The sequence below is a fragment of the Triticum dicoccoides genome, chromosome 2A (assembly GCF_002162155.2).
Source record: "Triticum dicoccoides isolate Atlit2015 ecotype Zavitan chromosome 2A, WEW_v2.0, whole genome shotgun sequence".
NCBI classification, from domain to species: Eukaryota; Viridiplantae; Streptophyta; class Magnoliopsida; order Poales; family Poaceae; genus Triticum; species Triticum dicoccoides.
Genome location: NC_041382.1, coordinates 787615968 through 787688056, shown reverse-complemented (window position 1 = coordinate 787688056; position 72089 = coordinate 787615968). Strand labels below are relative to the sequence as shown.

Sequence of the window (72089 nt, the reverse complement as noted above, 5' to 3'; positions counted from 1 at the left end):
GCTTCCTTCTGGCCTAGCACGGTTACGAACATATTTCTTTAATACTCCCATGAACCTCTCGAAGGGGAACATATTGTGTAGAAATACAGGACCGAGAACGAAAATCTCTTCGACTAGGTGAACCAGGAGGTGCGTCATAATATTGAAGAAGGATGGCGGGAACACCAACTCGAAACTGACAAGACATTGGATCACATCGTTCTGTAACCGTGGTAGAACTTCTGGATTGATTACCTTCTAAGAGATTGCATTGAGGAATGCACATAGCTTCACAATGGCTACTCGAACATTTTCCGGCAGGAGCCCCCTCAAAGCAATCGGAAGCAATTGCGTCATAATCACGTGGCAGTCGTGAGACTTCAGGTTTTGGAACTTTTTCTCCGCCATGTTTATTATTCCCTTTATATTGTACGAGAATCCAGACGGGACCTTCATACTGCTCAGGCATTCAAAAAAGATGACCTTCTCTTCTTTGGTCAGAGCGTAGCTGGCACGACCTTGAAACCATTCCGGATGTCGGTCATCAGGGTCTTTCAAACGTTGCTAGTCCTGGCGTGCTTCCTTTGTATCATTTGTCTTCCCATACACGCCCAAGAAGCTTAGGAGGTTCACGCAAATATTCTTCGTAACGTGCATCACGTCGATTGCAGAGCGGACATCTAGGACTTTCCAATATTCTAGCTCCCAGAATATAGATTTCTTCTTCCACATGGCTGCGTGCCCGTCAGCTCCCTTCGGAACTGATTGTCCGCCAGGACCCTTTCCAAAGATGACTTTCAAATCCTTGACCATATCAAATACCTCAGCACCAGTGCGTTCCGCAGGCTTCGGCCGGTGATCTGCCTTACCGTTGTAATGCTTGCCCTTCTTTCTTACTGGATGAATTTTCGGAAGAAATCGACGATGCCCAAGGTACACGTTCTTCTTACAATTTGGCAAATGTACACTTTCAGTCTCATGTAAGCAGTGCGTGCATGCATTGTATCCCTTATTTGACAGTCCCGAAAGGTTACTAAGAGCAGGCCAATCGTTGATGGTTACGAAAAGCAACGCTCGTAGGTCAAATTCCTCTTGTTTGTGCTCATCCCACACACGGACACCACCCCACAGCTGTAAAAGTTCATCAACTAATGGCCTTAGGTACACATCGATGTCGTTGCCGGGTTGCTTCGGACCTTGGATGAGCACTGGCATCATAATGAACTTCCGCTTCATGCACAACCAAGGAGGAAGGTTGTAGATGCATAGAGTCACGGGCCAGGTGCTATGGCTGGAGCTCTGCTCGCCAAAAGGATTCATGCCATCCGTACTTAGAGCAAATCTTATGTTCCTTGCGTCAGCTGCAAAATCTTTGAACCATCTGTCGATCTTTCTCCATTGCGTTCCATCTGCGGTGTGTCTCAACTCCCCGTCCGACTTACGGTCCTCTTTGTGCCATTGCAACAACTTGGCATGCTCTTTGTTCCTGAACAGACGTTTCAACCGTGGTATTATAGGAGCATACCACATCACCTTGGCGGGAACCCTCTTCCTGGGTTTCTGGCCCTCAACATCGTCACCAGGGTCATCGCCTCTGATCTTATAACGCAATGCAGTGCATACCGGGCATTCATTCAAATTGTCGTATTCACCGCGGTAGAGGATGCAGTCGTTGATGCATGCATGTATCTTCAGAACCTCTAAACCTAGAGGGCAGACAACCTTCTTTGCTTCGTACGTACTGGCGGGCAACTCGTTATCCTTTGGAAACATATTCTTCAACATTTTCAGCAAGTTTTCAAATGCCGAGTCAGCTACACCTGCCTCTGCCTTCCATTTCAGCAAATCCAGTGTGCAGCCCAGCTTTTTCAGACCATCATCGCATCCGGGGTACAGCGCCTTTCTGTGATCCTCTAACATGCGATCCAAATTCTCCCTCTCCTTTTCAGTTTCGCAGCGTCTCCGTGCATCAGCAATGGTCCGACCAAGATCATCAATGGGATCATCACGTGCCTCTTCTTCACCTTCCCCTTCACCTTCAGCATCCTCCATGAAAGTATCACCGAAATGAGCAAGATAGCTTTCATCGATGAAATCATCCCCTTCTTCATCTTCTTCCATTATAACCCCTCTTTCTCCATGCTTGGTCCAACAATTATAGCTTGGCATGAAACCGTGCCGAAGCAGATGCATGTGAACATCTCTTGAGGAAGAGTAACCCTTCTGATTCTTACAGATAACACATGGACAGATAACAAAACCCCCCTGCTTGTTCGCATTAGCCACTACGAGGAAATCTTTCAAACCCGTAGTGAACTCGCCGGAGAGTCGGTTACCGTACATCCATTGCCGATTCATCTGCATTATTATAATATAAAATATATAATTAACCATCATGCATTTGTTAAACCAACTAGCTACAAACAATATAAATTAAACAATGAACTGCACACATGCATATTTTATCAATGACACATCAAAGGTTCATCAAGTTGCTAACCGCGATCGAGGAGTGTGGCTCCAACACTTCATGTCATGTTTGTTTCATGCTCTTGGGGCATTTCATCAAACACCTTATGTGCATAAGAGGAACCAAAAGCAAACCTACACCCACTTGTGAAGAGAATGGCTCCAAATGGCTAAGTGTTGGCTGCTGGATGGGTATATATAGGGGAGGGGCTTTAGTTGCGGTTGGCCTGGCAAACCGTGACTAAAGGTGCCCGAAGGCCTTTAGTCGCGGTTGTCCTGGCCAACCGCGACTAAAGACCCTCACGTGCGCCAGCTGGCCACCGAGCGCCCTGGGCCCAGGCCTTTGGTCGCGGTTCACCTCCAGAACCGCGACTAAAGGTCCCATTAGTCGCGGTTCCTACAGCTTCGCGACTTATGGGGCTGGACGGAAGCCTGTTTTTTCACCAGTGAGCCATCGCTGCTGCGCTCACGCACGCGCGCGTCGCCTGGCCTCCGCGCCTTGCACGCCGCCGTCGCCGTCGAACGCCTCCGCCGGCAGCAGCCGGCGAAATGACCTCCCGTCCGCCGCACGAGTCGCCATGCGCGCGACGCTGGAGCTACGCTCGTCGAAGGTGCGCGTAGGACTCGGTCCGTTGCACGCTGCTCCGGCGAGGGCAGCCACCGCGCCGCCATGGCCGGCGAGCCTCGAGCCGCCGCGCGGTCGCCGCTCGTCTGGAGTGAGCGAGGAAATCGGGAGGAGATGGGGAAATGAGGGCTAGGGTTTGACCCTAGCTCGTTTTGCTCCATGCGAGACGATCGCGGCCATCGGCCGGATCGGACGGCTGAGAGCGACAGGTGGCTCAGGGTAGGCCTTCGGGCATTATATGGGTCGCTTTCGCGGCTGGGCTTCGGCCCAAGTTGTTTTAGCCCGCAGAAAAGGTGTTTTTTTGTTTACTGGGCTAGGATTTAAAGAGTTGCTGTGGGTTTTGGGCTAAAATTAAAGTTTCTGTGTGTTTTCTATTTATTCAGTGTATTTCCGTATTATGATTATTCCCAAAATGTTCTTGCACAGTTATAAATAGAAAATTGCCAGAAAAATGATTATGAAAATTATGTTTTAGTTTTCTGAATGAAATGGAACCAACGAGAAATTTTATTTAGAAAACTTTTATGAATTAATGTTTGTGTCATTTTATGCCATATTTATGTTCATCTGATGGTAATATCAATAAATGGTGAATTATTAATGTTGGAAAATTGATATTACACATGAGATTTAATGTGATCATTTTTGTAATACAGACCAATGTTGTTTTACATTTTTGAATCACTCCGTTAATTCCTTATTATTTTCTACCCAATGGTGATATAATTTGGAGTTACTTTTTGCATGAAAATTGATCAAACCAACGTAGGTTAATTTTTGTGCAATTTAATTTAATTAGGATGTTCTTTTTTCCTTTGCTTATGATATTTTGAAATCATGACAGCTTCCTGTCCTCGTGGTCTTGAGAATATCGAACCACTCACGGGAAACAACTTCCAAACTTGGAAGGACTCGTTGCTTTTGCACTTGGGATGGCATGAGGTTGACCTCACGCTTATGGAAAGTAAACCAGTGAAACCTAAAAAGGATGCCACTGGGTATGCTGAGCTTAAGAAAGCCTACGACACTAAAGTTGAGAAGTGGGAGAGGTCCAACAGAATGGCACTCCTAATTATGAACTTCTCCATCTCCACTGAGATTAAAGGGGCTATCCCCGCTAATGAAAGTGCTGCCGAATATTTGAAATCGGTGGAAGAACAATTTAAAGGCTCAGAGAAAGTGTATGCAGATGAGCTTTTGCACAAGCTGCTTGCAAACTATGAAGGAAATGGAAATGTGAGGGAGCATATTTTGAGCATGAGCAATGCCGCGACAAAGCTTAAAACCATGAAGTGTGACTTGAGCGAAGAGCTTCTTGTGCTCCTAGTTTTTAGGTCACTACCCTCACAGTTTAATACATTCAAGATAAACTACAATTCTCTTGAAATCAAATGGAAACTACCTGAACTCATTGCACATTGCATTGCACATTGGCGTTCAGGAGGAGGAGAGAATTAAGAGTGAACAAAAAGATCAAGCTTTTCATGTTAATTATGGGAAAAGGAAGCATGAGAACCATGCTCATAACAATAATGTGCCCAACAAAAAGCAGTTTTTCAAAAAGAATCCTCAAAAGCCTAAGCAATGCAACGAGGCAAGTTGTTCACGTTCCGCTCCTCCAACGACTACTTCAGCTAATCTTACAAATGCCGCTGGAGAAAGACTTTGCAATTTTTGCAAGCAGCCAAATCATGTCAAGGCGGACTGTCCAGGTTTTCTTAAGTGGCTGAATAAAAAGGGTAAGGATGAGATCACTCTTGTAGATGAATCTCTATATGTTGATTTTTCTGAATCTACATGGTGGATTGACTCAGGTGCGACTGTTCATGTCGTGAATTCTTTGCAGGGATTCCATATAAGCCACACCCTAAGGGGTACAAGAAGACTTAATGTCGCGAATGGGAAAGAGGCTGAAGTTGAAGCCGTGGGCTCCCTCACCTTGAAGTTGCACACTGGCTTCCTACTTCAGCTCAAGGACGTTCTTTATGTGCCTACTTTGAGTAGGAATTTGATTTCAGTTTCATGTTTAGATGATTTTGGATTTCATTGTACCTTCGGGGAGAAACAATGTTTTTTAAAGTATTGTAATTAGGATGTTGGTCTCGCCGTCCGACGAGGCAAACTTTACATGTTAAATCTTTCCGGTTATCCTATGTGTGTGAATCTCTGCGAGATGAATATGAATGAACGCAATCATAAAAAGAATGGGAGAAGTATCAATCCTTCTTCGAAATCGTGGCATCGTCGCTTGGGCCACATTTCGAGGGGGAGAATGGAACGATTGATTAAAGAAGAAATACTTCATCCGCTATATTTCTCTGATGCGAGCAATTGTATTGACTATATTAAGGGAAAATATGTGAAAACAATTAAGAAAGGAGCAGTAAGAGCCACATCGGTCTTGAACTTATACATACTGACATATGCGGACCTTAACGTAAAGTCTATGGATGGTTTTGATTCCTTCATTACCTTCACAGATGATTTCTCTCGCTATGGCTATATTTACCCCATACGTGATCGATCTGAAGCTTTGGACAAATTTAAGATTTATAAAGCCGAGGTTGAAAATCAACTCAACCTAAAGATCAAAATAGTACGGTCTGATCGGGGGGGGGGGGAGAATATTATGGGAGGCATGCTCCTTATGGGCAAATTCCAGCACCATTCGCGAAATATCTTGCTGAAAATGGAATTGTTGCCCAATATTCAATGCCTGGTGAACCTCAACAAAATGGTGTCGCTGAGCGTCGCAAACGCACTCTTATGGATATGGTACATAGCATGCTTAGTCATGCAAACTTACCAGTAAGCCTTTGGATGGAGGCACTGAAAACAACTGCACACATCGTGAATCTTGCTCCAACTAAGTCAGCACCAAGCACACCTTATGAGATGTGGGCGGGAAAGAAACCGAGCTTGAATTACTTGCGTGTGTGGGGCTGCCCAGCTGAAGCTAAAGTATTCAATCCATATATTAAGAAGTTGGACCCAAACACAGTCAGTTGTTTTTTCATTGGGTACCCTCATAGAGGAAAAGGATATCGCTTTTATTGCCCAGGTCATACCACCAAGTTTGTGGAAACCAGGCAAGTGGTGTTTTTTGAGGATAATGAAATCGCTGAGGTTAGGGCGATTGATCTTGAGGAGAAGAGGGTGTATGTTCCAACCCCGACTATCCAACAGAACTTTATCCCTATGCCTAATATGCACGAGACACCTACTGGTGACCCCGAACCTGAAGTGGATCCTCAATCCGACGAGGAGCCTCAGCATAATCAAGATTCTCATCATGATGAGGATCCTCAGCCAAATAATGAGCCTCAACCCAATGTTAATCCTCAACCTTCCCAGGCAAGAGAAAATGCACATACTAATGAGCCTACGAGAAGATCACAACGGGGAAAGAAAAAGGCCATCTCTAGCGATTATGCCACTTTCATGTGTGAGGATGAAAATGACACAGGGAAGGCACAAGATTTGACCTCATACAAAGAAGCTACTAAAAGTGAAGACTTGTCCAAATGGTTGGTGGCCATGGAAGACGAATTGAAATCTATGAGCTCGAATGATGTTTGGGACTTAGTAGAAGTTCCTGATGGAGCCAAAAGGGTAGGCTGCTAGTGGGTCTACAAAACCAAATATGACTCCAAAGGGAACGTCGAAAGGTTCAAAGCGAGACTTGTAGCAAAGGGTTTTACACAGAGAGAAGGAATCAATTATAAGGAGACCTTCTAGCCTGTGTCATCCAAAGATTCTTTCAGAATTGTCATGGCACTTGTAGCTCATTATGATTTGGAGCTGCATCAAATGGATGTAAAGACATCATTTTTGAATCGTGACTTAAAAGAATAAGTTTACATGATTCAACCTGAAGGTTTTGTCATGGAAGGAAAAGAACACATGGCGTGTTGTTTAAAGAAATCCATATATGGCTTGAGGCAAGCTTCAAGGCAGTGGTACCTAAAGTTCAACGAGATTATTAGAACTTTTGGTTTTAAAGAGAATGAAGTGGACAACTGCATATGTGTTAAATTTAAAGGCACTAGGTTCACATTTTTAGTTCTATATGTGGATGATATTCTATTGGCTTGCAGCAATAAAGATATGCTGCATGAGACCAAGAGATTTCTGTCCTCAAAATTTGACATGAAGGATCTCGGTGAAGCCTTGTATGGACTTGGCATCGAGATTCATCGAGATAGGTCCAAAGGAACATTATGACTATCGCAAAAGGCATACTTTGAGAGAGTACTAAAGAAATTCAATATGCATAAGTGCTCTTCCTCACCTGCCCCCATAGTTAAGGGCGATAAGTTTGGGACATTACAATGTCCGAGCAACCAAAATGAAACTGATCAGATGAAGTCGGTTCCTTATGGTTCAGCTGTCGGAAGCATCATGTATGCTCAAGTATGTACACGCCCTGACTTAGCTTTTGTAACCGGGATGCTTGGCAGATTTCAATCTAATCCAGGACCGGACCACTGGAAGGCCGCAAAGAAAGTCTTGCGTTATATGCAAGGTACTAAAAAATTCATGATTACATATAGAAATTCCAATAACCTGGAAGTTATTGGTTATTCAGACTCTGATCTTGCCGGGTGTGTGGATAGTATGAAATCCACGTCAGGTTATATATTCACACTCGCTGGAGGAGCCATATCGTGGAAAAGCTCCAAGCAAAAGATAGTTCCCTCATCTACGATGATGGCAGAATATCTAGCATGTTTTGAGGCCACCGGGCAGCTTGTTTCCTAAAGAATTTCCTTCCCGGACTTAAAGTGGTTGACAACATTTCCAAACCACTAACATTGTACTGCGATAATGAACCTGCAGTCTTCTATGCGAATAACAACAAGTCAAGTGCGGCTGCCAGACACATTGACCTAAAGTACCGTGTTGTTCAACATAGAATCCATGATCAAACTATTAATATTAAGCATATCAGTACGACACGTATGCTTGCGGATCCACTTACTAAAGGTTTACCACCCAATATATTTCGTGAGCATGTAGTCGGCATGGGATTATTGGAAGCCTCTTGATTCTGGAATTATGGAACCACTAATATAAACCACTCCCAATGAGTAAAATGTTTTTCCATTTCGAAATAGGATGTGTGCTATGAGTATTGAGGTTCAATGCCTTTTCATCGGCTGTTGTAACACCTTACACTGGTATATTATTCCTATGGAGAATGGACAAAAGTTATTGAGCCTAACGATCAACGGGGGAATGTTGGTATTGATCTAAAGGCCCAATGGGCCAAAAACGAAAATGAAAGGACCAGAAATAAGTTACGTTAAAGAGGGAAACAGGGAGGTCATGAACCAACGTTCGTGTTGGAAATATGCCCTAGAGGCAATAATAAATTGGTTATTATTATATTTCCTTGTTCATGATAATCGTTTATTATCCATGCTAGAATTGTATTGATAGGAAGCTCAGATACATGTGTGGATACATAGACAACACCATGTCCCTAGTAAGCCTCTAGTTGACTAGTTCGTTGATCAATAGATGGTTACGGTTTCCTGACCATGGACATTGGATGTCGTTGATAACGGGATCACATCATTAGGAGAATGATGTGATGGACAAGACCCAATCATAAGCCTAGCACAATATCATGTAGTTCGTATGCTAAAGCTTTTCTAATGTTAAGTATCATTTCCTTAGACCATGAGATTGTGCAACTCCCGGATACCGTAGGAGTGCTTTGGGTGTGCCAAACGTCACAACATAACCGGGTGGCTATAAAGGTACACTACAGGTATCTCCAAAAGTGTCTATTGGGCTGGCATGAATCGAGACTGGGATTTGTCACTCCATGTAAACGGAGAGGTATCTCTGGGCCCACTCGGTAGGACATCATCATAATGTGCACAATGTGATCAAGGAGTTGATCATGGGATGATGTGTTACGGAACGAGTAAAAGAGACTTGCTGGTAACGAGATTGAACTAGGTATCAGGATACCGACGATCGAATCTCGGGCAAGTATCGTACCGCTAGACAAAGGGAATTGTATACGGGATTGATTAAGTCCTTGACATCGTGGTTCATCCGATGAGATCATCGTGGAGCATGTGGGAGCCAACATGGGTATCCAGATCCCTCTGTTGGTTATTGACCGGAGAGTTGTCTCGGCCATGTCTGCATGACTCCCGAACCTGTAGGGTCTACACACTTAAGGTTCGATGACGCTAGGGTTATAGGGAAAGTATGTACGCGGTTACCGAATGTTGTTAGGAGTCCCGGATGAGATCCCGGACGTCACGAGGAGTTCCGGAATGGTCCAGAGGTAAAGATTAATATATAGGAAGTATGGTTTTGGCCACCGGAAGTGTTCCGGGCATCACCGGTAGTGTACCGGGACCACCGGAGGGGTCCGGGGGTCCATCAAGTGGGGCCACCAGCCCCGGAGGCCTACATGGCCAATAATGGGAAGGGACCAGCCCCTAGGTGGGCTGGGGCGCCTCCCACCAAGGCCCAAGGCACCTTCAAGAGGAGAGGGGGCAAACCCTAGGCGCAGATGGGCCCTAAGGCCCACCCTAGGTGCGCCCCCCCTCTCTCCCCCTTGGCCGCCTCCCAGATGGGATCTGGGGGCTGCCGCCACCCCTAGGGAGGGAACCCTAGGTGGGGGCGCAGCCCCTCCCCTTCCCCTATATATACTTGAGGTTTGGGGCTGCCCAAGACATGTGATTTGCTCTCCCTATTGGTGCAACCATATCCCTCTCCCTCCTCGTCTCTCGTGGTGCTTGGCGAAGCCCTGCTGGAGTACCGCGCTCCTCCACCACCACCACGCCGTCGTGCTGCTGCTGGATGGAGTCTTCCCCAACCTCTCCTTCTCCCCTTGCTGGATAAAGGCGTAGGAGACGTCACCGGGCTGTACGTGTGTTGAACACGGAGGTGCCGTCCGTTCGACACTAGGATCATCGATGATTTGGATCACGGCGAGTACGACTCCATCAACCCCGTTCATTTGAATGCTTCCGCTTAGCGATCTACAAGGGTATGTAGATGCACTCTCCTTCCCCTCGTTGCTAGATTACTCCATAGATTGATCTTGGTGATGCGTAGAAATTTTTTGAATTTCTGCTACGTTCCCCAATAGTGGCATCATGAGCTAGGTCTATGCGTAGTTTCTATGCACGAGTAGAACACAAAGCAGTTGTGGGCGTCGACATTGTCAATTATCTTGCCGTTACTAGTCTTATCTTGATTCGGCGGCATTGTGGGATGAAGCGGCCCAGACCAACCTTACACGTACGCTTACGTGAGACCGGTTACACCGACTGACATGCACTAGTTGCATAAGGTGGCTGGCGGGTGTATGTCTCTCCCACTTTAGTCGGATCGGATTCGATGAACAGGGTCCTTATGAAGGGTAAATAGAAATTGGCAATTCACGTTGTGGTTTTGGCGTAGGTAAGAAACGTTCTTGCTAGCAACCTATAGCAGCCACGTAAAAACTTGCAACAACAATTATAGGACGTCTAACTTGTTTTTGTAGCATATACCTTGTGATGTGATATGGCCAAAAGGATGTGATGAATGATATATGTGATGTATGAGATTGATCATGTTCTTGTAATAGGAATCACGACTTGCATGTCGATGAGTATGACAACCGGCAGGAACCATACGAGTTGTCTTAATTTATTTATGACCTGCGTGTCAACATAAACGTCATGTAACTACTTTACTTTATTGCTAAAGCGTTAGCCATAGTAGTAGAAGTAATAGACGACGAGACAACTTCAAGAAGACACGATGATGGAGATCATGATGATGAAGATCATGGTGTCATGCCGGTGACAACGATGATCATGGAGCCCCGAAGATGGAGATCAAGAGGAGCAAAATTATATTGGCCATATCATGTCACTATTTGATTGCATGTGATGTTTATCATGTTTTACATCTTATTTGCTTAGAACGACGGTAGCTTAAATAAGATGATCCCTCACTAAAATTTCAAGAAAGGTGTTCCCCCTAACTGTGCACCGTTGCGAAGGTTCGTTGTTTCGAAGCACCACGTGATGATCGGGTGTGATAGATTCTAACGTTCGAATACAACGGGTGCTGACGAGCCTAGCATGTATAGACATGGCCTCGGGACACATGCGAAACACTTAGGTTGACTTGACGAGCCTAGCATGTACAGACATGGCCTTAGAACACGGAAGACCGAAAGGGCGAACATGAGTCTTATAGAAGATACGATCAACATGAAGATGTTCACCGATGATGACTAGTCCGTCTCACGTGATGATCGGACACGGCCTAGTTGACTCGGATCATGTAATCACTTAGATGACTAGAGGGATGTCTATCTGAGTGGGAGTTCATAAGATGAACTTAATTATCCTGAACATAGTCAAAAGGTCTTCGCAAATTATGTCGTAGCTCGCGCTTCAGTTCTACTGTTTAGATATGTTCCTAGAGAAAATTTAGTTGAAAGTTGATAGTAGCAATTATGCGGACTAGGTCCGTAAACTGAGGACTGTCCTCATTGCTTCATAGAAGGCTTGTGTCCTTAATGCACCGCTCAGTGTGCTAAACCTCGAACGTTGTTTGTGGATGTTGCGAACATCTGACATACACATTTTGATAACTACGTGATAGTTCAGTTAAACGGTTTAGAGTTGAGGCACCGAAGACGTTTTGAAATGTCGCGAAACATATGAGATGTTTCGAGGGCTGAAATTGGGATTTCAGGCTCGTGCACACGTCAAGAGGTATAAGACCTCCGATGATTTTCTTAGCCTGCAAACTAAGGGAGAAAAGCTCAATTATTGAGCTTGTGCTCAGATTGTCTGAGTACAACAATCATTTGAATCGAGTGGGAGTTGATCTTCCAGATGAGAAAGTGATGTTTCTCCGAAGTCATTACCACCAAGCTGCTAGAGCTTTGTGATGAACTATGATATATCAGGGACATATATGATGATCCTTGAGATATTCGCGATGTTTGACACCACAAAAGTAGAAATCAAGAAGGTGCATCAATTGTTGATGGTTGGTGAAACCACTAGTTTCAAGAAGGGCAAGGGCAAGAAGGGATACTTCATGAAACGGCAAATCAGCTGCTGCTCTAGTGAAGAAACCCAAGGTTGAACCCAAACCCGAGACTAAGTGCTTCTGTAATAAAGGGAACAGCCACTGGAGCAGAATTACCCTAGATACTTGGTAGATGAGAAGGCTGGCAAGGTCGATAGAAGTATATTGGATATACATTGTGTTAATGTGTACTTTACTAGTACTCCTATTAGCACCATGGTATTAGATACCGGTTCGGTTGCTAAGTAAACTCGAAATAAAAGGCTGCAGAGTAAACGGAGACTAGCTAAAGGTGAGCTGGCGATATGTGTTGGAAGTTTTTCCCAAGCTTGATGTGATCAAGCATCGCACACTCCCTCTACCATCGAGATTGGTGTTTGCGTTGAGCATAGACATGATTGGATTATGTCTATCGCAATACGGTTATTCATTTAAGGAGAATAATGGTTACTCTATTTATTTGAATAATACCTTCAATGGTCTTGCACCTAAAATGAATAGTTTATTGAATCTCGATCGTAGTGATACACTTGTTCATGCCAAAAGATATAAGATAGTAGTGATAGTACCACCTACTTGTGGCACTGCCACGTAAGTCATATTGGTATAAAACGCATGAAGAAGCTCCATGTTGATGGATCTTTGGGCTCACTCGGTTTTGAAAAGTTTGAGACATGCGAACCATGTCTATTGGTGTATATGCATGAAGAAACTCCATGCAAATGGACCGTTTGGACTCACTTGATTTTGAATCACTTGAGACATGCAAATCATACCACATGGGCAAGATGACTGAAAGCCTCGTTTTCAGTAAAATGGAACTAGAAAGCAACTTGTTGGAAGTAATACATTTTGATGTGTGCAGTCCAATGAGTGCTGAGGCGTGTAGTGGATATCGTTATGTTCTTACTTCACAGATGATTTGAGTAGATGTTGAGTACATTTACTTGATGAATCACGAGTCTGAATTATTGAAAGGTTCAAGTAATTTCAGGGTGAAGTTGAAAGATCGTCGTGACAAGAGGATAAAATATCTATGATATGATCATAGAGATGAATATCTGAATTACAAGTTTGGCACAAAATTAAGACATTGTGGAAATTGTTTCACAACTAATACAGCCCGAAACACCATAGTATGATGGTGTGTCCGAACATCATAACTGCACCCTATTGGATATGATGCATACCATGATGTCTCTTATCGAATTACCACGATAGTTTATGGGTTAAGCATTAGAGACAACCACATTCACTTTAAATAGGGCACCACATAATTCCGATGAGATGACACCGTATGAAATATGGTTTAGAGAAACCTAAGCTGTCATTTGTTAAAAGGTTTGGGGCTGCGATGCTTATGTGAAAAGTTTCAGGATGATAAGCTCGAACCCAAAGCGGATACATGCATCTTCATAGGACACCCAAAATAGTTGGGTATACCTCATGTCTCAGATCCGAAAACAATAAGGAATTGTTTCTAGAATCGGATCCTTTCTCGAGGAAAAGTTTCTCTCGAAAGAATTAAGTGGGAGGATGGTGGAGACTTGATGAGGTTATTGAACCGTCTCTTCAACTAGTGTGTGGCAGGGCACAGGGAGTTGTTCCTGTGGCACTTACACCAATTGAAGTGGAAGCTTATGATAGTGATCATGAAACTTCAGATCAAGTCACTACCAAACCTCGTGGGATGACAAGGATGCGTACTACTTCAGAGTGGTACGTAATCCTGTCTTGGAAGTCATGTTTCTAGACAACAATGAACCCACGAGCTATGGAGAAGCGATGATGGGCCTGGATTCCAAAATGGCTCGAGGCCATATAATCCGAGAGAGGATCCATATATGAAAACAAAGTGTAGACTTTGGAAGAACTACTTGATGGTCGTAAGGCTGTTAGGTACATATGGATTTTAAAAGGAAGACGGACAATGATGGTAAGTATCACCATTAAGAAAGCTCGACTTGTCGTTAAGATGTTTTCCGACAAGTTCAAGGAGTTGACTACGATGAGACTTTCTCACTCGTAGCAATGCTAAGAGTCTGTTGGAATTATATTAGCGATTACTGCATTATTTATGAAATCTTGCAGATAGGATGTCAAAACATTGTTTCCTCGATGATTTTCTTGAGGAAAGGTTGTATGTGATACAACCGGAAGGTTTTGTCAATCCTGAAAGATGCTAACAAGTATGCAAAGCTCCAGCAATCCTTCTAAGGACTGGAGTAAGCATCTCGGAGTTGGAATGTATGCTTTGATGAGATGATCAAAGATTTTGGGTGTATACAAAGTTTATGAGAAACTTGTATTTCCAAAGAAGTGAGTGGGAGCACTATAGAATTTCTGATGAATATATGTTGTTGACATATTGTTGATCAGAAATGACGTAGAATTTTTGGAAAGCATATAGGGTTATTTGGAAAGTATTTTTCAATGGAAAGCCTGGATTAAGCTACTTGAACATTGAGCATCAAGATCTATAAGGATAGATCAAAACGCTTAATGGTACTTTCAAATGAGCACATACCTTGACATGATCTTGAAGGTGTTCAAGATGGATCAGTCAAAGAAGGAGTTCTTGCCTGAGTTGTAAGGTATGAAGTTAAGACTTAAAGCTCGACCACGGCAGAAGAAAGAGGAAGGACGAAGGTCGTCCCCTATGCTTTTGTCATAGGCTCTATACGGTATGCCATGCTGAGTACCGCACCTGATGTGTGCCTTGCCACATATCTGGCAAGAGGGTACAAAGGTAATCTAGGAGTAGATCACCAGATAGCGGTCTAGATTATCCTTAGAGGAATAAGGATATGTTTCTCGGTTATGGAGGTGATAAAGAGTTCGACGTAAAGAGTTACGTCGATGCAAGCTTAACACCTATCCGGATAGCTCTGAGTAGAGATACCGGATACGTATAATGGAGCAACAATTTAGAACAGCTCCAAGTAGAACAGTTATTTGAAATGGCTCCAAATGTAGCGTAGTAGTTGCATCTACAAGATTATATAGAAATTTGCGAAGTACATACGGATCTGAATGTTGCAGACCCGTTGACTACAACCTCTCTCACAAGCATAACACGATCAAACCCAGAACTCTTTTTGGGTGTTAGTCACATGGGGATGTGACCTTGAGTGTTAATCACATATCGATGTGAACTGGATTATTGACTCTAGTGCAAGTGGGAGACTGTTGGAAATATGCCCTAGAGGCAATAATAAATAGGTTATTATTATATTTCCTTGTTCATGATAATCGTTTATTATCCATGCTAGAATTGTATTGATAGGAAACTCAGATACATGTGTGGATACATAGACAGCACCATGTCCCTAGTAAGCCTCTAGTTGACTAGCTCATTGATCAATAGATGGTTACAGTTTCCTGACCATGGACATTGGATGTCGTTGATAACGGGATCACATCATTAGGAGAATGATGTGATGGACAAGACCCAATCCTAAGCCTAGCACAAGATCATGTAGTTCGTATGCTAAAGCTTTTCTAATGTCAAGTATCATTTCCTTAGACCATGAGATTGTGCAACTCCCGGATACTGTAGGAGTGCTTTGGGTGTGCCAAACGTCACAACGTAACTGGGTGGCTATAAAGGTACACTACAGGTATCTCCGAAAGTGTCTGTTGGGTTGGCACGAATCGAGACTGGGATTTGTCACTCCATGTAAACGGAGAGGTATCCCTGGGCCCACTCGGTAGGACATCATCATAATGTGCACAACGTGATCAAGGAGTTGATCACGGGATGATGTGTTACGGAACGAGTAAAACAGACTTGCTGGTAACGATATTGAACCAGGTATCGGGATACCGACGATCGAATCTCGGGCAAGTATCGTACCGCTAGACAAAGGGAATTGTATACGGGATTGATTAAGTCCTTGACATCGTGGTTCATCCGATGAGATCATCGTGGAGCATGTGGGAGCCAACATGGGTATCCAGATCCCGCTGTTGGTTATTGACCAGAGAGTTGTCTCGGCCATGTCTGCATGACTCCCGAACCCGTAGGGTCTACACACTTAAGGTTCGATGACGCTAGGGTTATAGGGAAAGTATGTACGCGGTTACCGAATGTTGTTCGGAGTCCCGGATGAGATCCCGGACGTCACGAGGAGTTCCGGAATGGTCCGGAGGTATAGATTAATATATAGGACGTATGGTTTTGGCCACCGGAAGTGTTCCGGGCATCACCGATAGTGTACCGGGACCACCGGAGGGGTCCTAGGGTCCACCAAGTGGGGCCACCAGCCCCGGAGGCCTACATGGGCCAATAGTGGGAAGGGACAAGCCCCTAGGTGGGCTGGGGCGCCTCCCACCAAGGCCCAAGGCACCTTCAAGAGGAGAGGGGGCAAACCCTAATCGCAGATGGGCCCTAAGGCCCACCCTAGGTGCGCCCCCCCCTCTCTCCCCCTTGGCCGCCTCCCAGATGGGATCCGGGGGCTTCCGCCACCCCTAGGGAGGGAACCCTAGGTGGGGGCGCAGCCCCTCCCCTTCCCCTATATATACTTGAGGTTTGGGGCTGCCCAAGACATGTGATTTGCTCTCCCTATTGGCGCAGGCATATCCCTCTCCCTCCTCGTCTCTCGTGGTGCTTGGCGAAGCCCTGCTGGAGTACCGCGCTCCTCCACCACCACCACACCGTCGTGCTGCTGCTGGATGGAGTCTTCCCCAACCTCTCCTTCTCCCCTTGCTGGATCAAGGCGTAGGAGACGTCACCGGGCTGTACGTGTGTTGAACACGGAGGTGCCGTCCGTTCGGCACTAGGATCATCGGTGATTTGGATCACGGCGAGTACGACTCCATCAACCCCGTTCACTTGAACGCTTCCGCTTAGCGATCTACAAGGGTATGTAGATGCACTCTCCTTCCCTTCGTTGCTAGATTACTCCATAGATTGATCTTGGTGATGCGTAGAAATTTTTTGAATTTCTGCTACGTTCCCCAACAGTTCGTACCCCTCGATCCCAACTTACGCGCCCTGATCTGGGGCACCCTAACCAACAAGTGGCTTTGGTCCCCTGTCGCCAGCGCACATAAAAGATGGGGGAGCAGACGGCACCTACGTTAGACTAGTTCTTGTACGGTTCACTCCTGCACCCCACATCCCAAAACCCTAACCGATCTGGGGGAGCGCTGCACGACGGGAAGATCATCTCCAAGCTCTGCTCCTGTTCCAGGGCCGTGCCGGTGGCGCCCGAAGGGCCGCCGCTACCTGCAGCGAGCATCTACATCAAGCCTGCATCGAGCAGGCACGGGACTTCGCCTCGTCGACACCAATGGCTGCTTCCATTGGTGGTAAGAGCCTAATCTATCTCTCTGATTGATGCAATTAGGTGATCTAGTGTCTGGCTTACAATCTGTTAAGTAGATCCTACGAGATTAATTGTCTTACACATAAATCATTATATGATCTCCGACATAGATAGTGTGAGAACCTGGAATTAACTTCCAGATCCTCCTGTGTATATTTGTCAACCCCAGGATCATTGTTGACAACACAGTGAAATGGTATCATTGCAAAATGCGTAAAAGCATTACAAGTAGTATATTTGTCACAAGACATACCTAGTGAGATGTCTCATGACATTTACAATCAGAAAACAGTGGAAAGTAAAATGCATAGTGACTCCATCTCAGCCACAGGCAGTCGATGTAGTCCACCTGTCCTCACTCCTATGGATCGCCATAGTAGTCGTAGTCATCACCTTCGTCTTCATGGAACTCTGTTGTCAACAAAATTATTGCCATGAGTACATTACATACTCAACATGCCTCCCTCGGGGAAGGACCTAATAGCTACATGTGGCTTCAAAGGAAGGCTGTATGACTCATTTGCGTAAAGCTAATTTTGTTTGAAATAGCATAGTAGTTGGATAAAAGCAGTTTTAGATGAAAACATGTTTTATCTCCAGAATAACTTTCATCAAAGTGAGGATCCTCGATCAACTCACACTCTTCATAGGTTCCAAGAATAGGGGCAAAGAGGGAATAAGCAAGATAGGTCCTGTACGTCAAGAAAGATTCATGTGTAGCCCTTGACTGTGGACACGGCTATTCGAATAGTTTTACACTTTGCAGAGGTTGTACACTTTACCCACACGACGCAATCCCAACTTGTTGCCACCAGTGGTCGCTAGCGTAGTACACCATTTGGTATACCGGCAGGAATATTGTGACGAGGTCTTTCATTAGACCAAACTTATTGTGCCAAGCCCACTAGGTTTCAACATGGAAGTAACTGCAGTTCATAGTCCGGGCCCCCCTTTTGTGCCAAGGACACTCCTTGCAAGGCAGCTATCTCATCCGCGGTACGGCGATGACGAAAATAAGAGTGAACTAACTAATCAACAAAGCCAGTGCCCATATAGCATGTGGCTGTACTATTAACACAATCTTCAAATCCAAGACTTATTAGGCCTCATGCGGCACGGACGACTGATTGCCCCCTTCAACTCGTGAAGGGCGGCCAATCGCTCCTTCAATCCTTGATTCAGTTGTCGCCCGCGCCAGTATTCATATGGTAAATTTCACCCAGAGTAGAAGAGGATAGAGAAGATCAACAAGGCCAACTGGCCTAGCTCAGCGTCAAGTTTCAAATGTCAATGACTCAAAGGTCATTCAACAAAGTACCTATAGGTTGATAAGCATGGCTAAGCATTTCTACTCTACCGGAATTATATACTTCTACTCAGGTGTCAAGTAAATAGGCGACAAGCGGATCAAGTTAAATGTGTCAATCGACACGCTAGCTATGAGAATTAAAATAGCATGCACATAGCAACAATAAAACTCAATGCAATTTTTTAAACCATAGGATAAGTATGATCAAAGAAGGAGGCATGCCTTCGTTGTTGAGTCCTTCTTCAGTAACCTGGTTCTGTCCATGTGCAACATCGTCGTCACTCCCTACTCGTCACAACGATAGAAAAAGACAAACAATAAATACAAAAGCAATAGAAAATCCAAATAACATCCGAAACAAATTAAGAGTGGATGGATAGCAAGATACTGATCAAGATGGAGATTCCAAAAGGAGATAACATGACTGAAAGGTAAGTAGAGGACTCGATAAATTGAAATGGTTTAGTTGATGATGGATAATCAAGGCTTGCCAACAATACTAATGTTCTAATACAAACTATGGTACTAACCACTAGTAGTACCACTACACATCACACCTAAATATATAACAAAATCAATGGCATCAACACACATAACAAAAGAACTATCCTATGCATTTAACTACACAAACACAACATGACATGATAAACCTAAAAAGTTAACCACAAATAAATATTTAGATAAAATATGATCACTCCATTGTACCAAACCATTTCATTTGTCAAACAATTAACAAGAAACTATATAACACATGGAACAAATGGATGAACAACTATCCTAGACATGGTATGAGTAACCGTAATAATCGACCACACATAAATATTTGGATGAATCCAAATATGTATAATGGTTAACAACAAACAAGTACTAAACCCCAATCATAACTGCTATTGGTAAGCACTTATATAATAATAGATAAACCAATAACTATGGTACAAACTGATTAAACAACTTAGCAATAATACACATCTCACCGGCGGCATGTGAGTATAGGATCATAAAGATGTATTTACTAATAACACAAGCATTCAACATACAAGTGCTCATGAGAAGATACAAAACTATTACATGGTCTTAATAATAAAGAACAACTAATATCAATAACCACTAGCAATAATATTATCACCACATGCTTACAATAACAAAGCATGATGCACACACTGAGTGTGTGATCAAAGCACAACTTACTCACATGACATATGACTCGTCCTAAGAGCATCTCCAACAGCCGTGCTATGCGCCGCACGCAAAAAACCTGTTTGCCGCGCGCGCTGCGGCTAGTTTGGCGCGCCCGCCTGCGCTGGCTCCAGCAGCCGCGCTATAATGCAGCGCGTGCGCGCCGCACAAACCACATATACATGTATTCATATGAGCAAAAATGATCAAACATATATGATATTTTGGACAAAAATGAACATGTGAAATTTGACACAAACAAGTTGATGAATAAAAGTTCATGCCCACAAGTTCATCCAACCAAGTTCAAAATCATGCCCACAAGTTCATCCAACCAAGTTCAAATGCAAACTAAAGTTGAAAGACACATCAATCTTCATCTTCCTCGTCTTCATCTTCGTCCTCATCTTCCGAAGACGACTCTCCCGCCTCCGAAGATGAATCTTCCTCCCTCTCCTCATCACGCACCGCATCATGTGAAGCTCTGACGGTGTTGGCAAGATCTTCAACGGCATCTTCATGGGAATGTGTGTGAGAAGCCATGGCGGCCGGAGGTGCACCCATGGCGGCCGGAGGTGCACCCATGCCTCCCATGAGAGAAGCAAAACTCATGCCTCCCATGGCGGCCATAGCGTCGGAGGGTGCTCCAAAGCCACCCATGCCTCCCATGGCGGCCGGAGGTGCACCCATGCCTCCCATGGAGGCCGGAGGTCCACCCATGCCTCCCATGGCGGCAAAGCCACCCATGCCTCCCATGGCGCCGAGGCCACCACCACCCATGGCGCCGAAGCCACCCATGCCTCCCATGGCGCCGAGGCCACCGCCACCCATTGCACGAACCAAGGCTCTTTTTTGGATCAAGACTTCTTGTTGGGCAAGATGGACATACTCTTTTTGTGCCGCATTGAGGTTAGATGTGTCCAAGAAGAACAAGTGCTTCTCCCATTCCAACAACTTAGCTCGCTCCTCGTTGCTCACTTTCCTCTCCTCCAAAGTCACCTTTCTCTCCTCGGCCGCCACCCTTCTCTCCTCGGCCGCCAACCTCCTCTCCTCGGCCACGGCATCTTGGTTCCTTGCCATTTTCCTCACCTCATTGGCTTCCACCCTTGCCTTCACAATAGCTTCCATAGCATTTTTGAGCTCATCATCTCCTTTCCTCTTCTTCTTTTGGGTTTGGTCTTTCTTGCACCCATCCGGTCATTTTGGCTTCGAGTATGAAACCGAGTTGGGTGTGGGACTTCTCTTGCCGTCATCACTTGATGCATCATCCTCCTCCTCATCATCATCATTCTCAATTGCTAGCTTCCGTTTGTTGCTCAAATTCAAATCCTCCAAACCAACATGCTTCTTCCATTTCTCATCATCCTTTAACACTTCATAGCAATGAGGCAAGGTAAAGACCCTGCCTTTCTTGATCTTCCCCTTCTTAGTTGTCCTTGTCTCTTCTTTGAACAAGTTTTGTGCAATGTTGTTCTACAAGAAAAACAAAACAAGTTAGCACTTCGGTCACCAAAAACAAGTATGATGAACATATATGAGATGCCACTTGCTCGATCATCCTCATTTGTGCCACTTGGGTTAATCTTGTCAACTGCCTTTTGTACGGCCGCCGACTTTTGACAATCCGCATTGATTGTCGACCATCGGGACCAAAGTGATCTCTCGGAGCTGTCAATTCCACTCAAGTTGTGAGCATCGTAGTGTTCTTTCATTCGCCCCCAATACGCGTCTCTACTTTGATCACCTCTAATGGATGGATCCCTCGACACTTGCAAATAAGTATGGCATAGTAACTTGTCATCGTTGGTTGAGTAATTGCCCGCTCTTCCTTTTGGCGCCTCGACAATTCCCTCACCCTCCGGCGGTGGCGACGCCAGCGCTCGCCGCGCTAGGGTTTCCGGCGGCGGCGGCGGCGGCGGGGTCGCGGCTGTATAGCAGGGTGAGCGGGGCGCCGGTGTGCGCGTCCATGGGTGGGTGGCAGGGCGCCGGCGCGCGCGGGGCATAGGACGAGGTGAGGAGAGAGTGCGGCGCGAGCGCTCGAGTGTGCCGCGCGCTGTAGCTGGCGCCCCAAATACACCGCGCGGATAAGTGTTTTTTTCCGTGCGCCCAACCCGTTATAGCGCGCGCGCCGTTTTTGCGCGCCCGCTGGAGCGACCCGCCGCGTTGCGCGCGCGCTAAAACGGCAGAATTTGCGGCGCGGCGCTAGTTTAGCGCGGCTGTTGGAGATGCTCTAAGTATATCAGTCATATAGCAACAAGTATTAAAACACTCATAAGACTAAGATGTAATGAAGTAAAACATCTATAAGGAAGAACTAAACTAAGCAACTATAACAAATGCAACATCATAAGACATGAAAGATTACTTGCATGAAATATGTCTAGGCATATCATAATGCAATAGAAAGGTAAACAAAATATATCAAACGCTAGGCATACAACAATGCAATAACAAGATACAAATGTATAACGCTAAGTATAAATGATCATCACACGGAATGCCAAAGTATGAACCCAATAGAATACAACTCACAACAATAAGATAACTTAGTTGATATCAACTAACATGAATATCAAGAATGGCAAGAGCACATAAGCTTACATACTAGTTATGACAAGTAAGCACACCGAGTAAGCAAATAGCATGTAAGAAAGTGAACATCTATGCCATGGCATCAAGAACATCAAGCAATGAGATATCATAGCAGGAATAACAAAGATGACTTGCATTACCTATCTAGTACCACTTACACTTGCAACGACATAGGATACAGAACTACGCATGATATCATCAAACTACTATCATGTATACCTACCAAGTAAGGTATAACCAAAAGCATGAATATAAGATAAAAACTTGCAATTGTATAACACATGGTAGGCATATAATAAAAAATATGCATTCTACTTTGAGTAAGTACTAACATGGCATCTCAATCAACTAAGTATGAACAACTATCATTCTATGTAATTAAACACCTAGGATAATTAACAACCAATGGTAAAGTAAATCATAAATTTGACAATATCAACATAACACCAATTTAAGAAATGCAACCTTTAACTATATTGGATGCTGTGTCACTCTTATATCATACAAAACAATAATTCGATGCCAAGCAATTCACCACAAGCATGGCAATGTTCTAAGGTAATATACCAATTTATGACTACTAGTATAAACGACTAAATACCACACACAATTAAAATAAACATCATATCCTACAACATGGCATGACATCACAACTATACAACGCACATGCAAAAATATTTAAACATCTATTTAGACAAGGCATGATTTAAAACCAACATGTGACATGGATGAAAATGAATATGTAAACCATATCTATGATAACGCCATGCTAAACAAAATTAAATAGTCAAGACATTGAGTATTTCATAATTAAATAAATCAAGCAAAGACAATAATTCTACAAGGTTCTACGCATGGAGATATCACCAAAAATTTGTACTCATTCTCAATATAGAACAATAAACACCACCAAGTACTACTAAAATGATAAATAAAATATTTCACTAATAATGATCTAAATCTAATTAAAATAATAACACCCGCCAAACACGTACGAACAATGATAAACATTCACAAAAACTTGTACACTCGCATAACACATGACTACAAAAATATATGATATTTAGTAACTCAAAATCAATCTATATTAAAAACACAAAATACTACACATGGCTATAATTCATAAATATTAGTACGCATGCATAAAAGGGAAATACATGCTACCACAAATTATCGAGCCGAAACGATGTACAACTATTTTAGCAATTTAAACAAGAGTAAACTAAATCTAGTAAACCATATGACACCCACAAATTATGAGATAGCTAGCACACACTCCTACCCGTATCAAGAACACAAGAAAATAACATATTAATAAATAGTCCGATCAACAACCAAAAATCTATAATAAAACTCGATTAACCAAACAAGTAATCTAACTCCACTACGGAATTGCTACAACCATATAAAACATTTTCTCTATTGTGGTCAAGATCAAAAGATGAACAAAAGTGATGGAAATATGACCATGACCTACGGTTTATGCGACGGATAGCATCAACGCGACCAACGATAAAAATAGGAGGAACCATGATGTTTAGGAGATAACTAGAGTGATATTTTGAAGGTGCACAAAAGGAATTGGATAGAAGCTCACCGAGCACGACGAATCGATCCGACGAACTTGATGAACAGTGTAGACGAACATACTGAATTCTTCGCGTGTGATCGACGGGACATGTTCCTTCTTTCCTGAATGGAACCATGGTGTGCAGGGGAACCTTCTGGCGCAAGGGCATGGATGGAGATGGTCCGAGTCACCGGGATCGAAACCTTGCGTCCATGGAGCTTCAAAAGTTCAGTGAGGGTTCTTGGGCAGAGGAGGAAGAGAGAGGGCATGAGGACTCATGGGAATGAGAAAGGAGATCGTGGTGGACGTGTAGGGTATCTTCAAAACTGAAAACGATTGAGATTTATGAGAGTTGAGGGGAGGGCATGAGAGTGGCTGAACGTTTCTTCTTCTCTGTAATGTGTGCGCCTACATGTGGGTGGAGGAAGAAGAAAGCGCTTGTGGTGGAAGAGGAAGTGGAGGCGCATGATAAGCCTCTCCGTTTTGGAAACCGATGGGTTTATTATGGAATTAAGGAAGGTAGCAATTCCTTGTGTCCTTTCCTTTTCTACATGTACGTGACTGTTGATGTTTTCCTGTTGTTGTGAACGTACAAAGAAAGGAGAAGAGGGAGGGAGCAACTAGTTAAAGAGCGCTCCTTCGAGAGCCTCGCAACGATCAGCGCCATTTGGCGCGCTCTCAGCCATTTTTGTCACGTGTCGCGCTTTGGATGCTTTCTTCGGGATTTTTTTTCGCACGTGTTTTCGGCTTTTTAAACGGTTTTTTCTGGGTTTTTTCGACATTTTGGTTTTCCCCCGGTCTTTCTTAGCTTTTCGATCAAAAAAAATTTGAATTTTTTTGCGCGAAAAAACGCGTTTTCTTTTATTTTCCTTTCGCGAAAGTCACGGTCTTTTTTCCGCGAGGGGCACGGTTGTGCTTTAGCGAGAGTCACGGCCGTGCCTTTCGGAAACGAAAAAAATGTGTTTTCTGTTTTTTTTTCTTTCGTGAGAGTCACGGTTTTGCTTCCGCGAGAGGCACGGTTGTGCTTTTGCGAGAGTCACGGGCGTGCCTCTCAAAAAAGGGACAAACAAAACGCGTTTTCTATTTTTTTTCGTGAGAGTCACGGTTTTGCTCCCGCGATAAGTACGGTTGTGCTTTCGCGAAAGTCACGACCGTGCCTCTAGGAAAAGGAAAAACAAAACGCGTTTTCTGTTTTTTTTCTTTAGTGAGAGTCACGGTTTTGCTTCCGCGAGAGGCACGATTGTACTTTCGTGAAAGTCACGGCCGTGCATCTAGGAAAGGAAAAAAAATACGCGTTTTCTGTTTTTTTTTCTTTCGCGAGAGTCACGGTTTTGCTTTCGCGATAGGCACGGTCGTGCCTTCGCGAGAGTCACGGCCGTGCCTCTTCGGAAACGAAAAAAACGCGTTTTCTGTTTTTTTTCCTTTCACGAGAGTCACGGTTGTGATTTCGCGAGAGGCACAGGCGTGCCTCTTTCGGAAAGGGAAAAAAACCGTGCTCCCGGTTCGGTTTTTCCTCCCGGGTTTTTTCGTGAAAAAAAAAGTTCATCAAAACTTATCAACATGGGATCTAGTTTTGAAGATCTCGACGCGAGGAATCCAATGGTGAAAACGATTTGAGATTTGGACGCACGGTTTGAGAGATAAAACGTTTTGAATAAACGAATCTACGAAAAAATGAAAACTCCCAGGTTGCGACAAGTGCCACGCTGCTTGTGCGCCACTTGTCGCGACCTGGAAAAGTGGAGTGTTCTTTGCAACGAATACTCCTTAATTAGTGATTTCGAAAGAGGGATTCGCTCGGGAGAGATGGGCCAGTTTGGCCAGCCCATGAGAAAGGAGGGGAGGAGAAAAAATAGATGGGCTAAGCCCATGCGACTTAGACAGGAAAAAAAACAGTGACTCAACCCAGGGAAGAGAAGGCAAGATGTTGAACAAATGGAATTTCGCCTAGAGTTTGAAACAGGAAAAACAGATTGATTTTCCTCTTGGGAAAATTTAGAGAAGGAAAGAAGCTCAAACAAATATCAAACGGATTCACAAAAACCAAAGTAAATTCAAAGGTGCATATTTAAATATGCCAAAGAAGAGAAATAAAGCCCGACTAAAAGAAAAGAAGTAAACTCAAATTTTAATTTAGGTTCACATTAGTTCAATTTAAATCCATTAAATTATAAAATTCTGATTTAAGCTTGGTTAACAACTAAAACAAATAAAATTTTCTCGCCCTGATTTTTGGAAAAAAAATTCTTAACCATTCCAAGAATCGGGATGTTACAGATAGTTATATGATCCGATGATAGACACAAGTCAGTTTGACACCTTACATTACTATATGGCAGGGCAATCGGTGATACACCTTACATAGGACAATCAACGAGTGAGAGATACACCTTTTCCTTCACAAGCAACGACCAAGCAACTGTAACCTCCACGGTGGCGCCACCATCACCAACTGGACAAGTAAGCGTCTTTGTTTGACACTTCTGAACAGGAAAGTGAATACTATCCTTCCGAGCAATATGGCGGCCAGACTTGCCATAAGATTCAATGCTCACTCTCAGTGTCCCATATGATTCTATGGAAATCACTTTCCTTGACAAATGAAGGTACCCATCTGATCCTCTACTCATTCCTTCACCACGGTGATCAAACAGCACAACTTGCCTACAAGTGGTGTCATTGGAACATATCGGAGCAGCAGAAGACCACGAGCAAACAACTCGGCATCCATACTTAAAAGGCCAAGGCCCTTCCGTAACACGTACACCCATGATGGTAGCTTGGAGTGATCTATCAAGCTGGTCAAGGGTTACCTCAGTTGTACAGCTCTGGTTGGAGAGCAAAAAGGTCCGTCCATCACCACCATCAGTGACGCTGGCCAAGGAAGAAAAAAAAGCATCTGCACTGTCGTAACGCTCTCTACAGCTGATCAATGTTTGGGACTGCGCTCCATCGGTTACTTGAAGTTCAACTTCAAAGTCAATATGTCCCGAAACAACAATGGCACGAGACGGACCAGTCAAGCATAAGTAAGGATCCTGCAAGGCATTATACCATCATTGTAAACACCTAATCGTAATGCACTACAAAGTCAGGAGGAACAAACAAATGAAAATGAGCAAAAAACTGAATAGAGTACATACTTGTTCATTGAGTTCTTGGTAGTTAAACTCTGACCGAGAGAATAAAATGTTTCGGTTGTGATCCACAGTGTCTCGAGCAGCAATCACACCGTACACCCTGAGTGGCCAGTTCAAGCCTCTTAAATCCTTTATCTTGACTGAATAGATCTGCAGAGTAGTACCGGCGACAGCAGCAGGGGAATGGATGCCACCAGGTGTGTAGTGTGTAAATTGCATAGGGCTCAGTATGGCTGCAGCACAAAAAACAAGCGTCAAATGTCAGAACTCTAATATGAATAAGCAAATAAAGTAAGCTTGGTCATTGCTGAAACTACTGCCCAGAATTCTAATATGTACAGACCCCTACATTGCTGAAACTACTGCCCAGATTTACTACTAAACACGGTTGACACGGTCACAAACCATATGCCACCTCTTCTTCATCCCCTTCAAACACCCACGCATCATCACCCCGGCGCCCCTCACTTGCTGCCCAACCGTTGTCTACTTTGTGTGTTGCACTATGTGCAAAGAAATCAGTCAAGGTGCAGGCTTGAGTTTACTACCATCTATTAATGTTGCATACAGTAATTCCAATCAATTTGTGATTATAAAATTCTGCTTTATCCATAAAGGGAGAGGGCTGTAAGTTTAAGATTCGAATTACTGAGGTGATTTCCACGGACAACTGGTGGCACAGAAATTCCAAGGATTGCTGGAGAAAAGGTTTAAGCAGAGAGAGACACTTATAAGTGTCCATGCTGTCCTGTTACTACCCCAGTCCCAAGGTATCACAGTGTTACAATTGAATAACTTTTTTTTCAGTCAATTATTGAAAAGTACACAACCCACCTGACAGTTTTATCATGGCAGGCACAAAATATCTGTAAATGCGACAAGACAGCGATCCTAAAGATCGACTGGATTCAGCATTTGCACAATTTGCATTTATCATGGCAGGTGCAAAATATCTGTAGATGCGATAAAACGGCGACCCTAAAGATCCAATGGATTCAACATTTGCGCAATTAAAATGTGAGGACAACAGCGAGAAATAATCACAGGAAAGGAAGCATCTATTTGTGGCAAGCTCTATGTGTCAAGCTGGGCACAAGGCATCTGAGTTATCTAAAGTTGGTGGGCAAACAGTTTATTTTTGTGGCTTCCCCAACAGATAATTCTCTAGATGCTGAATGACCATTTCTTCCAAGTGGACTCTACTGAGACAGTGTCCAGGTGGCACGAATCACCCTCTAATCAACTCGGGCAACCAAGTGCAACAGTTAGAGATTTTCCACCTGAGAGCTCGAACACTGTTACTCCTCCACTTACAGAGGATCCGTACACCGAGATAGCAAAGTGCTTCTAAGGTATAATCATATTATTTGCAAGCAATAACAGGAGGTCATATTCGTAACATGGCTTTTTGGGGGGAATATTTGGTGACAGGGCTGCAGACACAAAGCAATACTACTAAAGGCAAGAAACATAAAGGATGTTGGACTACCAGGAGAATGAACTTGTCAAAGATAACGATGATCCATCGAGTCTATTATAAAGGCAGTTACTTACTTGTATCCATAAATCTACCGCAACGTCCGATCTTGCAGCCCCACACGTCTTCCCAGTATGTCCTTTCCTTGAGATACTCCATTGTGGATTCGTCCTTGTCCTGCTCCTCCTCTTCAACCTTCGCGACCTCATGCTTTTTCTCCTCATCCTCCTCCATAATAACTAACTGGGACAATGTGTTGTGGTAATTATTTGGAAACTGAGAATACTTGGTGAAAAGACTCAACAAGTCGACGGAAAGATCCTCCTCCTCTTGCACCTGCATCGTCTCCGGGTGCTGGTCCGTATCGAATTCCTTGGAGATGAGCATGTTTAATCTGACAGCTGTACTGTGCAGTTCGCTGGCCTTGTACAAGCAGATGGACCCTGGAGAATCGGATTTGTTGAGAAAATCCAACATAGATAGCATCCGATGGCCCACGTCCTCCATGGCTTGGAGCATTGAGCTGAGGTAGTCTGCAAGGTCTTGTTCCCCATCATCCCTAGCTGCAGGGCATGGCTGTCTCCGCCATGTTTTTTGAGAATCCACTTGTTTCCAGAGAGAAAACGTGGGTGTAATGGAGACAAGCAAGTCTTTGCGCTCCCTCTCCGCCGAGATGAGCTCCTTTACCAGGATTTGGTGCTTCCCTGAAAACTCTTTGCAACTCTGCTTCTGCTTCAATAGTTGGCTCTGTTTTTTGCTGAGCTCCTTCATCTCATCCCTCTCCATGGCCGGCTCCTTGCTGGAATCCCTCACCGTCCCCTTGCTGAGTCCCAATTGGGGTTGGGGCTCCATACTTATGAGGGACGCCCACCAATCTGCGCCTCTCTCATCGCCAGACTCGGAATCAGAATCCCTCTCAATCTCCGGCTCCTTGATGGAATCCGTCTCGGTCCCCTTCAGTAACTCGATTTCTATGTTGTTGAGTACCATCTCCAGATCCCTCAGCATCTCCTTCCTCTGCCGCGGATTCTTGTCAAAATGCCGCACCGTCCCCTCCCCCTCCTGAGACAACTCAAACCTGAGTCTCTCATACTCCTTGGTGAGTTTCTTAAGCTCCTTCCTGAGTTTCTCATCCTGGTCCTTGCCGGACTCGCTCTCCATCTTCTTGGCTAGTTCCATCTCCTTCCTCGTCTGCTTCTTTTTGAGTTTGCCCAGATAGCCCCTCAGATCCAACGGCATCTCCTTCTCGTTGCCGGAATCCCCCTCCGTCCCCTTCCCAGACCCGCTTTCCATCTTTCCCCTGAGTTCCGCCTCCTTCTCCTTAACCTCGTGTGGATTTTGTGGGATTGAGAAGGGAAGGGATGGCTAAACCACGCCGCCGCCGCCGCTTGCCTGGTCGAATCTCTATCCTAATGTGTGAAGTTGGTAGAACTAGAAGAACGCCCGTGCATTGCAATGGGACCATATTAAATTTAAGAGTTCAATATTAATATTCTCATACATATCAAGTGACATTGTCAACCTTTTTTACCAAATTCTCAAGTCCCTCTGAGTTTTTTCTTAGGGTTTAGTCGATTTCTTAAACTTTTAAAATAAATTAAATTATAAGAAAAACATTATAATGCCGTCTGTTAGGCCTCGGCCGGCCTGCCGAAACTTTCTTCCTTCCCTAACTCCTCGCACGCACACCAGCACCCCTGCACAAAACACGTGTGCGAGGGCACGTAGTGCCCACCATTGCAATCGATGAAGAGCACGAGGTTACACACGTGGATCGCCACGACCGAGCCGTCGCTGAATTTCACCGTGCCGGCGACGCGGCGGTCAAGCTCGTTGAAGCATGCCTCGTTGCCGGACAAGTGGTTGGAGGTACCCATGTCCAATTACCACTTGGAGTCGTACTCCTCCTCAGTACGTCCGACGTGAACCTCGGCATGTTCCTCAACGAGGTTGACATAGTCATCGGTGATGTCGTGGTCGTCAGTGATTGTGCACACCTACGCCATGAGGAAGGTTGGGTTCTCATCGTCCGTGCCCTCCGCCTGAGCCAGGTGCGCCTCCTCCCTCTTCTTGTCACGGCAATCCCGACCCCAAGTGGCATAGGATGCCACAATATCTGCACTCATCCGCAGCGAGCTACATGTTCTTGCTGCCACCACGCCAAGTATCGCGGCCGCGACCGCGTTCTCTACGGCGCCAGCCTTTTACCTGGCACCCTATTGCTCGAGGCGCCACGACCCTAGGATCGAGCGGCCCTCTCCTCCTCAGTATGCAGGAGGCGCCTGATGGCAGGTTTGGCCTGGTCGAGCTCGTGTCGCTCGTCGGTGGCCTTGAGCGACCCGGTGAGTGATACGTCTCCATCGTATCTACTTTTTCAAACTCTTTTGCCCTTGTTTTGGACTCTAATTTGCAGGATTTGAATGGAATTTAACCTGGACTGACGTTGTTTTCAGCAGAATTGCCTTGGTGTTATTTTGTGCAGGAATGCGAGGATCCTGTTCGTATCATTCTCTGGCTAAATCGGAGTCCCATTGGTGATGTACCGAAATTTCTTAGGCATATCCCTCTCGTATTCAATGATCATGTTATGCAATATGATGCAACAAGTCATGATTTGCCATAGAACCTTAGAGCTCTAGTACTCGGCAGGGCCACGAACAATTGCAAAGCTTTTCTGAAGAACACCGAAGTCTCTCTCAACATATTTCCTAACAACTTCTTGACATTGCGCAAAGTGAATGTTTTTTTACCTTTTGGACGCGGAATTGTTTTGGTGAAGGTGGCCCATGGTGGATAGATGTCATTCTCAAGGTAGTAACCCATCGAGTAGTTGTGCCCATTGACCAAGTAGTTGCAAGCAGGAGCATCGCCTATAATAAGCCTAGAAAACATTGGTGATCTTGATAGCACACTTATGTCATTGTGAGAGCCAGGCAAAACAAAGAATGAATGTCATATCGAAAGATCCTTTGATGCAATTGCCTCAAGAATGATCGTTGGATCGCTGAAGTGGCCTTTTTACTGACCCTTCCACCCTGCAAGACAATTCTTTGATGTCCAGTGCATACAGTCAGGTGATATGAGCATCCCTAGACACCCTCTTGCTTCACTCTTAGTCATCCGCCTCTAGGTGTCTTCCTCAGTTGGTGCTCTTAAGGGCTAGGGATAGCAATCGCTGCTTTAGTGAATCTTCGAACAACCACCAAGAATGTGCCTTCACCAATGCGGACATAGTCATCAAGTGCATCGGCCGAACACCCATATGCCAAGACTCAAACAGCCGGAATGCACTTCATCAGAGGGCTTGCGCTTATCTCTCCACATGCATTTTTCTAGAGCTTAAACCATCATCAGATCTCTCAACAGCTTTTGCAATCGTCAGAAAAATACTTATGTGCATACGAAAGTGTCGGTGAAAGTACTTCTCCAGATACGTTGGCTTTGGATCAAAGTAGTCTCGCATGATCTTGGCATGGCCCTCAGCTCTATCATGGTTGATGTGTATGCCGAAAATCATCATTGAAAATCATACCTAAAACGGCAGCAATGTCATCGTCGTCATCTTGCTCTTTGGATGGCGATGAGTAATCCAAGACCATCTCCCTCAACCTCGTCATCTACAATACAAACGGCCAGGTTCAATCCAAATGGCTCGGTTAAAAAAATGAACAATAAAACTCACCTAGGAAATTTGTCGAAGACTTGCGGTGCGGTCATGGTGCACCGGTCGGGCAGTTTTGCTTAGATCAAACCAGCTGGCGGCGATGCGTGCGAATGATCTGCAGCGTTGTGCAAGCAAGGTGAGATGTGACAACTAACATAAAATAAAGAAGTTTCGAAGCAATCTGACAAATAGGCTACAAATAGGCTATGGCGATGGCGCTGGCGTTTCAACTTGATTCCAGCGACGGCAACGGGGGCCGAATAGGCTCGATGTCTGGCCGAAGGGTGGTGGGGGCCAAGGGAGGCAACAAGGTAGCAGCGGGGCCAGCGGGCGACCGACGGGAGGCTCGCCGGTGAAGATGCAGGGGTGGGAAGGACGCGAGGGAGAGGCATGAGTTTTACTCAGAGCAGCAGGGGCCGAGTATATTTAGGGAAAAGGTTGGCACCGGAGTATGATTTTTACTCCTTTACAGCGGATTGGGGATCGGTTAGGTGCGCGTTAGAGGAGTCACCTCGACCTTTTACTCCTCTAACGCTAGATAGGGGATCTGTTAGAAATGCCCTTATCGACGGACTAGTGTGTGATACGACTTAAACTGTCGGCGCTGTTTTTGTTTTTGCTATGGTGCGCAATTTCCATCATGCTTTACAAGTTGCAGGTTTTACCAAGAATCGACTCCAGTTTGTATCGATAAGATCATGTACATGTGTTGGTTCCTCGCCTCCTCTTCTTCTTCACCCTCCTCTGACTCATTATCTTCTTCTTTTCCCTCCTCCTCTCTTTTCTCCTCTTCTTCTTTGTCCTCCTCATCTTCTTTCTCCTCTTCTTCTTCTTCTTCCTCCCCCTCCTCATCCTCCTCCTCCTCCTCATCATCATCATCTTCTTTGTCCTCCCCCTCCTCCTCCTCCTCCTCCTCATCTTTTTCTTTCTCCTCCCCCACCTCATCTTCTTCTTTTTCCTCCTCCTCTTTGTCCTCCTCCTCTGATTCATCATCGGCTGTGTCATCATCGTCTTCAACATCTTGCGCTGCTTCCATTTCATCATCTTTTTCTGACTCCTCTTCAGCAAACTCTACTTCTTCTTGTATACGTGAAACCCGTCTCTTTCTTGTTGGAACACGGCGTGACATGCTGGTTCCCACTGATGGTTGTTGTATGTAGGGATCAATATCCGGCTCTTTGTCATCGATGTTGGCCACTGCTTGAATGAAGGTGCCAAACTGTTCAGTTAATGACTTGCACAGATCATGAACTAGTTTGGCAATCTTTGCCTTTTTCTACATCATTACAAAAAGCCATGTGGGGAAACACAAAGTGATCAATAATGATTCAATTAGATATTTCTTTACAAAAATGTTGCAAACTCCTTTATGCAAGACTTACCTGTGGATTGTATTTTAGTGGCAACTTGGATGCCACGAATGCTTCAGCTTGCAAAAGACCACCAAACAGAGGTGTCTGCTCCGTGCCCCTATACTCCACTTTAAGCTATTGTGGAAAGAGAAAAAAAGAACAATGTTATGAAATAGATTTGGCATTAAAAAGAAAAACAATTGTTGTAACTTGTGCAACTAAAACAATTGTTGCAGCCAACTGGATACTACATATGTTCAACTGTACAAAGCATAAAACTGTGCAACCCGCATGACACAAAACAAGATGATGTGCAACAAAAAAAAGTAAAAAACTGTGCAACTTAAACAGATGATGTGCGGACTAAAAATGAACATGTGTGTAGCTGCCAAACAGACGCTACAAGTTGTGCAACTACAGGCATTGTTGTGCCAACTGATCACAGTTTTTGTGCAACTTCCAGCAAATACCAAGAAGTTGATCTCAAAGCATTTGTGCAAACTACCAAGATGAATTAAAAGCTGGGAAGACATGAGTACCACATGAAGAGGCATTGTTGAAAAAAAGGCAAGAGAACTCACTTTTAATTTGTCGAACACACCAGGGGATATCAAGTCCTTCTTCATCACCTTGGCGATTTGATTGCTATCCCATGCATTCGCTCTTATGCCGCAACTGCTTACAGGTATATCATGAACAAGCGCATCGAGGTATAGGATCTGTCACAGAAAACAAAAAAGAAAAAAACTTCAGTTGTTAGGAGGAGAATTTTGGAAACTGTAACTGCAGAAAGAATAAACACAGCGAAGTACTTGCTTCTCCTGGTCCATGTTCCGGAAAGCTTCGTTTATGTGTTCTGCTACAAAGAGGCAGATGTTTGTGTCCTTGAGCATTTGATGATCTAGCACGAGCTCGTAGCACTTTGGGCTCAGCTTCAGGGTTGTGGTTGGTCTAGAAAGGTACTAAATGCAACTGCAAGCCAGGCCATGAAGAATGTGTCATCGAGTTTTGGCTTCATATCCCCAGTCATCTTGCACCATGTACTGATCTTGGGATGAGAATCTCCAGTTAGGTTGAAAGTCTTTTTGAATCTCCTGGTTGCATCCTTATCAACTACATATCTGACTTTTTGACCCCTGTTTGGGAGATCGAATACCCTGTGAACACTATCAGCATCGACGCGGATCCTTCCCTGCCTGGGAACGCCATTTCAGAGCTCTGTGGCTGGTAGGACTGCACTAGGAATTGTGTGAGGTCCGCTGGAAGTGTTTTTGATATGTTCAAGAGGCCCCCAAACAATCTTGAAACTAACTCAGACTTCTGCAATGGGGATAGCGAGTTGTTGAACTTCGCAAACCGCCCTGGTGATGTCCTTATCTTGCCCGCTTGTGATGGTCGGTCCACATCTTCCCCTACACCCACCTCAACTCCTTCACCGCTGCCCTATTCATGACAAAAAAACATTAAACACAAAAACATAAAACTGGACTAAAAAACTAGGAATTATCACTTGGATCAGTATAGCAGACTAATATGATGTTCTTGTGCAACTATGAAAAGTCATGATGCCAACTAATATAATCTTCTTGTGCAACTATGAAAACTCATGATGCCAACTAATATCATGTTCTTGTGCAACTATGACAACTCATAATGGCAACTACAGACTACCACTGTGCAACCTAAAAAAAACTAAGAATATACTTGACCCCACAACTACAGCTATGGAATGTGCAACTATAAGCATGATATTGCAAGAAAGAAGCAGCAAACATAAATTTATTTTTTTGCAAGAAACCCGTTAAATAGCTAATAAACCCAAAAATATATACCAAAATACCTCAGCATCTGCTGCAGATGATGAGGCAGTTCCTCCAGCAACTCCTGCCTGCACACATGGTCGTAAAAAACACATGTAAAACATGGAGCATACCAACTAATAAAACAAAAAAAATCTACAACTATGAAATGCAGAGCATGCCAACTCATGTCAGCTTCTTCTGGAAAAAAACTATATTTAGACAAAGATGACCAATGATGTCAACAACAAGATGGTTATTGTGCAACTACAACTGTTGGTGGTGCCAAGAGATGCATAATTTCATCTGCATCTAAGTGAGAAACACTCGTATCCCAGGATATATTTTACCTTAGTATATGATTTAGCACCCCCTACAACTGTTGCACGTCTAGCCCGCTTTACAACCCGAAACTGATCAACACCCTAACAAATAAAAAACAAATGGGCATGGAAAAAAACAAAAAAATAATAATTATATGACCCAAAACCAGAAAAAGGTGGTTATGTCTTTAGCATGACACTTACCTCGACTTCCTCTCCCTGATGGTCACTAAGTGCAGACTGTGGTTGACGTTCAGCAGGACGCTTCTTGTTCCGGCGTAGGGGGCGATTTCCTGAACCCTGATTAAGAAAATCAAAAAACAACAAATCATAAAAAAAGCATATAAGCATGCAATGCATAAGCTGGAAAAACTTAGAGACACAAAAAAAAAAGAATGAGTAAAAAAATACATCTTCTTCATTGTCGTCCGCATCTCCTCCGATTATAACCATTTTTAGCCTGCAGGAAAAAAAGAAGAAAGAAACCATACTAGTTAGAACATGCGCATGCAGCTATAAAAATTAGGGAAATTATAAATGATTGCTTTGATCTACACATAAGTAGGACACCTAGTGCAAAATTGTAGAACATGTGGACAACAAAAAAAAACTACAAGCGTTGATTAGTACCCTACCGACAGGGATCCTGGCGGTAGGATGTCTAACCCTACCGCCAGCACCCCTGGCGGTAAGAAAAAGGGTCAAATCCCAAAATTGTTTCCAACCGGGGTCAGATCCTGAAGATATACGAGAAGGGTCAAAACACGAAATTTTGCCACCAATACTAGCCCAGAATACACACGCTGGAAAGGCTCTAGGGGGGAGGGGGAGCATGCGTGCATACAGGGCCAGCTCGGATCCCAAGCGCGGACGGGCGGTCAAGATTCCGGCTTGCCTGATGCTCGGCCTGTTAGATGATGGACTTGCGTTGTAACGTGACATGGTCACAATTGTAGATGTGTATGCGTGTGTGTTAACTTGTGTATCAAGGCAGGTGGTTAGAGGAACCGGTGCTAGTAGATATCCATGTATAGCTTGCACTAGGGGTCAAGACTTAACCACCTGCCGCCGCATCTTGTATTTCTGTTGGTTATATAACACGCATACGTCCCTGCCAGGACGCATACGCTTCACATCATCACCTTGCAATCTTATATGGTAATCAGAGCCTACCTCGGATTCATCCATGGCGAGCTCATCCACAAATACGTTCCCCTCATCTCCCTTTGCACACATCGCCACAGAGAAGCTATCGAAGGGGAACGAAGCTCTCTGGCGCGCCACCGTCCTCTCTGCCATCAGGGGGCGCAGATGGCGGGCTTCCTTGATCTGGAGCAAGAAGTGCCTCCCACGACGATCGAGGTGACCAGCAGCGACGGCAAGACCAAGTCGAAGGCCGCCAACCCTGAGTTTGGCACCTGGTATGCTCGTGATCAGCAGGTGTTTTCCTATCTGCTGACTACGCTACCTCGTGAGATGGCCATCCAAGTGGCAACCTGCCACGCCGCCGCGGAGCTGTGGAACACCGTGCAAGGGATGCTCACCTCGCATACCCGAGCACGGTCTGTCAACGTCAGGATCGCACTGGCGAATCTTCAGAAGGGCAACTCCACCATCACGGAGTACGTTGGTAAGATCAGAACTCTTTGTGATGAGTTGATGGCTTCAGGAAAAAAGGTGTACGAAGAAGATGTGGTTTCATACATCCTTGCCGGGCTGGAGGAAGAATTCGATCCCGTGGTTTCTGCCATGTGCTCACGGGTCGAACCTGTAACCGTCCCGGAGCTGTACTCGCAGCTTCTGAGCTTCGAGACACGCATGAACCTTCGCGAGGGAGCCTCCCAGTCCTCCGCCAACGCTGCATCACGCGGGCGCTTCACCAACTTCAACAACAAGCAGAACGGCAATGGCGGCGGCGGTGGTGGTGACCGCGGTCGCTCCTTCAACAACAAACAAGCTGGAGGCGGTGGTGACTGTGGCCGGAGCTTCAACAAGCCCAACGGCGGGGGTGGCCATGGCAATTCAGGAGGAAACGGTGGCGGCTTCAATAACAACTCCGCCGCCAAACCAACGTGCCAGATCTGTGGCAAGGTTGGGCATGTTGCTTGGAAGTGCTGGAAGCGATACGACTCCGCTTACCAGGGAGGGGAAGAGCGCTCGGCGAATATTGCTGCTCCACAATACGGCGTCGATACAAACTGGTATATGGACAGTGGTGCAACTGACCATATCACCGGTGATCTAGAGAAGCTCACAGTCCGGGAGAGGTACACCGGCAATGAGCAGATTCACACCGCAAACGGTTCAGGTATGGCGATTAATCATGTTGGTCATACAACTATTTATACTCCAGATCGTGAACTTCATCTAAATAATGTTCTTCATGTTCCGGAGGCCACCAAGAGTTTGATCTCTGCAAGTAAACTTGCTCTTGATAATGACACTTTCGTTGAAATTCACCCTCATTTTTTTCTTGTCAAGGATCTGGAAACGAAGAGGGTTCTACTTCGCGGCAAGGGTAGGAGAGGTCTCTATCCTCTCAAACACATCGGGGGAAACGTCACAAAGCATGTGCTAAGTGCCACCAAGCCATCTTCAGACTTGTGGCATCGACGTTTAGGTCACCCATCTTCCATTGTTGTTAGGAAGATCATTACTGAGAATAAACTCCCATGTGTTAGCAATGATGAAAATAAGTTTGTATGTGACGCATGCCAAAAGGGCAAAAGTCACCAACTACCATCCTCAGTCTATGAGTGAATCAAAATTTCCTTTGGCACTTATCTTTTCTGATGTTTGGGGTCCTGCCGTTGAAACTGTAGGTAGAAAGAAATACTATGTGAGTTTTATAGATGATTTCAGTAAATTCACATGGGTCTACCTCATTAAGCATAAGTCTGAAGTTTTCCAAAAATTTCATGACTTCCAAAATCTTGCAGAAAGACAATTTGATCGAAAAATCCTAGCTCTCCAAACAGATTGGGGAGGGGAGTATGAAAAGTTGAATTCCTTTTTTACCAAAATAGGAATTTCTCATCATGTTTCCTGTCCTCATGCTCACCAGCAAAATGGGTCAGCTGAGCGAAAACATCGCCACATAGTTGAAGTTGGGCTATCTTTACTTGCTCAAGCCTGCATGCCCTTGAAATTTTGGAATGAGGCCTTTCTTGCTGCCACCTACTTAATCAATAGGATGCCAAGCAAAGTTATAAACTTTGAAACTCCTCTCACTCGTTTATTCAGTGACACACGCAATTATTCTTCTCTACGCATATTTGGTTGTGCATGTTGGCCAAATCTCAGGCCCTATAACACACATAAACTCCAATTTAGATCAAAACAATGTGCTTTTCTCGGTTATAGCAACCTCCACAAGGGATATAAGTGTGTAGATATCTCCACAGGAAGAGTCTATATTTCCAGAGATGTGGTGTTTGATGAAAACATCTTTCCTTTTTCCACCTTGCATCCTAATGCCGGTGCACGGCTAAGAGCCGAAATTCTCTTGTTGTCACCAGATCTTTTGAATCCTACTGATCAGGGGGATAATAGTGTTGATCATATGATTAATGGTGCTACTAATCTGGATCATGATGCTGCAGGAAACAGTGAAAAAAAATTGGCAGAAAAAGGCACTTCATCACATGATTTTATGCAGCATATGAGTCCAAACCCGACCAGCACAGAATACGAGGGTGATTCTGCTGCAGCTGCCGATCCCAAGAGATCTGGCGGCGCAGGATCCCGCGCGCCTGCGGCGGCAGGCGCAGATCCTCTGTCGCTGTCCCCCTCGGCTGGCGCGATCTCCTCGGCCGGCGTCTCAGCGGGCCCCATGTGTCGTGGTGGGTCCGGCGCGGGCGCGTCGCCTAGCGCTGGCGCATCCCCACGCAATGATGGCTTTGGCGGCTGGGCCCACAGGCGTGTGTCTCCCGCCCGGTCGCCCGTGCGGCCACATAGTCCAACGCCCGACTGCACTGCAACCAAGGCAGATTCGCCCATTCTGTCGCCTGGGCGGGCACGTGATCCCACGCCCGACCGCACAGCAGGCGAGGAGGATCCTCCTGGTTCTCTGGACACCGTCAGTCCTGCTGGATCTGCTGCGGCTCCTGGATCTTCTGCGGATTCTGCTCCTGTACGCCCTCGTAAACGAGCTCAGAAAGGTATTTTTAAATCTTTGGTTCCTAAAGATGGGACGGTCAGGTATGATAAAAATTTTAAATTTGCAAATCTTGCTGTCACTCAAGAGCCTAGAAATGTGGCAGAAGCTCTAGGAGATAAGAATTGGCAACGTGCAATGGAAACGGAGTACAATGCTCTTATGAAAAATCAAACTTGCACTTGGTTCCTCCCAAGTCAGGGAGGAATATTATTGATTGTAAGTGGGTGTACAAAATTAAACGACACTCTGATGGCACTTTAGATAGATATAAAGCTAGGCTAGTTGCTAAAGGTTTTAAGCAACGCTATGGCATTGATTATGAGGACACGTTTAGTCCAGTTGTTAAAGCTGCCACCATTAGACTTGTTTTGTCTATTGCTGTCACCAGGGGATGGAGTCTTCGTCACCTGGATGTTCAGAATGCGTTCTTACATGGCGTTCTCGAGGAAGAGGTGTATATGAAGCAACCACCTGGTTTTGTCAATGAGACTCAACCTCAACATGTTTGTAAGTTGAACAAATCCCTGTATGGTCTGAAACAGGCACCCAGGGCTTGGTATTCACGATTGAGCACAAAGTTACAACAACTTGGATTTCGGCCCTCCAAAGGTGATACCTCCTTGTTCTTCTTCCAGAAAGGAAAGGTGATCATTTACATGCTCATTTATGTAGATGACATAATTGTTGCTAGTTCCTCACAAGAGGCTACCTCAGCATTGTTAAAAAATTTGAAAAATGAGTTTGCACTTAAAGACCTGGGAGAGTTACATTACTTCCTAGGCATTGAAGTAAAAAAGATATATAATGGGATTTTGTTGACGCAAGAAAAGTATGCCACTGATATTCTCAGGCGTGTGGGCATGAAGGGATGCAAACCTTGTAGCACTCCTTTGTCCACTACAGAAAAATTGTCCTTACATGAAGGGGAGCTATTAAGTCCAGAAGAAGGGACTAAGTACAGAAGTGTTGTTGGTGCACTTTAATATCTGACATTGACAAGACCTGATATATCTTTCTCAGTTAATAAGGTTTGTCAATTTTTACATGCTCCTACTACTGTGCATTGGATGACTGTTAAGAGGATACTGCGTTATGTCCAAGGAAGTGTTGGAATAGGACTGAAAATATGTAAGTCACCATCAACTACAGTAAGTGTCTTTTCTGATGCAGACTGGGCATGATGTCCTGATGATAGGAGATCTACTGGTGGGTTTGCTGTTTTTCTTGGTTCTAATCTCATTTCATTGAATGCAAAGAAACAAGCAACTGTCTCCAGGTCTAGCACAGAGGCTGAATACAAGTCACTAGCAAATGCTACTGCTGAGGTAATGTGGGTAGAAACCCTGCTTAATGAACTAGGAGTTGAAAGAACACATGTTTCTTGTCTATGGTGTGAAAATCTTGGAGCAACATATCTTTCTGCCAATCCTGTGTTTCATGCAAGGACAAAACACATAGAGATTGATTTTCATTTTGTTAGAGAAAGAGTTTCCAGGAGGCTTTTGGACATCAGGTTTATACCAACTGGAGATCAAGTGGCTGATGGGTTCACCAAGCCCTTACAAGCTCGACAATTGCAAGTCTTTAAGAACAATCTTAACCTTGACGTGTTCAGATTGAGGAAGGATGTTAGATGATGGACTTGCGTTGTAACGTGACATGGTCACGATTGTAGATGTGTGTGCGTGTGTGTTAACTTGTGTATCAAGGCAGGTGGTTAGAGGAACCGGTGCTAGTAGATATCCATGTATAGCTTGCACTAGGGGTCAAGACTTAACCACCTGCCGCCGCATCTTGTATTTCTGTTGGTTATATAACACGCATACGTCCCTGCCAGGAGGCATACGCTTCACATCATCACCTTGCAATCTTATACGGCCTCCATTTGCATTTTCCGCACCGAGGAGGCGTTTTCCCTTGAGCATCCCCAACACATGTTCAGGTTCAGCTTAGCACTGCATTGAGGTGCTCCGTTCAAGATTCAACTTGGTTGGAGATCCGTCTGCCTGCCTGCCTGCCTGCCTGCCGTTTGTCAGCTCAAATGGTGTACTATGGATGAATTTCGCCTGTCAAAATGGAATTAACTCTAAATCACCACTCGGCGTTACAACAAGAAGGGAAGGTGGTCTTGGTGAGGCTCGCTCGAGTACGTACGGTACGATTGGTGGCTGATCAATTACGGCCACATCCACGACACCTGCCTGCCCACTCATCATCAACTTGGCCAACGGCACCTGCCTGCCCGTTGTCGTCCTGCACAGCACATCCACGACGAGACGAGACGAGCTCGCCATCGACGCGACACGACACAGACGATTGGTGGATTTCAGATACTCGATGGCCAAGTTGATCAGTGGGCGGCGCCGCCGGCAGTGGAAGCGAAGAAACTGCAGCACCCTGGCAGAGCAGCAGCGTCACCGAGCTGAGCTGGTGGACGACAAGCTGCGGGTGGAGATCGTGTCCCCTACCGGAGCAGATCGTGTTCTCAACAGGTTGGACGTGATGGTATCCGTTCACGTCGCCGCCATGCCGCACTTCCTCTTCGTGCGCCGGCCGGCCGGGGTCCGTGTTCATCCAGACGGGACGCAACGCATTTAGTAGCCGAGTTCCTTCACCCTGTTGCTTGCAGACTAGTTTTGCTCTTCGGGGGAGGCCTACTCTACTTGAGCTAGTTTCCGTTTGACAGAGAAATCAGAGGAAAAGTATGAGGTAGTTAATGACAGCAAGCCTGGCCATTAATATTGAACAACATGCAGAAATACATGGCTATGTTTGAATAATTTGGGCACATATTATATGAGTGGCACCCATCAAAATGGAGGAGGTTGACAAGCACAAAAGGTACGTCCAATACATACTGGGGCTGAGCGTCGACAACAGAACAACATTCAGAGTTCAAGAGTATAAAGCAACAGAACCGACAACACAACAACATCCAAAGTTCAAGATCCAAACTGCGCCGACAACAGAACAGCATCTAAAGTTCAGCATCCAAAGTTCAAGATCCAAGGTGCACCGACAACACAACAACATCTAAAGTTCAGGATCCAAAGTGCACCGACAACAGAAGGATCCAAAGTTCAAGAGGCAAGTGCGACAAGTAAAAATAAATAAGTCTTGCTGGGGGCACAGCACAACAAACCCCTACATAAAACAATAGCGCTAGTCAGGCTCCGGACAGGGCGGTGTAGCGGAGCTCGGCGATGATCCTGTCGATGCTGCCTCCAATGCTGTAAGAAGCCACAAATTTTGTATATCGCGTCAGTAGTCGCTGGAAGGTATCATACAAGGTAAACATGCTTGGAAATGCGGAAGAGTTTGATTGTGAATGTGGTCAATTTCACACATGGTAAAAGACTAAGCTAAGCTCACAAACCGAGGTAAAAGACTAAGTCACGGCCACTCCACACACCTTCAATAGCCGTCGAGTACAAGATCATGATTGTCCATGACAAGGCGAGACCAAGCGACAACTATCTCCACTTCGGAGCCGCCAACATAACACTTAAGCATAGTTGTTTGACACTGCTGGACAGGAAAGTGAACGTAATTTATTCGAGAGATACTGGATTTGGACTTTGAATATGCTCCTATGACAACTTGGAGTGTGCCCTGCAATCCCACTGACACCACATTTCTTGACAAAGGAAGATACCCATCTAATCCAGCATGCATCCTTTCGCCACTGCAGTCAAGCAAGACAACTTCCTCGGTGCATCCCTCCATTACATCAAGAGGAGAAAACAAGCAAGAAACTTTGCAGCCATAGTTAAAAGGCTCCCCTTTAACCACACGAACACCAACAATTGTGGCCTGGATTGATGGAGAAAGTCGCTCAAGACTTATCTCTGCTGTACAACAGCAGCTATTGATATGCATGGTGTCATACTGCTTCACGGGGCGGTACCTTTGGTAGGCAGTGAACAATGCTGTATCTTTGAACTGTGCTCCATATTTCAATTTTAGTTCAATTTGAAAGAAAACAGGCTCGTCAGCCACAATTGCACGAGACAGGCCAGTCAAGTGCAAAAAGGGGTCCTGCACGCATAATTTTCATCATTGTCAGTGACACACATCAAGCAAAATAACAGCTAAAATACAGTTAAGTTTAACTAGACATAGCCTAGCAGAGAGACCACATGGCCATAATCTGACCAGAATATGAAGGAAAGAGTTCCAAACAGATCATAGCCTAACAGAGAAAGCACATGGCCATAATCTGGCCAGAATATGAAGGAAAGAGTTCAGAAATATGAAGGAAAGAGTTCCAAACAGATCCTAATAATCTCTGCTGCTATAGTACACAGTTTTGAATTTAGATTTACAACCAGCAGCTTCTGCTTCGTGTTTATAGTGCGCTTTCTTGAACACTAACTCCTATAAACTTGGTACAAACAGACTAGTCAAAAATTAGACAAGAAGGGAGACATTATACATACCTCTTGCTTAATCCTTTGGCAGTTGTCCCCTGAACGGCAGAAGAGAATGTTGCGGTTGTGGTCAAGATCGTCCCGTGCGGCGACCACGCCGTAGACATCAAGAGGCCAGCTCAGATTAGAATTGAGATCAACCAGTTTGATCGAGTATACTAGCAAGGCAGGGCCAGCTACGGAAGGGAACCGGAAGTTTTCGGGCGTGGAGGCCGTGAAGTGCATAGAACTCAATGTTGCTGCAGCACAAAGTAAAATGATTGTGGACTGTTAGAAATTATGCTACTAAATTTAGCAAATACAAATCTATGCGTATAAAAGAACAAATTTTTTACAGTGATATACAAAAACGGAGTTGCATTTATTAACCGAGGCCCAACTAAAGAGAGTAGAAAACAGTATTTTTTTTGCTTACTCATGTCATCAAATCCACCGTTTGTTCCGGTCCGGCTGCCCCACGATCCAAACAATCTTCAACGTCCTTTTGAGCAGCAGATTTGTGGCTCTTTATAAGCTCCGATATGCCCACAAGCGCAGTGGATATGAGGCGCAGCTTTTCAACCTTCTCCGTTGAGATGGGGACTCTGAATGTTTTTAGAGTGGATGCGAGAGAGGTGAAGCCGAAGAGCAGCTGCTGCGTCTCGAGCAAGAGAAAATCCATTACCTCCTCCCCGGTGTCGCAACCTAGGTAAGGCAAATTCACCTCCTTGACTTGTTGCGTGAGCATCTCCTTGAACTGGACGGACAAGTTGGAAATCTGCTCTTGAGAAACCTTGTTGTTTCCAGCAGCAGCAGGCAACAACCCCCTGGACGTGACCTCTCTCATCAGAAACGAGATCTCCCTCCTAAGCATCTCAAGGTGGCTAGAAAGAGCAACAACCGAGTCGTCATGACCAATCTCCATGCCGCCGGCGTCTCTGGTCGTCTCCTTGCTGGAATCCCTCACCGTCCCCCTCCCCAATTGGGGTTGGGGCTCCATACTTATGAGGGACCCCGAATCTGTGCCAGAATCGGAATCGGAATCCCTCTTTTTTTTCGATCAGAGGGGCCCCATGGCCCCCATTTTCATTACGAAAATGGAGTCACAACATACAAAGCAAGTTCCATACAAACTTAACATTTTTCGATGCCTAACATCTGCACCAGGAAACACTACTCATACATCTAGAGGCATTTCAACCGCACCTACAGGATGCTACAACAGAAAAACGCTCCAAAGCATCATCGCTACAAATGTTGCCTAATATTTTGCATCAGGGGAATAAACTCCTACACCTGAGATGCCAAAATCTGCACCTACAGGGTGCTATATCAAAAGAACAAGAGAGATAATCGCAAATGCTGCATCTATCAACACTTGATCAACAGAGCCTCCGTACAGCAGGGCCCCACCCGTAAGCACGCTTGAAGACGTCCCTCGCTATCTGGGCCAACCTCTTGGTCACTTCCTTAAGAGTTTTTTGCACCCCTTTTTTCTGTAGCACACCCCACGAATCCAACACATAACATAAAGAGAAGATAATATCAGTAGGATCCCTAGGTAAAGAACTTTGAAAGCAGGATTTATTTCTTGCTTTCCAGATCGACCATAACAAAGCAGCCATACCAATAGCTATAACCATTCTATCTTTCCCAGTGAACTTAGGAAGCCAATTCTGGCAAAGGTCAAAGAATGACAGGGGTGTTTGGGGATTTCCCAAAGCACTCCCAACTACATTCCAAAGAAACCGAGCAAGAGAACAAGTGAAAAACAGATGATCAATACATTCATTGGCATCACAAAATTCACATTTGTTGGTGCCTTTCCAGCCTTTTTTACACAAGTTGTCCTTGGTCAGGATCCTTCTTTTGATAACTAACCATATAAAAGCTTTAATTTTCAATACCTTCAGTTTTCAAAGAAACTTAAAAGGGAACACTACTCTCTTAGCAATAATATATTGATAAAGAGATTTAACGGAGAACTAACCAGAGCTAGTCAAAAGCCATTTGACTTTGTCAGGTTCCTCACTCAGAACAACCTGACTGCACATATCCAGAAGCTTATTCCACATATCCAGTGTCTCCCCATATAAACATCTCCTAAATCTAACGCAGTTAAAATCCTGTTCAAATGCTTTAGCAACCGTATTGTTTTGATGAAAAGTAAGCTTGTACAAGCGAGGAAAAAGTTGACAGAGAGGCTTGTTGTGGATCCAAGCATCTTCCCAAAATCTAGTTTTATGCCCATCCCCAACAATTCTCTGACAACAGTTGTAAAAGATATCTTTAACACTCATGATACCATTCCAGAAATGAGAGTTGGCATGAGACGACTCACATTGAGACAGAGTTTTCCTCTTCAAATACTTTGCTCTAATCATCTCCTGCCAATCCCCATCTTCATTCTCAAGTCTCCAGAGCCACTTACACAAAAGACTAATATTCTTGATATCTGGATTAGTAACACCCAACCCCCCTTGGTCTCTAGGTTGACAAACGTCAAGCCAGTTAACTAGATGATACTTCCTAACCCCCTCTCTTTCTTGCCAAAGCACCCGCGCTCGAAAGAAATCGATTCTTTTCCCTACTCCTTTTGGTAGACGGAAAAAATTAAGTAAATGGCTAATGATGTTACTCAAGCAAGTTTCAGTGCGTATAAGCCTACCGCCCATAGATAAAAGACCCCCCTGCCACGCTGCAGCTCCTTTCTCTACTTTTTCTTCCGCTGGTTTCCAATCCGCATTACAAAGTTTTTTATAATGAAGGGGAAGACCTAAATACTTAAAAGGGAAGCCCCCAATAGCGCAAGTAAAAATGCCGGCATAATCAGCTTGTTTCTCCAAAGCTTTACCGAAACAGAATATTTCACTCTTTAAAAAATTAATCTTCAGACCGGTCAAATGCTCAAAAACACATACAATAATTTTGAGGTTCCTAGCCCCCTCAAGGTCATCTTCAAAACAGAAAAAAGTATCGTCCGCATATTGCAAAATATTTAGACCTCCTGCATACACCCTAGGCAACACTCCCTTGATAAATCCTTGTTCTTGCGCCCTTTGCACCAGGGTAGCAAGAACATCAGCTGCCAAATTGAAAAGCAAGGGGGAAAACGGGTCCCCTTGCCTCAAACCCTTCCTAGTAACAAAATATGGGCCAATAACATCATTAATAGTGATGGCAACCTTTCCATTACTAACGACATCTTTTGTCCATTGGACAAAACGTTCAGGGAAGCCTTTCATCTTTAGGACATCAAGCATGAAACTCCAATTAATTTTATCATAAGCTTTTTCAAAATCAACCTTAAAAAGCACAGCAGAACATTTATTTCTATGTAAAGAGTGGATAGCTTCATGAAGCATAAGAACATTTTCCAGGATGTAGCGCCCTTTTATAAATGCAGATTGAGCTTTGGAAATTGTTTTATCCGCAAATTTCATAGCTCTATTGTTAAGAACTTTTGTAAAAAATTTAAAAGGTACGTTCAACATACAGATGGGGCGGTACATTTGAATCCTATCAGCCCCCTGCCCCTTAGCAAGCAAAGTAACTACCCCATAGTTAAGCCTCGAAGTGTTAATCTTGCCCTCATAAAAGTCATGGAAAAGCCTAAGGAGATCGTTACAAATGAGGTTCCAGAAAAATTGAAAGAACTCGGCAGGAAAGCCGTCCGGGCCAGCCGCTCTGTTGCGCTTCATAGAAAATAGCGCATTTTTAACTTCATCCATAGTAAATTTGCAACTGAGGTCAACCTTATCCTCTTCTGACAACACATCATCAAGAGGGATACACAGAGATATAGGAGGTAAATCTACATGACCAAATAAATCTTTATAAAAATTAGTTGCATATTTGAGCAAGTTATCATCCCCCTGGATGATCCCTTCATCCTGGATAAGTCGAAAGATTTTACTCTTACGCTTCCGCCCACTAGCCTTAATCATAAAATACTTAGTGTTGCTATCCCCTTCTTTGATATCCCTCTCCTTCGAGCGTTGATACCATTTTATTTCTTCCTCTCTAAGAATTTTATTCAAATCATTTTGCAGACTATTTCTATGCACATAGTCAGCTGCTGATACACCAGCAAGCTCACACTTCTTATCAAGTATATCTAAAGCATTAATAATAAAAATCTTCTTCTTCCTGTAACTACCCTCAACATTAAGGTTCCAACCCTTGAGCCCGCTTCTTAATTTTCTCATAACAGCCTGCCACCAATCCAGGCTGTTTTTTTAGGAGCGATAGATTTCCAAATTCTAGAAACAGCGGCCGGCAACTCATCTCTAAGAAGCCAGCATAGCTCAAATTTAAAAGGCCTGGTAGCTACAGCATTTACAACTCCAGTATGTACCAAAAGAGCAGCATGATCAGAGACACCTCTAACGAGTGTCCTGACCGTAACTAAAGGAAAATGTTGTTCCCAAGATGGGCTAACAAGAATCCTATCTAGTTTTATATAGAAGGGATCGTCCTGGTTATTAGACGAAGTAAAGCTCCTCCCTGAGAGCTCTAACTCTTTTAGCCCCCAATGCTCAATGATGGAATTAAAGTAAAAAGACCAAACAGGGAGTTTTTTAGCTCTACTTCTCTCATTGATCCTCCTAATGATATTGAAATCACCACCAGCAACAAGGGGTAATTTATCATGCCCTAACATATGAACAAAATCGATCAGAAATTCCTTCTTGTCTTTGGTATGAGCAGCCCCGTACACATTGATCAAAGTCCACTTGAAACCCGATCTCTTATCCATAATGATCATTCTGGTAAAAAACCTAGTAGCAGTGCACATGTCGACCTCAAACAGGTCCTCTCTGACACCCATGAGGAGCCCACCCGAGGCTCCTATAGAGGGTTGCCAAAGCCAAATGAAAGTAAATCTACCACCGATACTAGCTAACCATGGATCAAAGAAATCAGTTTTCTTAGTCTCCTGAATACAAATGAACTCTAAAGCATACTCAGAAATGATTTTTTTAAGAAACCTTCTTTTTTCAGGTTCACCCAACCCCCTAGCATTCCAGAAAACACCAGCCATAAAAAAATTACTTTTTTTTGTACCACACTTGACCTTTAACTTGACGCTGACTCCTCCAGCGCAAGTCTGCTTTAGTTTAGATTTATATAACGATGATAAAAGAGTTAATTCATCTCTAAGCTCTTCATCGTCCTCAGATTCACATTCTGAGTCAGATACAAGGTTCCTAATGTTATCAGGGTCAAAACTTCCCAGTTTTGACTCTTCATCACTACCTTCCACATTAGTCTTCTTCCTCATATTTGCAAGAAATAAATCACTCCTAGTTTTTTCTAAGCTCTTGATCATAGAAATAGTGCTATCTATTTCCTCAGGAGTATTGCCTAAGCTAATACCAATGCATTGCGTAATGTGCGAAATAAAACTAGGTACTGTATTTAAAACAGTAGGTATATTGGGAACAATATTTAAATCTGTAGGAGCCATACCTGGGGTCTCCAGATTCTTCCTCCTCGCCATGTCAGTAGCTTTGTCCATAGTCTGCACCTCCTCTTTGTGTTTGTTCCTGTCGCTTCTTCTCCTCGCCGCCTCATCTAGAGCTGCCTTTTCTTTAGCCTTTTGAACCCTAACTTCAGCTTCCCTCAACTTTTGTTGCTTGGTAATATCAGCCGCCCCAAGATCTTGCAAAGGATTCAATACCACCCCTTGCACCCTGTTAGAGAAGGAGTTCTGCTTCGTCGCAACAACTCTTCCAGGAGGTGAAATAGCACCGGCTGTTTTAACCATGTCAGGGGTTAGGTTCTCCTTGTCATGCCTTAGGTTGCAATTTTCCTCAGCCGACAACTCCTCTTCCACTTCAGCCTCAATCTCTTTAATTCTCTGAGTGCTAATCCCGAGCCTTCTAGCAAAATCTTCAGGATCCTGAGTGCAGTCATACTCTTCCTCTTGCTGGCTACCAACCCTTTCTGTAAAGTTCTCCATCATTTCAGCGTCCTTAGCAAAGTCTGCATTAATCTGCTCTACACCAGACCCCGCCTTGTCAGTCAAATGCTTCTTGTATCGGAATCCCTCTCAATCTCCTCCATCTCCGTCTCCTTGATGGAATCCCTCTCGGTCCCCTTCCCTAACTCGATTTCTATGGGTTTTTTTAATGAAAAGGGAAGCTCTGCGACGTTGAGGCTGGAGCCGATTACATCCGGAGCGACAAGCACTACGAGCACCGGGAGAGGCATTGCCCTGAGGACAGGAGCCTCCGAGGCTCCGACCTGCCTTGTCCCCCTGCCGCCGACCGGGATACCGGAGTCTGATAAGGTGGCCGAACGAAGAGCAGATGCCAGGTTCTTTCTAGGTGGACACTGAACTGAATTATCTGTGTTGATGCTTGAGTTGAGTTATCTTCAGACATGGTTTTGGTTTGTTTACCTGACTAACTGAGGTTTTGTTGCTGCAGATATGGTATAGCAACGTTCCTCATACCAAGCTGGCACCAGAACTGGTTTAATGTCTCCGGGGAGCACCTCGTCTTTCCTTTCCGGGAGGCAGAACTCAGTTCAAGCATTTGCATCGTGAAATAATTATTGCAGCAGTTTATACACAATAAGTTACTCTAGTCATGCATAATAGCATCGTGAAAAAAGGATAATGCATTGGATTTAGTAGGAGTTGAATGTAGTTAAAACTTAAAACTCTGTTTGGCATGTCTGATGCTACCACGCAGGCAAAGAAAGATGTTTTTTTTATTTTTTTTAGAAAAGGAGAGGCAAAGAAAGATGTGGCATGGGGAAAACAGAGCCGTGTGGTTTTAGACGTTGGCTGTCGAGTTGCTAGCTTTGGAGGATATCTGTTTGAGAGGAGTAGATGTGCTTACGATGTCGTTTGCACCTAAACCTAAAGATGAGCTTGAAGCTCAGGTGCAGTTTGCCGTCGAGAGAGGAATCCCTGCTGCTATATCAACGGTCTTTGATGGGTACGAAAGGCTCCCATTTCCCAGAAGGGTCTTTGATGCACGCTGTAGAGTACCATGGCATATTGAAGGTACTTTCTTTCTTTTACAACAAGCCTCCTCTTGTACAATATCATTCCTCTATGTTGCTGTTGTCTGAATTTATCAGTGTTGGTAAGCTCTTGCTAGAATTGAACACACTGTTACGGCCTGGTGGTTACTTTCTGTGGTCGGCTACTCCTGTATACCAGAAACTGCCAAGATGTCAAGATATGGGAAGGTAAATTGTTTTTTTGTTTTTTACATTGTGGACATACCATTGTTGCTACCAAATGCTATGTCAACTTGACTGTTGTGATGAAATGGTAAATTAGTTATCTAATATCTATCTATTTTGTTTTGCACTTTGCCATTAATGTCTGGTCAATGTACTGGAAACTACTCAATAAAGTAAAGGATAGGGATAAATTGAGTAGGTGTGTCGATTTTTCAGAAACCAATGGACAACCGCTTCTATGACAGAAGGGTGTGCTGCAAACCCGGCCTCCGCTGGGTGGAGATCTCTTGTGATAATCTTGATGCTGCCTGGTGAGTGTTCTCATTCTCAACACGTTATATCTTTAATGCTGGTCACTGAATCTTGTACCTAATTTTAGGTTCATATATTCTTTTATTGCCCTTGAGGAATGTTTCATTGCAGTCTTGTATGCATAAATTGCCCGCAGACCCCGGCGTCCGTGGTTTACGTTGGTGGCGGGAGGAATGGTGGCCATTGAGGGTGGAAAGACCTCCTTACTGGTTGGAAAGCTCTGAGACTGGAGTATATGGAAAACCTGCCCCTGAGGAGGATTTTCAAGCGGAGTATGAGCACAGGAAGCGGTTGATAAGCAATTCTTATATGGAAGGCCTGGACATTGATTGGCCTGCTGTCAGAAATGTCATCATTGTTCCTTTTTAGCACCGTAAAGGAATACTTGTGCCATCCAGTCTGCAGTTTTCTTCCACTGCAATTTATGTTTAGCAGCATTGACATCAACTGTTGTTTGCAAGTCTTGGAGCAGGAAAATGCACTACGTGATATTAATCCGTGTCATCCCCTTCCTGTTGTAGGTTTGCAGCAGCTTTGCAGGACATGAAGGTGTGGGTCATGAATGTAGTTCCAATCGACTCACCTCACACGCTCCTAATCATATACGAGTAGTGCGGGCTGTTTGGACTCTACCATGACTGGTACGACTTGTTTAGCACCTACTACCTGAGAAGCTACGATCTTGTCTACGCGAGCCATCTTTTCTCGAAGATTAACAAGAGGTAATGGTCTTTTCACTAGGGAAACCGACATGGCATGAAAGCCACCATGACTGATCAAATGATGGATGTTTAACCTGCTAAATTTATGCATGAAAAAAACATGTTGTTATGGTTGTTGATAGAACAAGAGTTGAAGTCTGACTCGAGTGATGAATGATGTTGCTGTAGGTGTGAACTGTTGGGTGTGATTGTGGAGGTGGACCGGGTAGTGAGGCTGATCGTCAGGGGCGATATGGAAACGATACGCGAGGTGGAGTCAATCGTCAAGTCGCTGCACTGGGAGGTCCGGCTGTCGTTTGTGCAGAAGACCATGTGGCGACCAAATACTTCTTGGAGTTGATCGGAGCTAAAAAAGGGGGGATCTGGATGAACCGTGCATCCATTGATATAGACACTGTGTTTGTGTAGCATAGCATAGCATAATGAGATGATATAGTTACTGTCAATTTTGTTCTTAAATTAGCAGAGCAGGCTAGGCATTGTATGTGATGTGATGTATGCATGTAATGCATGATGATTATTGTTCATGTTGCTACGGGTGAGTAGGCTCTGCAAGATTGAGCCTAACATACATACATACATATATACAGGTAATAAGATGAACAAAGTCGCTGATGAGGTTCATGCATTTATATATTTGTTTTGTTGAAAATTATTTCACAAAGTTGAGACATTTTTTTGTTTTTCAATCTCAAGAAGTGCCTAGTTTTTATCATTATTTTTTTACTTGTAGTAGGCCTGAGAACATAGCAAGATTATGGGCCATTTGGTTCGTTGCCTCGTTCATGTTTGGTGCATGTCGTGAGGCCTGGAGAATAGGAGCAAGTAGTTAGCCTGGATGGAGCATGAGGCAGCACGGTTATCCATTTTGGACTCCTGGTGCATCAGCCTGAAGATAAAACAGAGGCGGATGTGGGAGAAAATAACGACAAGCTTAGAGTCCACCAGGCCAGACCCACTTCTCAGGCACAAAAAATTCACAGGCATATTCTGGCCTGGTGAGGCAAGAACATCAATTTTCTCAGGCACAAAAAATTCACAGGCATAATGTCGAGGAAGCCAACCAAATTACAGTAGCTCTCAACCCACAGAATCAAACCATGGACAAAGTTTTTTAGTCATCAGCAGTAGCATGATAATTCTCGTCTTTCTAACTAGACATCATCACGATTCAACATTCCAAACTAAGGAACCACGCCTTCATGCCACCACCAGCTCCATTCTAAACTAAGGAATTAACTAACCACCAGCTCCATTGTTCCTTTGTGCATCCTCACTTCCTCAGTTCCTCCTACAAGACCAAATGGCAGGCATGAGAGAAAAGATAAATGGAGCCTAACAAGAGGTTCCTTTTTGTGCACAGGTTGACAACTAACTACATGCTCAAATTAATATAGTATATATGCAAGAACAAGAGCTGCTACATGAGATTTGACAAAACTAGCAGCAGCAACAAGCTAGGTCGACGCACCTTCAATAACCATCGTTTACAAGATCATCCTTGTCAATGGCAAGGCGAGACCAAGCAACAACTATCTTCAATGTGGAGCCGTCAACTGAGCACTCACAACTATCTATCTGACACTGCTGGATAGGAAATTCAGCGTGATATTTTCGAACAATATTGAGTCCAAACTTTGAGTATGCTTCTGTGACGACTCGGAGTGTGCCCTGCAATCCCACTGACACGACATTTCTTGACAAAGAAAGATACCCATCTGATCCCGCACGCATCCTTTTAGCACGGCGGTCAAGCAAAACGACTTCTGCCGCGCATCCCTCCGTTGCATCAGCAGGAGAAAACAAGCAAGAAACTTTACATCCATACTTAAAAGGCCACCCCCCTTTAGTCACACAAACACCTACAATTGTGGCCTGGATTGCTGGATCAACTCGCCCAAGGCTTATCTCTGCTGTACAACAGCGGTTATAGATCTGCATGGTATCATATGGCATGATGGGGCGATAACTTTGGTTGGAAGTGAACAATGCTGTATCTTTGAAATTTGCTCCATACTTCAATTTCAGTTCAATTTGAAACATCACAGGTTCTTCAGCTACAATTGCACGAGACGGGCCAATCAAGTGCAAAAAAGGGTCCTGCAAGCGCCATGTTCATCAACATCAGTCACACACATGATGCAAAATAACAATTCAGTTCAACTAGTTTAACTAGACATAGACTAACAGATATTACATGGCCAAAATCTGGAAAAAAAATACTCCGTTCGCAAACAGATCCTAATAATCTGTACCACTATAATACACAGGTTTTGAATTTGGATTTAGAACCGACACCTTCTGCTTTTACACCCAAAGAAACAGCAGGTCAATATCCATAGTCGATTTTACAACCTTTGCATATCTCTACCCTCCTTCAATCACACAGCCACCCAATCAGGCGGCCAATGTCAGCCATATTTGCTCGGCCTTTGCCCATGTGCCGCATTACTTGTGTGATATACAGAAATAAACATAACAGTGGCATGTGCCCTGCTATCATCCAGAAACAGCCTCGGCAAGTGCGAGACTACTTTAATTGCTTTTCTTGCTGATTTGCTCTATGCTCACTAAATATGGCAGAAAAATTTCAACGGTGCAGGTCAGTACATACTCCCTAGCCTGCATAACTTGCCTAAAGCTGATACCGACTAGTTTGAACCTTAAACGAATCTGATTACACAAAACAATTCCAAGGTATGTAGGTAACCAAACAACTCAGTTTAAACTACAAACATAACGCAATAATTATAACTTAATCCTTTGTCACACAACAAATGCTCTACACATAATCCTTTATAACAATTAGACGAGAAGATAGACATTATACAAACCTCTTGGTTAATTCTTTGGCAGTCTGCACTTGACCGGCAGAAGAGAATGTTGCGGTTGTGGTCAAAATCATCCCGTGCAGCGACCACGCCATAGACATCAATGGGCCAACTCAGATTAGGATTCAGATTAATGAGCTTGATTGAGTAGATCTCCAAGGCAGGACCAGGCACGGACGAGGATGGGAAGCTTCCAGGCGTGCAAGCCGTAAACTGCATAGGACTCAATGTTGCTGCATCACAAAATTAAGAGATTGCGGACGGTTAGAGATCGAGCTATTAATAAAATTAGCAGATTAAAATCTATGCATATATAAGAAGAGTTCTACTTTGCTTTGCAGTGATATATACAAAAAGGAAAAGTGCATTGAATTGACTGAGGCCCAATTAAAGAGAGGAAAAGATAGCCAGATGACAGTATTTATTTTTGCTTACTTATGTCGTCAAAGCAACCATGTCTTCCTGTCGAGCTTCCCCATGTAGCCTCCCAGCCGGCACAGTCCAAACGATCTTCACCATCTTGCTTGTCAGCAGCAACAGATTTGTGCCTCTTGATAAGCTCCGAGATGCCCACAAGTGCATTGGATATGAGACGCAGCTTATCAATCTTGTCGGAAGATATGGGGATTCTGAGTTTCTGTAGAATGGATGCGAGAGAGTTGAAGCGGTAGAGCAACTGCTGCGTCTCGACCAGCAGAAAATCCATCACCTCCTCAGTGTTGGAACCTAGGTAAGGCAAATTCACCTTCTTGAGAAGATTTTCATCGAGGGGCCCTAGGTTAGACATGATCTGGTCTTGACAAGCCCTGTTTCCAGCCAATCCCCGGGACTTGACCTCTGTCCTCAGGAACGAGATCTCCCTCTTAAGCATCCCAAGGTGGCCGGAAAGAACACCAACCAAGTCGTTGGCCATCTGCCCCATCTCCTTGCCGCCGGCATCCCCCACCGGCTCCTTGCTGGAATCCCTCTCGTCCATCTCATGGCCGGAACCAGAGGCGGAGCCAGAGTCAGAATCAGAATCAGAATCAGAATCCATCTCCATCTCCATCTCCATCTCCATCCCGGACTGCCTCATCACCGTCAAGAGCGCTTTTTCCTTCACAAGCAACGACCACCCTAGAGCAACCTCCACCTTGGAGTCGCCAACTTGACACTCAATCGTTCTTGTTTGGCACTGCTGAACAGGGAAGTTGATGTGACCTTCTCGAGCAATATAACGACGAGATTTTCCATATGCTTCTATGGACACTCTCAGCGTTCCATGTGATTCCACTGAAACGACTCTCCTTGAGAGATGAAGGTGCTTGTCTGGTCTTCTGTGCATTCCTTTACCACGGTGATCAAGAAGCACAACTCGCCTGCAAGTCTTACCAATGACATCTGTCGCCGCAGCAGGAGACCAAGAACACACAACTCGGCATCCATGCTTAAAAGGCCAACGCCCTTTGGTAACACGTACGCCCACGATAGTAGCCTGGAGTGATTTATCAATCTGGTCAAGGGTTACCTCAACTCTACAGCTCTTGTTGGAGAACGACAAGGTACATCCATCATCACCATCAGTTACGCTGCCCAAGGAAGAGAGAAAACCATCTGTACCGCCATAACAACCTCTACAGCTCATCAATGTTTGAGACTCTGCTCCATTGGCTACTTGGAGATCAACTTCAAACTCAACATGGTCCAAGGCAACAATAGCACGAGACGGACCAGTCAAGCATAAGCAATCATCCTGCAAGCATCATATCATTATTATAAACACCTAATCATAATGTGCTACATAGTCAGGAGGAGGAAACAAAGGAAAATAGAACAGAAAACTGAATACACTACATACTTCTCCATTGAGTTCTTGGTAGTCAAACCTTGACCGAGAGAATAGAATGTTGCGGTTGCGGTCCACAGTGTCTCGAGCAGCAACCTCGCCATACACTCTGAGTGGCCAGTTCAAGCCTTTTATACTCTTTATCTTGATTGAATAGATTTGCAAGGTACTGCCGGTGATGGCAGCAGGGGAAGGGATGCTACCAGGTGTGTGATGTGTAAATTGCATAGGGCTCAATATGGCTGCAGCACCAATGATAAGTGTCAACTGTCAGAATTCTTATATGAATAAGCAAATAAAGTAAGCAAAGTACATACCCCCTATGTAAGCAAACAAATAACAAACTGCTTTATTTATTTTCATGTTATATACATTATTTCTATACTATATTATAGGGCATATTATACAAAACCTGCATCTCATAGTTACTCCATACAAGTAACACACAAAAACTATAGGATATGTACAGTTACACACATCCCCCCTACTGTTACGCGTGTTTGTCTCATAGTTAGAGATTAATATGCATGCTAATTGTTTGAATTATTATTCAAAACAAGATAACTACACAGATAGTGTACAGGTTAAGAATGAAAAAAATAAGGCAGTTTAGGTTAATTGCCAGTTGTGGAATTCTGTTACTCCTACCTATTTAGGTTGATTGCCAGTTATGGAACGGCCACTTTCATAGGATCATGTAACTAAGCAGTTATACACATGGATGCTCATAGTTTAGCAGAGTATGGGAAGTGACAAACTTCGACACAGCGACGTTTACAAAATTTACTTGGTGTTATTGGAGTGTCAGGTTGTTACAAGAAGAAAACACATTTTTTGTTTTGCATACACATAGTTGATAAGCAGTATTATAATTGATAACATTTTTTCCAGTCAATTGTTCAATATTACACAACCCACCTGACAGTTTTATCATGGCAGGCACAAAATATCTTTAAATGCGACAAGACAGCGAGCCTAAAGATCCAATGGATTCAGCATTTGCACAATTTAAATTTATCATGGCAGGCACAAAATATCTGTAAATGCGACAAGACGGCGACCCTAAAGATCCAATGGATTCAACAATTGTGCAACTAACATTTGAGGATCACAGCGAGAGAATATCACAGAAAAGGAAGCATTGTGGTGCATGAAAATATTACGAAAACTAGTAGATACGAGCAGAAAGTTAGTTACTTACTTGTATCCATAAATCCACCGCACCGTCCAATCCAGCTGCCCCACACATTTTCCCAGGATTTTCGATGCTGGGCTAAAAATTGTTGCTCGATGTCCATCCTTTTCTTGAGATACTCCATTGAGGATACGTCCTTCTCCTTGTCCTCCTCTTCCTTGGTCTTCTTCACATGAACATCCTCAGATTTGTTCTCCTCATGCTCCTCCATATCTAACCGGGCCAAGATGTTGTTGTAATTATCAGGAAATCGACAATATTTTCTGAAAAGACTCGACAAATCGATCTGCCCCGGTTGCTCCTCTGGCTCTGGCTCCGGCTCCGGCTTCGGGCTGAATCCCTTGATGTGCATATTCAGTTTGGTTGCTGTATTGCACAATTCGGTGGCCTTGTAGGAGCATACGGAGTCATCGGATTTGTTGAGAAAATACAATGTAGAAAGCATCCGATGACCCAGGTCCTCCATAGCTTGGAGGATGAGGTTGAAGTAGTCTGCAAGTGGATTCTCATTGTTGTCCCTAGAAAAAGTAGTTGTGGCGATGGTCCAGGTTGTTTGAGAATCAATCTCTTTCCAGAGAGAAAAGGTGGGAGTAAGTGAGGCAAGCAGGTCTTTGCGCTCCCTCTCCACGGATATGATCTCCTCCATCAGGGAGATCTCCAGCTTCTTCTTCTCCGACTCGTCGGAATCTACCACCGTCTCCTGCTCCTGCTTCTTCGAGAGTTGCTTCTCCTTCTCCTTCTCCTTAATAATCATCAACTCCTTCTCCAGCTCCTTGTTGCGGCCCTGTTGCGGCCGGAATCGGAATACAATTCCTTCACCTTCCCTGTGCGAGACGATCTCTTGCGAGAGGTACAAACCCTTATTGAGTTTCCTGTGCTTCTTCTTCAGATCCAAACGGAATCGGAATACAATTCCTTCACCTTACCGGAAGCCTCCTCCGTCCATAACTCGATTTCCATCTTCTCGAGTTTCCTCCCCAGATCCAACAGCAACTCCGTCCAGTTGAGGGATCCCCCCTCCGTCTCCTTACCGGACTCGCTTTCTATCTTCTTTCCTCCTTCCCCTCCGCCTCTTTAAACTCTTCCACACCGCCTCCGCTGCCGCCGCCGCTCGCTGACATTCTCACCAAGGCGCTGGGAAGGATCAGGTTCATGGGAAACTTGGTATCATCACGGCACGGTGCAGCAAGCTTAAGGGGGTGAATTGTTGCCCTGACTAAGCCTGCCGCACCTGTCGTGAAGTTCAGTTTCAGAAATAACGTAGTATAGGTTCAGTTAGAGTGTTAGACACTTGCTCGTTTTTCTTCAGATAGTTTCTATTAGCGGCGGGGGACACGGTCTGTGAGATCTGCGGCACGCTTGTAAGAGTGACAGGAGCATGCTCGAGGTCGTGGGATGGCACGATCTAGTAGCTGAGCGAGTCTCGCTGCACGTTTGCTTGATCTCTCTGTAGACTGGAGAAGGGACAGAGCAATGCACCTTGTGGTGCTGCAATCGTATTACACTCGTATATATAGTGTCACAACAGAGGCGCAGAGCGCTCAGTACATGGGTGATGTGCGCCAGTTAGAGGAAATGGTGCGTAGGCTACGTGCACGACTCAGTCAGCAGGTCACAGAGGAAGTTGATCGTCAACACCCCCTCGCAGTCTGATCGGGTGGTCGAATGCACAGACTGGAGCGGAATTCCTGGAATGCCGGAGTCGGGAGCCCCTTTGTCATGATGTCGGCGAATTGTTGTGCGGTGGGGACATGAAGAACACGCAGCTGTCCCAACACAACTTTCTCGCGGACGAAGTGGATGTCGAGCTCGTTGTGCTTGGTGTGGCGGTGATGTACTGGATTGGCAACCATGTACACCGCGGAGATGTTGTCGCAGCAGGTGACTGTGGCGGTGGGCAGGGGCACGCGCAGTTCACCAAGGAGCTGGTGCAACCAGCAGCACTCTGCCACCACGTTGGCAACATCACGGTATTCGGCCTCCGCGCTCGAAGGTGACACCGTCGGCTGCCGCTTGGATGACTAGGAGATGAGGGAGTCGCCGAGGAAGACCGCGTAGCCGGACGTGGAGCGCTGTGTGTCGGGGCACCCCCGCCCAGTTGGCGTTGGAGTACGCCACAAGGTTGAGCTCGTAGGAGGGCCGGAGATGAAGCCCGTGTGTCATGGTACCGCGTAGGTAACGGAGGATCCTTTGACCAACGCCAGATGGTGATCACGAGGATCGTGCATGCACAGACAGGCTTGTTGCACAGCGTAGGCGAGGTCCGGCCGCGTCAGAGTGATGTATTGGAGTGCGCCTACAAGGCTGCGGTACTTGGAGGCGTCGCGGACAGGCACGCCATCGCTGGCAGACAGCTTGGAGCGCGTGTCAACGGGAGTGAAGACGGGCTTGCAGGTGGCCATGTTGGCCCGATCCAGTAGCTCAGCGGCGTACTACTGTTGGGAGAGGAAGAAGCCATTGGCGTCGCGCGTGACGCTGATGCCGAGGAAGTAGTGGAGGGCGCCGAGGTCCTTCATGGAGAACTCGGCCGCCATGAGATGCTGAAGATGACGAAGCATGGACGCGCTCGACGCGGTGAGCACTGTGTCGTCGACGTAGAGCAGCAAGAACACAGTCCCAGAGGCGCCGTGGAGCGTGAACATCAACGGATCGGCACGAGACGCAACGAAGCCGAGCATGCTCAGGAACGCGGCGAAGCGGGCGAACCAAGCCCGCGGGGCTTGCTTGAATCAGGACAGAGATTTGTCGAGGAGGCAAACGTGCTCAGAGTGTTGGTTGTCGACAAAGCCGGCCAACTGCTGGCAGTAGACGCACTCAGTGAGGTGCCCATGCAAGAACGCATTGTTGACGTCCATTTGGTGCACAGGCCAGTCACGAGCAGCGGCAATGGCGAGAACGGTGCGAATTGTTGCCACCTTGACAACTAGAGAGAACGTCTCATCAAAGTCCATGCCAGGGCGTTGAGAGAAGCCCATGACAACCCATCGCGCCATGTACCGCTCCAAGCTCCCGTTCGCCTTGTATTTGTGCCGGAACACCCATTTGCCTGTGACAATGTTTGCTCCAGGAGGATGAGGAACGAGCGTCCACGTCCGGTTCGCCGTCAGCGCCTTGAACTCATCCTGCATAGCAGTTAGCCAATGGACATCTCGAAGCGTGGTGTGCATAGATTTGGGAACTGGAGAGATAGTGGGTTCAACGCCGGCAGTGTGGTTCTGGGCGTATTTTTGGTTGGGAAGAAATTTGCCGGCTTGCCCAGGCGTGACCATAGGTGTAGCGACCAAACCTCAAACAGTCTGATCTCTGTGCTTCAGTGTCATCCCTGGATCAGTAATGATGACACATACAGTACTTAAAGGATTTATAACAGAGTAGCAATCACACACTTATTACGTCGAATGTCTCCAAAGGAGGACTTATTACAATAAATATGGCTTAGGACCATCTAATGATGATAACAGCGGAAGGCTTGGAAGATAAGTGAGTCCATCAACTCCAACGGCATCACTGAGTATAGAACCACGACCTAAGAGGCACCTTACTCGTCGTTTGAAAAGTCTGCAGCATGAACCTTGCAGCCCAAAAACGGGTCAGCACATGGAATATGCTGGCAATGTAACACATAGAGAAAAATGAACAGAAGTATGCTATACTACATGCTTATATGGCTGGTGGAATGCTCTATCGTTACAGTTTTGCATAAAGCCAATTTTTCCCTACAACAAAGGAATAAATTTTATTTAACTATCAGGGTGGTTGTTAAACATTGAGAGTGTAGACACCCTCTCAATCCCAATTAAGCATCATCATTAAACCCAACAAATTAAATTAAAGTAACATGATGAGATTCACATGATAATCCAAGTACTAGATACTCAAAACGTTCATAACCGGGGACACGGCTAACCATGATTAGTTTATACACTCTGCAGAGGTTTGCGCAGTTTTCCCCACAAGACTCGATCTCCTCCATTGAATTTCTCTCACTTCACGATGCTTGAGAAACGGATGACCGAGTCACAGTCTTTCAGAAGCATTAACTCTCTACTCCGGGTAGACAGTACCAACCTACAACCCACTACATCTGCTAGTCTACCTCTTCAAGAGCTCATGTAACTTAATAAACTATGCTAGAGCCCATAGTAGCTTGTGGCTGCACACGGAAGTTTCTAGCATGAAATAATCTTATGATCACTTTGAGCCTGTGTGGCGGTCCATAAAGAAAAACAGGCAAACACTGGAATACCCAGGTGCCTCAATCCACCCAGATGTGTATTAAAGTTGCTACCTTAAATAAACCATTAAATAACAATCTCACATTTGTCATGGATTCACTCACCCAATCCACGTCTACTAGCATAGCATGGCAGTAAGCAAACGTAGAAGTAACTCCCAAGGGTTTGATAATAAAACAGGCAACAGGTACTACCTCAACTACTTCCCAAAAACCACAATTTATTTAGATCCTAATCATGCAATTGTTTGAGGATTGATCTAATGCAATAAAACTGGGTAGTAAAGAGGTATGATCAAAGTGTTACTTGCCTTGCTGATGATCCGTGAAACCTAGAGATTTGAAGTAGCAAGCGGCGCACTCCGGGTGCTCTATCGCAAACAAACAAGCAAACAAGCATACAATTAGTACTCATCTAATGCACATGTAAAACTCAAATAAGAGATCTAACCAGAAAGTTCAACTTAAGAACTCCGGTTTGCAAAAAGAATCAAAACAAACGAAGCAACGAAAAACAAACGGGGAAAGAAAAGAGCTTCGTTTACTAATCTGGACCTAAGTAAAATTTTACAGTAGTGTTCGCACACGAACACGTCACCGTGTACCTCCAACGCCGAGGGTGATGCACCGCAGCTCACGTTGAAGGAGACCCGGTCGGAAGCGCGGTACGCAGGCAATCCGGCGGGTGCTTTTGAGGACCCGAAACCCCACACGCCCGGGAGGGACCCCGTCTGGGCGCGCGGCGGCTATGGGCTGCCCTAGGTCGACCTGATCGCCCCTAGGGCCTCAAGGTTCGCCGCCCTGCAATGAAGAAGAACGAACGAAGAACGAGGAAGAAAAAGAACTAGGGTTAAGGAGAAAAGATAAAAGATAAAAAGTGGTAGATGAATTGATCGATTGTGTATTGTTCAATCGGCCATCATCCCTCAGGTATATAAGAGGCGGCTGGACTTCCCGTGCAAGTAAAAGGCTTGGATTCACGTCCAAAACCCTAGTCAAATTCGGATTAATTTTGTCCGAACTTTCCAAAACTGTTCGGTTTAAACTGGCTGCACCTTGCGTGTAACTTTTGAGGTGGTAAACCACCTCAGATGGAAACGAGCCCAAAAGCAATCTTGACCGCTTCGACGAGATGAACAACTTTTATGTTGAACATTTTTTTATTAGAGTTCATCTTGAGGGTCAAATCGCTCGTGCAACACAGGCTGTTATTCACGCTACCCATCAGACAGGGTGTCTGGTGGGGCGCGCCACTTTTGGCTCGTGATAGTGCTGTATTAGGATGGCTCTAACTTTTTCATACGAACTCGGATTGGAACGATTCTTATATCAAAATCAATCGTTTCGATGAGACGAAGACAATCCATGTAGATCATTTTTCCATAAGAAGCAGTCTTGGGGGCGTAATGTGCCAAATAGTGTTCTGAATACAAAATCTCAGTATTTCGAACACAACTTCGGCCTTCGAGATGAAATTAGATGGCGATGGCCCAAACTTCAAAGATGTTCGTATCGATAATACAAAACTTTTTCATGTATAACACTTCTCCATTTGAGGCCATTTTAAATAAGTTCTTGACCGTGCCAAAATCTGGTGTCAACACATGCCCCCCTGTTTTTCGGCAAATCTTGTGTGCCGAAAAATAACTTGCACATAGCTTGCTCTAAGGACGATGTCAACACTTCATCAGCCATTTTGCATATGCTTATGACGATAAGTTTATGTCGGCCATTGCTTGTGTGAATATTTCGATGCAAGTTTGGGTGAAACTTTCCCAACTTCAATAACAATCCAGTGATAAGGTTCCATAGATCAAAACCATCCTCCGAACCATATTGTTCATCCTTTCGCTAGGACTTTGCAGATAATTAATAATGAACTTCCTCCAATCCTTACTCCGCCTGCATAAAAGTTTTATTAGTGGCCGAAGCGGTGGCCTTCGGTTCGGCCTTACCTATGTTGACAAAACCTAGCATCGGCTATTGATAGAAATACAATACACCATAGTTAACATAGTAGCCATATGCTTGCTGTGCCAACTCCTTCAAATTGTCATGTCTAGATATATGAACAATTTTAAAGCAACCCAAGGTAAATCTTGCATCTAGTCATATCAAAAGATAAACTATAAGTGATTCGTCAAAACATTGATAACCCTTGGACATTTGTTGCACTACTAATAACGAATCACCGGAAGCCTCAATATGTATAGCACATATAGCAAGGCAAAGCTCCAATCCGAATAACAATGCATATTCGGCTTTGATCATTGTGCAAAAATATCTTAAGCGGCATGAGGCTTCACAAACTAGCTCCATATGGAGATAAATAAACAACACCAACACTTTGGCCATTGCTACAAATTCAACCATCAAAATATAATCTCCATAGTACTAGAGAGACAAAGCTAATATCACTTAACATGTACCTTGTCTCGGTTCCAATTGAACTAAGGACGGTGTTAGAATTCCACACCGGCCATGATCAGATAGTTTCTTAGGACGATAGTTAAGTATCGGACATTACCATGAGGTTCATGTAGAATTCATCCATTAAAACATGTATAGCCGAAATAAACAAATAAAATAGCAATAAAATATTTCGGCTCCTTTTTCTAGCAACAAAAATGTAACTAACCAAATGTATAGTGATTTGGTAATACTCTGTCATCATATAGAAAATTATGTTGCATCCATGGATCAAAATAAGTCCATGGAGGGTAACTGATCATACCTGTGGATGAATTCCATGGCAAAGGCATCAATGGCATTGTTGAAGAAAATGGATGATGTGCTAACCGAAGATTTTGATGTTGTGATGCACACCTTCGGCTTAATTGTTTGTTGCTTCCATCATTCTCCTTCTTCATTTCTATTGTACTTGTTGCAATTGAAGCATGCACATCGTTTTTGTATTGATTGATCCTCTTGGGAACCCATGCCATGTTCTTCTTTCTAAGCTCTTGCGCACTAAGATTTTGTAATTCCTTCTTTTGCCAATACGATAAGCCGAGTGAGCACCTCGACTATGATTTTGTTTCAACCAATGGCAACTCTTTCTGGGCCTTGTGCACCCTCAACTTATTTTCTTCAGATTTTGCACTCTGATTTTTATCAATTGATTGCTTCACTTCTTTGCCTTTTGTAGCCAATGTCAACACTTTAATTGGCTCTTTGTTTTTTGAGATCAAATCGGAAGTAGCACACTTACGACCATCTCTTTTCACACGGTAAACTTTCTTTACCATCTCTTTCTTCTTCCTTGAGCTCTGGACCGATTCCTTATAATTGAAACGGTCTTTGATACATGATTGTTCAAATGTTGATCTTCTTGGAGCTGCATAGTATTGGTGAGATGTTCTAGAATAAGATGGAGAATGTGCCATTGTACCATACCTGTCCCATGATGAATATGTATCTATATGAGCATAGGGAGGCATCCACGGCATTGGCATTGGCGGCCCAAAATAAGGATATGAATATGTTGCATTAAAATTATCACTTTGCCAATACCGATCCTCATATTTGCGCCTTGGGGGTGATCTTGGTTTCTTCGCATGATTTGGCCGATAAGCATTCTTCTCTTCACTCTTTTTTTGATATTTATCCAATAGTTCAGCAAAGTGATTTTTGATCTCTTACACTTGTGCTTATTCCGGCCTTTGTTTTCTTTTGGTTTGCTTTCATCGATCATTGGATTTGCTTGCTGCCCCCCTGTCCTTGGCGTCTCCATTGTAGCTTCGATGGAATTTTCGCCCTTAAGATTATGTTCATTATGCTCTTCAACAACTTCTTTACTTGAAAGCTTGATCCCATCACCTGCAGCTTTTACATTCTTTTTAAATGGATCAGCTTGAAGCAGCCGATGTAAAATTTTTTTGCCATTGGGACCAATCAGAATAGACTGGTCATCTCTTGGTGTTTCAACAAACTTCAATCGTCCTTTTTCAATGGCCGATTTAACTATTTGACGAAACATGTTGCAATCCTCAAAATTATGCTTGGACGAATCATGCAACTTACAATACATTCGTCCTTGGATTGATGGCTTAACATGGTGATCAAGAATTGTAATGTAATTATTTTTCAGCAACAAATCAAATATTTTATCACACATGCTTGAATTGAAAGTATACTTCTTGTTTCCTAGCCGATCTTGCTATTTGAACGGCTTTGAAGATAAGCAAATGAATGGTTCAGATTTGGAATCTCCCCATTCGGCTATGCATTGTGTTTTCCACTCTATCTCCGATGTCTTTGGATATGATATTATATTAGCATCGGTTTTCTCAATAGAATTTAACCTTGGCTTTAAATTTCTGAAACGAAGATATTTAGAACATACATGTCTCAGTGGAGACCAAGTGTAAGCTAAGTAAGAAATAAGCAAAGCTACCCAACTAGATATGAACTTTAGAGAAAGCAACGAGAAAAGCTTTGGCTGTAACAATAAGTCATTATCGGTCTTTATAAATGGTGCAATGGGTTGACCGATATGTTCCATAACAATTTTACTGCTAACAAGTAAATCGCCCTTCCTCATTGGTCTTTCAAAATTACTTATGAGAATATTTCTTATAGATGCATCAATAATGAAGTTGCGACCAAATCTGAAAATAGGTAAGTTACTCGCTATGCATACCTCTTCAAATATGTTGGGAGAGCATGATAGTGGTGCCATTTGAAGAACATCTTGCTCCGTCTTTGGATGGCTCCCCAACACCTTGTCATCATCTTTTTCTTGAATCCGTGCATCATTGCTTTGAAGATTTTTGTCGGCCGAACTTTGTTTGGCTACTTGTTCTTGTCCTAGAAGCTTGTCAATTTCTACGGCACGTAACTCATAGGGAAGGAAGTAGGTTCCATTAACTTCAGAAAAATCAAGCACCGCTGTTTTCCTATGCTTGCCATGCCCTTTCTCAATAATGCTTGCCTCGTTGGATTTGATGGATTCAGAATATATACTACTTGATTCGGCTTTTTCAACCGAAGCACTTTCATATTCCGAATCATCCTTCTTTTCATTGGTAGTACCAATTGGCAATGCTTCTTTTATCTGAGCCAATTCTTTTTCTATTTGTTTCTGACGGCGAGCGGCAAAATTAGCTTTAAGCTTTTTCTCAATTTCAGCCCACTCCGGATATGATTGCCCCCCAATGCTTTTACATTCTTTCGGCAATGACAGACGGGTGTTGCCGAAATTTTGCAATTGTGTAGGGGGTGTATAATATGATGTAGTACTAGGTGAAAGCATATGCAGTGTTGTAAGACCATACTTTTGCTCGCCAATTTTATCAATTGGCAAAGATTCATCTTCTTGCAAAACTCTAGCTTTTATTGCGGCATAATCAGGAAATAGCCCCTTTTCATGTTATTCAAGGCAAAGAGCACTAATTCTCTTATTTTGGGCTAAACTCTTCAATGCAGCCACCACTATCTCATCTTCTACAATGTTGGGCATAACCGCTCCTGTAAAATTTACATTCATTCGGCTATAACCAGGAAGGTGTGAAGCCGAATTATGAGCATCTACAGTTGTGTATGGTGCCGAAGAATTACTAACATGAGGTGTAGCATATGACGGTTGAGAGTAACTGTCCAAATAGCCATTAGTAGCATGGCCAATTCTCTCATTCATTGGCATGGTTGGATTACTATATTGCACATTAGCTGCCGACGAATAAAAGGGTGAAACACTTTCTTGTATGGCATTGGAAATTCTAACTTGGGGTGTTTCAAATTGATTAATCGAACTCATCATGTTGCTCATCGGCATATGAATTTGTGGGGTTGCCGATGCATGGGAGTTGGGATACATATGTTGCATGTTGCTAAATTTATAAGAATTTGAAACATGAAGATTGTTTTGCATCGGCCCTTGCACATAATTAGATGCATGATTGATAAAACTAGGGCTAGCCGATACATTATGCTCAATAGGTGATCCAGCAACAACATATGGATTATTTGCATCTACAAAGGGGAATTGGCTATTCATATTACCTTTGTAGATTGCAGCAACTTGATGACGATCTCTTCGTAGCAAGAACGGGCTGGAGACCGTTCAAAACTTCGTCCCCAGCGGAGTCGCCAAAAAGTGTGTTCGCACACGAACACGTCACCGTGTACCTCCAACACCGAGGGTGATGCACCGCAGCTCACGTTGAAGTAGACCCGGTCGGAAGCGTGGTACGCAGGCAATCCGGCGGGTGCTTTTGAGGACCCGAAACCCCACACGCCCGGGAGGGACCCCGTCTGGGCGCGCGGCGGCTATGGGCTGCCCTAGGTCGACCTGATCGCCCCTAGGGCCTCGAGGTTCGCCGCCCTGCAATGAAGAAGAACGAACGAAGAACGAGGAAGAAAAAGAACTAGGGTTAAGGAGAAAAGATAAAAGATAAAAAGTGGTAGATGAATTGATCGATTGTGTGTTGTTCAATCGGCCATCACCCCTCAGGTATATAAGAAGCGGCTGGACTTCCCGTGCAAGGAAAAGGCTTGGATTCACGTCCAAAACCCTAGTCAAATTCGGATTGATTTGGTCCGAACTTTCCAAAACTGTTCGGTTTAAACTGGCTGCACCTTGCGGGTAACTTTTGAGGTGGTAAACGACCTCGGATGGAAACGAGACCAAAAGCAATCTTGACCGCTTCGACGAGACGAACAACTTTTATGTTGAACATTTTTTTGTTAGAGTTCATCTTGTGTGTGGATGAAGATGGCGACTTGCATTCGTAAGGTGGCCTCAGAGGAGTTTGGAGTGTCCAGGGGAAGGAGAAGCGAAGATAAGGATACCTGGTGGTGGAATGATGATGTCCAGAAGGCGATTAAAGAGAAGAAAGATTGCTTTAGACGCCTATACCTGGATAGGAGTGCACACAACATAGAGAAGTACAAGATGGCGAAGAAGGCCGCAAAGCGAGCTGTTGGTGAAGCAAGGGGTCGGGCGTATGAGGACCTCTACCAACGGTTAGGCACGAAGGAAGGCGAAAGGGACATCTATAAGATGGCCAAGATCCGAGAGAGGAAGACGAGGGATATTGGCCAAGTCAAATGCATCAAGGACGGAGCAGGCCAACTCTTGGTGAAGGACGAGGAGATTAAGCATAGATGGCGGGAGTACTTCGACAAGTTATTCAATGGGGAGAATGAAAGCCCTACCATTGAACTGGACGACTCTTTTGATGAGACCAGCATGCATTTTGTGCGTCGAATCCAGGAGTCTGAGGTCAAGGAGGCTTTAAAAAGGATGAAGGGAGGCAAGGCGATGGGCCCGGATTGTATCCCCATTGAGGTGTGGAAAGGTCTCGGGGACATAGCGATAGTATGGCTAACCAGGCTTTTCAATCTCTTTTTTCGGGCAAACAAGATGCCAGAAGAATGGAGACGGAGTATATTAGTACCAATCTTCAAGAACAAGGGGGATGTTCAGAGTTGTACTAATTACCGTGGAATTAAGCTGATGAGCCATACAATGAAGCTATGGGAGAGAGTCATTGAGCACCGCTTAAGAAGAATGACAAGCGTGACCAAAAAACCAGTTTGGTTTCATGCCTGGGAGGTCAACCATGGAAGCCATTTTCTTGGTACGACAACTTATGGAGAGATATAGGGAGCAAAAGAAGGACTTGCATATGGTGTTCATTGACTTGGAGAAGGCCTATGATAAGATACCGCGGAATTTCATGTGGTGGGCCTTGGAGAAACACAAAGTCCCAGCAAAGTACATTACCCTCATCAAGGACATGTACGATAATGTTGTGACAAGTGTTCGAACAAGTGATGTCGACACTGATGACTTCCCGATTAAGATAGGACTGCATCAGGGGTCAGCTTTGAGCCCTTATCTTTTTGCATTGGTGATGGATGAGGTCACAAGGGATATACAAGGAGATATCCCATGGTGTATGCTCTTTGCGGATGATGTGGTGCTAGTTGACGATAGTCGGGCGGGGGTAAATAGGAAGTTAGAGTTGTGGAGACAAACCTTGGAATCGAAAGGGTTTAGGCTTAGTAGGACTAAAACCGAGTACATGATGTGCGATTTAAGTACTACTAGGTGTGAGGAGGAGGAGGTGAGCCTTGATGGTCAGGTGGTACCTCGGAAGGACACCTTTCGGTATTTGGGGTCAATGCTGCAGGAGGATGGGGGTATTGATGAAGATGTGAACCATCGGATCAAAGCCGGATGGATGAAGTGGCGCCAAGCTTCTGGCATTCTCTGTGACAAGAGAGTGCCACAAAAGCTAAAAGGCAAGTTCTACAGGACGGCGGTTCGACCCGCAATGTTGTATGGCGCTGAGTGTTGGCCGACTAAAAGGCGACATGTTCAACAGTTAGGTGTGGCGGAGATGCGTATGTTGAGATGGATGTGTGGCCACACGAGGAAGGATCGAGTCCGGAATGATGATATACGAGATAGAGTTGGGGTAGCACCAATTGAAGAGAAGCTTGTCCAACATCGTCTGAGATGGTTTGGGCATATCCAGCGCAGGCCTCCAGAAGCTCCAGTGCATAGCGGATGGCTAAAGCGTGCGGAGAATGTCAAGAGAGGGCGGGGTAGACCGAATTTGACATGGGAGGAGTCCGTTAAGAGAGACCTGAAGGATTGGGGTATCACCGAAGAGCTAGCTACGGACAGGGGTGCATGGAAGCTTGCTATCCATGTGCCAGAGCCATGAGTTGGTTGCGAGATCTTATGGGTTTCACCTCTAGCCTACCCCAACTTGCTTGGGACTAAAGGCTTTGTTGTTGTTGTTTGTTGTTGTAGTTCATCTTGAGGGTCAAATCGCTCGTACAACACAGGCTGTTATTCGCGCTACCCATCAGACAGGGTGTCTGGTGGAGCGCGCCACTTTTGGCTCGTGATAGTGCTGTATTCGGATGGCTCTAACTTTTGCATACGAACTCTAATTGGAATGATTCTTATATCAAAATCGATCATTTCGACGAGACGAAGACAATCTATGTAGATCATTTTTCCATACGAAGCAGTCTTGGGGGCGTAATGTGCCGAATAGTGTTCTGAATACAAAATCTCAGTATTTCGAACACAACTTCGGCCTTCGAGATGAGATCAGATGGCGATGGCCCAAACTTCAAAGATGTTCGTATCGATAATATGAAAAAAATTCATGTATAACACTTCTCCATTTGAGGCCATTTTAAATAAGTTCTTGACCGTGCCAAAATCTGGTGTCAACAAGTAGCAAAAACTTGTGTGAGTGGGTTAAACGGAAAGAGGGTTTCGAGATGACACTCTAGGCGCTTGAATCGCATGATTCAAATAAACGAGCGAAAAGTTAAACTAAAACGAAAATCGGATCAG

General features: G+C 44.5%; 2 protein-coding genes and 2 pseudogenes across 2 annotated transcripts; 2 read left to right on the top strand and 2 right to left on the bottom strand.

Moving 5' to 3' along the window:
* Positions 1-26375: 26375 nt before the first annotated feature.
* LOC119357330 lies at positions 26376-30117 on the bottom strand. Its single transcript, XM_037624325.1, has 3 exons — positions 28814-30117; positions 27263-27492; positions 26376-27157 (listed from the first exon to the last, which is right to left on the bottom strand). Exons 1-3 carry the CDS (start codon positions 30027-30029, stop codon positions 26477-26479), a joined length of 2127 nt encoding a protein of 708 aa, XP_037480222.1. The 5' UTR covers positions 30030-30117; the 3' UTR covers positions 26376-26476.
* A 7431-nt stretch (positions 30118-37548) lies between these two features.
* On the top strand, positions 37549-37687 carry LOC119359935 (annotated as a pseudogene).
* Positions 37688-50473: 12786 nt separating this feature from the next.
* Positions 50474-53019, top strand: LOC119358504 (annotated as a pseudogene).
* Positions 53020-54152: 1133 nt separating this feature from the next.
* LOC119358503 lies at positions 54153-60932 on the bottom strand. The gene is made up of 7 exons (XM_037625014.1): positions 60780-60932; positions 60206-60551; positions 58537-59445; positions 57348-57577; positions 55946-57242; positions 55514-55743; positions 54153-54779 (listed from the first exon to the last, which is right to left on the bottom strand). The coding sequence occupies exons 1-7, from the start codon at positions 60930-60932 to the stop codon at positions 54153-54155; spliced, it is 3792 nt and encodes a 1263-aa protein (XP_037480911.1).
* Positions 60933-72089: the final 11157 nt, after the last annotated feature.

Excerpts from the sequence above, each read along its gene's own strand:
- LOC119357330 (XM_037624325.1), bottom strand. The coding sequence starts at position 30,029 with ATGGAAAGCGGGTCTGGGAAGGGGACGGAGGGGGATTCCGGCAACGAG. Across the intron at positions 27,493-28,813 it reads CGGTAGATTTATGGATACAA|CCATACTGAGCCCTATGCAA; the intron begins GTAAGTAACTGC and ends TTTGTGCTGCAG. Across the intron at positions 27,158-27,262 it reads ACCAAGAACTCAATGAACAA|GATCCTTACTTATGCTTGAC; the intron begins GTATGTACTCTA and ends AATGCCTTGCAG.
- LOC119358503 (XM_037625014.1), bottom strand. The coding sequence starts at position 60,932 with ATGGCCACCTGCAAGCCCGTCTTCACTCCCGTTGACACGCGCTCCAAG. Across the intron at positions 57,243-57,347 it reads ACCAAGAACTCAATGGAGAA|GATGATTGCTTATGCTTGAC; the intron begins GTATGTAGTGTA and ends TGATGCTTGCAG. Across the intron at positions 54,780-55,513 it reads GCCAAAGAATTAACCAAGAG|GACCCTTTTTTGCACTTGAT; the intron begins GTTTGTATAATG and ends TGGCGCTTGCAG.